General features: G+C 42.3%; 1 protein-coding gene across 1 annotated transcript; it reads left to right on the top strand.

Annotated features, from left to right (window-relative positions):
- Positions 1-22,221: 22,221 nt before the first annotated feature.
- ZDHHC9 (zDHHC palmitoyltransferase 9) lies at positions 22,222-56,608 on the top strand. Its single transcript, XM_081221736.1, has 11 exons — positions 22,222-22,414; positions 22,759-22,826; positions 24,016-24,317; positions 35,202-35,362; positions 41,220-41,378; positions 45,969-46,106; positions 47,010-47,056; positions 47,826-47,930; positions 49,365-49,468; positions 49,873-49,969; positions 54,827-56,608. The coding sequence occupies exons 3-11, from the start codon at positions 24,151-24,153 to the stop codon at positions 54,941-54,943; spliced, it is 1,095 nt and encodes a 364-aa protein (XP_081077862.1). The 5' UTR covers positions 22,222-22,414; positions 22,759-22,826; positions 24,016-24,150; the 3' UTR covers positions 54,944-56,608.
- The last annotated feature ends 4,340 nt before the right edge of the window (positions 56,609-60,948 follow it).

Below are 60,948 nucleotides of genomic sequence, written 5' to 3' on the forward strand. Positions count from 1 at the left end.
ACTTGCACAACTGCACATATTATATAACAATGTTACAACTACATAAGTCTATTTTCACTTCTTCTTGTCCTTTGTGTTACTGTTGTCATATATTTGACTTCTTCCTATATTATAAACCTCACAATTCATGTCTTTTTTTTTGCTTTAAACAATTAATTGGCTTTTAAATAATTAAGGAAAGAAAAATAGATTTTTAAAATATTTACTTTAAATATTTTCATTTTCAGTAGTCTTTCTTTCTGAATATCTAAATTTCTATCTGGTATTATTTCTTTTCTACTTGAAGAACTCGCTTTAGCATTTCTCACAGTATGGGTCTGATGGTTTCTGATGAATTCTCTCACCTATCTCTAATCTGAAAATGTCTTTAACCTTTCTTTTCCTTCTATTGGACATATCTTGCGCCTCTCTTCATATATGTCTGCCCACTTTTTATTCCAGTTGTTGCTGAGGCATCCAGCTGTGTACAGGTGTAAAATGACAGTAGTTCACCTCATCTGGAGTACTTATTTTTTGCTTTTGGTTCTAGGGTTACTCTGGGGCCACATTTTGGGATGCTTGCTAGAATTCACTTAGCTGTTATGATGCACATGTAATTTGGAACTGGAAGGATATTAACTCCCCACAGGACAACTCTCTCCCTTGGAGGTGAGTCTGTGGATAAATTCTTCCCTCTTCTGTTCCTTCCATGGACAATTCTGTTATGTTCCACATGTTTCCTCACAGGTTCCCTAGTGAGATTGAGCACCACTTGGCCATCGTGGTGATCAGATTGGTAACCTCATACCCTTGGGTTAGCTTTCCCTTCTTCCCTTTTCCACCCATCCAAGTCCCCCACTCCTATTCCTTGATATCACTTTCCAAAATAAACTATCTGAATTCAAAGTCTTAAGTGAGGTTCTTTCATGGGGAACTGTGGCTAAAACACCGCTTTTCTAGTATTTGCCTTTCATATTTTAAATTTCCTCACTGTTTTAAGAGGATCCCATAAGTTTTTGTACAACTTACCTTTTCATTATTGTTTATTTCTCCTTTGATCCCTGAGTTATTTGGAAATGTATTATATAATCTTCAAATAAAGATTTTCCTATATTTTTGTTATTGATTCCTAGCTTAATTCTACTGTGGTCAGACAAAATACTCTGTATGATTTCAGTCCTTTGAAATTTTAAAAAAATTATTTATTTTCTCTATTATTATTATTTTTTGGCTGCATCGGGTCTTAGTTGTGGCACGTGGGGTCTTCATTGAGGCATGTGGGATCTTCCGTTGTGGTGCAGGCTCTCCGTTGTGGCACGCAGGCTCTTCGTTTTGGCGCACAGGCTTCTCTCTAGTTGTGGTGTGCGGGTTTTCTCTCTTTAGTTGTGGTGTGCGGGCTCCAGAGCACGTGGGCTCTGTAGTTTGCTGCATGCACGCTCTCTCATTGAGGCGCACGAGCTTAGTTGCCCCACGGCATGTGGGATCTTAGTTCCCTGACCAGGGATTGAACCCACGTCCCCTAAATTGGAAGGCAAATTCTTTACCACTGGACCACCAGGGAAGTCCCTGAAATTTGTTAAGACTTGCGTTATGGCCCATAGTGTGGTCAATTTTGATGAATGTTTCATTTACACTTGAATAGAATACGTATTCTTTAGTTGTTGGGTATAGTGCTTTGTATTTGTCAGGTCAAGTTGGTTGATCATGTTGTTCAACTCTTCTATATGCTTAATGGTTTTTTATCTGCATTTTCTGCCAATTAGTGGGGGAGATGTGTATGAATCTCCCAATTTGATTGTGAATTTTAAAAATTTCTTCTCTTAGTTCTGTCACTTTTTATGTATTTTCTGACTGTGTTATTAGGTGTATACAAGTTTAAGATTGTTATCATTTCCTGTTGAATCAAATCTTTTGTCATTATGAAAAGACCCTCTGTATTTCTATAATGCCAGTTCCTTTAAAGTCTATTCTGTCTGATATTCATATAGTTATCCTGATTTATTCCTTGCATGATACGTTGTTTTGCTATTTGTTTATTTTTGACCATTTTGTATCCTGACATTTAAAATGTGTTTCTTGGGACTTCCCTGGTGGTCCAGTGGTTAGACTCCGTGCTTCCAGGGAGATCAGCTCGGTGCTTTGTGACCACCTAGAGGAGTGGGATAGGGAGGGTGGGAGGGAGATGCAAGAGGGAGGGGATATGGGGATATATGTATACGTATAGCTGATTCACTTTGTTATACAGCAACAACTAACACAACAATGTAAAGCAATTATACTCCAGTAAAGATGTTAAAAAAAAAACTGATGCAGCCAAATAAATAAATATTAAAAAAAAAGAAAAAGACTCCGTGCTTCCACTGCAGGGGACATGGATTCGATCCCTGGTAGAGGAACTAATATCCTGCATGCCATGCAGCCAAAAATACATATATAACTAAAAAAAAGTGTAAACTGTGAACATCCAAACATTACAAAATGTGTTTCTTGCAAATAAAATAAAAATAAAATAAAATGTGTTTCTTGCAAGCAGCATGTGGTTGATTTTTTCATAGAATTGCACCGTATCGTTAATTGGAATATTAATCCAATTACTATATTTAATGTAATTTTTGACACATTTAAGTTTATGTCTGCCATCCTTCTGTTTGTTTCCTATCTGTCGTATCTGTTGTTTCCTTTTTTCCCTTTCTTGTCTACTTTTGGATTTATGAAGTTTGTTTTACATAAACTTTTAATTTTGGAATAATTTTAGATTTACAGAAAAGTGGCAAAGATAATACAGAAAGTTCCCATATACTCCTCACTCAGTTTCAAATTCCCCTAATGTTATCATTTGTTGAAATTAAAAAATATATATATTATTAACGAAACTTCAGATTTTGTTCGAATTTCACTAGTTTTTCTTTTGATGTTCTTTACCTACTTCAGGATCCAATAATCACTACCACATTGCATCTAGTTGTCATGTCTTCTTATTCTCCTCCGATTTGTGACAGTTTCTCAGTCTTTGTGTTTCATGACCTTAACATTTTTGAGCAGAATTTGTCAGGTATTTAGTAGAATATCCTTCAATTTGGATTTCTTTGATGTTTTCCTCATGATTAGATTGGGATATTGGGTTTGAGAAAGAATACCACAGAAATAAAGTGCCTTTCTCATCACATCATATCAAAGGGTACATGCTATCAACATGACTTATCACTGGTCATATTAACCTTGACCAAGGTGGTGCCTTCCAGGTTACTCCACAGTAAAGACATTATTTTTTCCCTTTCCCATACTCTATTATTTGGAAGCAAGTCACTAAGTATGATGTATTTTTTATTATTCTATTTTCCATCTTTTAATTTACTAGTAATACATCCTTTTTCTAACCATTAAGTATTTTTCTTCCAGTTTTATTGAGATATAATTGACATATAGCACTGTATAAGTTTAAGGTGTACAGCATAATGGTTTGACTTACATGCATCATGAAAAGATTATCACAATAAATTTAGTGAACGTCAATCATCTCATATAGATACAAAATTAAAGAAATAGAAGAAAACGACTTTTTTGTGTATGATGAGAACTCTTAGGATTTACTGTCTTAACAACTTTCCTATGTGACATACAGCAGTGCTAATTATATTTACCACATTCTACATCACATCCCTAGTACTTATTTATCTTATAACTGCAAGCTTGTACCTTTTGACTGCCTTCATCCAATTCCTTCTCCCTCCCACCCCTCACCTCTGGTAACAACAAATCTGATCTCTTTTTCTATGAGTTTATGTTTGTTTGTTTTTGAAGCATAATTGGCCTACTACACTATGTTAGTTCCTATTATACAACATAGTGATTCGCTATTTCTGTGCATTTCAAAATGATCACCAAGATAAGTCCAGTTATGATATGTCACCAAAGACATTACATAGTTATTGACTGTGTTCCCCACACTGTACATTCATAATCATCACTCATTTATTTTGCAGCTGGAAGTTTGTACCTCTTAATTTCCATCACCTATTTCTTTTCTCCTCTCACCCCTTTCCCCTCTGGCAAGTACCTGTTCTCTGTATCTATAACTCTGTTTCTGTTTTGTTATGTTGTTCATGTATTTTGTCTTTTAGATTTAACATATAAGTGAAATCATACAATATTTGTCTGTCTTTCTCTGTCTGACTTATTTCACTTAGTGTAACACCCTTTAGGTCCATCCATATTGTCGTAAATGACAAGATTTCATTCTTTTCTATGGCTGAGTAATATTACATTGTGGGTATATATATACCACATCTTCTTTATCCATTCATCTATTGATGAGCAATTAGCTTGCTTCCATATCTTGGCTATTTTAAATAATCTGCAATGAACATAGGGGTGCATATATCTTTTCTAATTGTTTTTGTTTTCATGTGACAAATACCCAGAAGTGGAATTGCTGGGTCATATGGTAATTCTATTTTTAGTTTTTTAAGGAACCTCCATACTGTTCTCCATAGTGGCTGTATCAATTTACATTCCCATCAACAGTGCACGAGGGTTCCCTTTTCTCCACGGCCTTGCCAACTTTTGTTATTTGTTGTCTTTGTGATAAAAGCCATTCTGAAAGGTATGAGGTGATAACTCATTGTGGCTTCATTTGCATTTCCCTGATGATTAGTGATGTTGAACATCTTTTCATATGCCTGCTGGCCATGCGTATGTCTTCTTTGGAAAAATGTCTATTCAGATCCTCTGCCCATTTTTTAATCAGGTTTCTTTTTTTTTGATGTTGAGATGTATGAGTTTTTTGTATATTTTGGATATTAACCTCTTTTCGGATATATTGTTTGAAAATAGTTTCTCCCATTCAGTAGGTAGCCTTTTCTTCTTGTTGATAATTTCCTTCACTATGCAAAAGTTTTTAGTTTGATGTAGTTCCATTTGTTTATTTTTGCTTTTATCCCCCTTGCCTGAGGAGACATATGCAAAAAAATATTGCTAAGACTGATGTCCAAGAGCTTACTGCCCGTTTTTTCCTGCAAGTTTTATGGTTTCAGGTCTTACATTTAAGTCTTTAATCCATTTTGAATTTATTTTTTTGTATGATGTGAGAAAGTAGTCCAGTTTGATTCCTTAGCATGTAGTTGCCCAGTTTTCCCAACCAGCTACTGAAGAGGCTGCTTTTTCCCCATTGTATATTTGTATATTCTTTTTTTTTTTTTTTTTTTTGCGGTACACGGGCCTCTCACTGTTGTGGCCTCTCCCGTTGCGGAGCACAGGCTCCGGACGCGCAGGCTCAGTGGCCATGGCTCACGAGCCTAGCCGCTCCGTGGCATGTGGGATCTTCCCAGACCGGGGCACGAACCCGTGTCCCCTGCATTGTCAGGCGGACTGTCAACCACTGCGCCACCAGGGAAGCCCCCCCCCATTGTATATTCTTGCCTCCTATGTTGTAGATTAGTTGCCCATATAAGTGTGGGTTCTTTTCTGGGTGCTCTATTCTGTTCCATTGATCTATGTGTCTGTTTTTGTGCCAGCACCATACTGGGTTGTTTTTCCTACATGTAGGCCTTTTATTTCTTTTTTTTAAAATTTAATTTAATTTATTTTTTTATACAGCAGGTTCTCATTAGTCATCCATTTTATACACATCAGTGTAAAACTTTGAAACAATCTCAAACCTACAGAAAATTTTAAGTACACTACAAAAAAGGTTTTTCCCTGAACCTTTTATGTGTAAGTCACTGACATGATGCTCTATCACTTCAAAATATTTCCATGTGTATTTCCTAGAAAGCAAAGACCATTCTCTTACAAAACTAAGTATAACCATCAAATAAGAAAATTAACACTGATACATCACTATTATCCAGTACTCAAATCCCATTCAAGTTTTGCCAATTTTTCCAATAATATCCTTTATAGCCAAAGAATCCAATTCAGAACCAAGCATTGCATTTGGTTGGCATGTCTATTTAGTGTTCTTCAATCTGCAACAGTTCCTCCCTCTTTCCTTGACTTCCATGACCTTGACACTTGAGGATTATTATTTTGTAAATGTCCCAGTTATTTCATAAAATGTCCCACAACTTGGGTTTATCTCATGTTTCCTCATGATCATATTCAGTTTATAATTTTTTGACAGGAATATCACTGAAGTGATGCTTTGATCTTTTATTACATTAAGGTGGTATCTTCCAGGCTATAATACATATATATCTCCCTAGTTCCTAATCAAACTACTTATTCATTCATTCATTCATATCAGTATGGACTCATGACTTCTTTCTTTATTCAATGGGTTTTAATCTAATACTATCATTATTTACTGTGATTTTCAAATTTAGCCAGTGGGAGCCCTTTTAGGCTGCCTTCTGTGTCCTTTTGACATTTCCCCATCACTCTCTGAGCACTTCTTTACTTTTAGGGACAAAAATAAGTTTCAAGCTGCTCATTCTTTCTGTGCCCCAGTTATAGAATTAGCTTTTTCTCCAAGAAGCCTTGTTCCTTTTTAACGGAGAATGGTATTTAGAAACCAAGATCTAGGAGCTAGGCCTTTTCATTCTTGTTAGGGTTGTTATGGACTGAACGTGTCCCTACAAAATTCATATGTTAAAGCCCTAATCCCCAATGTGATAGTATTTGGAGATGAGGCCTTTGAGAGATAATTAGGTTTAGATGAGGTCATGAGGATGGGGTCCCCATGGTGAGATTAGTCCCCTTACAAGAAGAGGAAGATACCAGAGCTCTCTCCACCATGTGAGGATACAGTGAGAAGGTGGGAACTAGGAAGAGGTCTGCAAACCAGGAAGAGGCCTATCACTAGAACCCAACCCTGCTGGCCCCCTGATCTCAGATTCACAGCCTTCAGACCTATAATAAATAAATTTCTGTTGCTTAAGCCACTCGGTCTATGGCATTTTGTTATAGCAACCTGACTAAGATAAGGGTGTTGCTGCTCCCAGGCCCTCTCAGTGGATTAATAGTGAGGAATATGGTACCTATTTTCTTATTATAATCCTCCTATATGTAATCAATCTTCTGCAGCTATAATTCTCCATATGTCATTTAATTTCATGAGTATATTAATTACAATTATTTTCAATCCTGTGTCTGAGAACTCTAATATCTGGATCTTCTGTGGGTCTGTATCTATTGCCTATTTTCTCTTGATTTTTCAGTCTCTTGATTTTTTAACATGCTTCATTATTTGTGATTAAATGTTGGACACAACATAAAAAGTTGAAGAGATAATTTGAGGTGATGGATGGCTGATGCTATCTCACTCCAGAAGGGATTTATTTAGTTTTATTAAAAAATTTTTGTTGTTGGTAAGACTCTATTTTTTTAAGGGGACTTTTAGGTTCATAGCAATATTGAGGGGAACATACAGAGATTTCCCATATACTCCTGCTCCCACACATGCACTGCCTCCTGCATTATTAACCTCTCACAACAGAGTGGTCCATTTGTCACAGTTGATGAACCTACATTGACACATCATAATCACCGTTAGTCCATAGTTTACCCTGGGCTTCACTCTTGATGTTGTACACAGGGGATTTATTTTTTCACTCTGGCAAGCACTCAAGGTAGGGATAGATCATCTTAATCTGATCAGAGATTAAGACTGGGCTTCAGTCTTTATGAGTGCTGATCTGTTTCCCATTCCCTTTTACCCTAGGTAATGGCTGTTTGGTGGATTCAGCTGAAATTCTGTGGTGTTTATCAGGGCTCCTCCTCCTTCACGGGCACTCAACTCCATTTTACCACTTTCAGCTCCATGAGACTTCTGAAATCTCTGCTCAGCTTCTCAGACTCCCAGCCACTATTTTCTGCACTGTTTTCTCCTCGGGTTTTTAGCTTCTCAATTCACAGCTTTCAGACTGGCAAATGCCTTAAAAGCAAAAATGCAGCCAGATGTCTGGCTCATTTCTCTCTCTCTCTCTTTCTAGATTCTCTAGAATCTTGGCCTCTCAAGTCTTTGCTGCCTTGAGGGCCCTTCAATGTGACCAAAATATGTCTTTTCATGTGTTGATCAGCTATTATAGTTGTTCTCAGTGGGATGGTTAGTCTGAAACAAGTTAGTCCACCACTGACAGAAGCAGAAATTGCTTTAGATTCATGAACGATAACTCTGGCTATTGTGTGGAGAGTTAAGAGGGGGCAAGAATGGAAATAAGGATACCAGGTAGGAGGCTTGATAAGATGATAGCTTGGACAAATGTGAAAATAGAGTCGTATGGAAATGGACATAGGTTGAGAGATAGGGGCGAGAAGTAGAGGGAAATATAGGAGACTTATCTCTTCATCTTACAATGGGGGGGAATACCTCTGGTTGAGTTGAACAGGAAACATAAGTTTAAGCATACTATTTAAAGTAAAAAAGATAACCATGGCCTGGGCTCCATCCCTGTTTGACTGCTGGTCAGGGAGCTAAGATCCCACAAGCTGCACAGTGAGACAAAAAAAAAAAAAACACAAAAGTATTAGTGCCCTTATGAAAGACACCCCAGAGAGCTCCCTTGCCCCTTCCACCATGTGAGAACACAGTGAAGACATCAGCTGTCTAGGAAGCAGTTTCTCACCAGACACTGGATATGCTGCCTCCCTATCTTGGACTTCCCAGCCTCCAGAACTGTGAGGAATAAGTGTTTGTTGTTTATAAGCCCCTCAGTTATGGTATTATAGGTATGGTATACCTATAATTGGTATTATAGCAATACCAGTGGACCAACATGACCTCACTGTCAACTACAGTCAGAATTCTGTACACAGAGTGGGCAGATGAGATGAGCCTCATCCCTTCTGTGATGCTAAGTAAGGCCTGTGTTTGCCTGGCAGTGCCATACATTTCATTTTGTCTTGCATTCATTTATAACCCTCAGCAGCAACTCCTCTCCTGATGATAACCTTGATATAAATTGGCTTCATACTCTAATAGAACTTAGAAATGTTGATATGCTCAAACTATGGTACCCCAATGTTTCCATAGTAACTAATGCACACCCAGGGGGAAAAGATGGAAAATAAATGAGAATAGTGTTTTAACAAAATAAGTGAGGGGCGAAGAGGCTTTAGACATGTGATTACTTCTTATTTAGGAATATGAAGATATTCATCTCCTTAATAATGGGGTTATGAAAGTTGTTACAATGAAACATGTCAGTAGCCATTTATATTCCATTTTTCTTATAATCTTCACCATTGAAAGCCTTTAAATGCTTTTTTTGCCCAATAATACTGTAGAAAGTGAGTTAAAAGGACATAGTTGCTGTTCTCCTGTGAGCCTGCAATCAGGATGGGACAGGTTAGGCCAATGTTCATAGTCCAGCCTGCCAGACAGAGCTTTGCCCCAGTGAATATTGGGAGGAGTAAGGAATCAAAGCAGCTTATTCAATCCTGTGGAATTTGTTTGCTTTGATGCAAGACTTTGCTAGCAACTCAACACTCTCCTGGTTAAAGACTGCCAGTATAGGTTGCTGCTGCTCCTCCTTTCTTATTCCACCAGCTGATTTTTCCCCTTCCTCCTTAACATCCTTATTCTTCCTTCCCCAAATGCATTCTGTGCACTGTCTCTACCAATTTCAAAGCAATTTGTTCACTTTGCCTCTTGGCTGGTTCTAATGTTCTCTATGTTTGTATATATGTAGGTAGCTACATGCTGCCTATATATATATCTCTCTGATAAACTGATAATTTACTAAAATATAAAACAATCTGTTTTAGTGTTAAACCAGTTGTTAAGGACTGAATTGTGTCCCTCCCCCTCAATTCACATATTGAAGCCTTAACCCCCAACGTGACTGTATTTGGAGATAGAGCTTATAAGGAGGCAATAAAGGTTAAGTGAGGTCATAAGGGTGGGGCCCTAATCTAATAAGACTGGTGTCCTTATAAGAAGAGGAAGAAAGACCAGATCTCTCTCCCTCACCCCCACCTCCATTTCTTTCTCTTTCTGCATGCCAGAGAGGAAGAGGCCACATAAGGACACAGCAAGAAGCCAGCCATCTGCAAGTCAGGAAGAGAGCTCTCACCAGGAACCTAATCAAGCTGGTACCTTGATCTGGGACTTCTAGCCTCTAGAATTGTGAGAAAATAAATTTCTGTGTTTAAATGACCCAGTCTAGGTATTTTGTTATGGCAGAGCGAGCAGACGAACATATCAGAGTTACATGCACAACAAATTAAGCTGTTATCAGATAGGAGCAGACTTTGTAAGAGCGAAGAGATAGCTTTTTTTATTTTAGAATATTTATTTATTTATTTATTTATTTATTTTAGAATATTTATTTTAGAATATTTAGAATAACAGAGATCAAATTTCTACAGATAAATATAATAACTAATGGGATATTTTTCAACCCGGAACAGAAACACAGAGAGTAGAAGGTCAAAGGTATACTAAATAGCTCCAGGTAGTTAGATAGCCTGGTTTAGCTGATTCAGCTTAGCCAGCTTCCTTCCGCATTTAGAAGAGAAGTTAAGAAGCACATTCTTTATTTTTAACATATTCATATCACCTTTTGAAAATTAGTCTTCAGCTTACCTTCTATGCAAATGAATTCAGAGATTAGAAGCAAGATGTGATGAGAGGTACCAGTAGGGTGAGGTCCCTTAATGGGAATTAAAGTCAATTTCTTGGAGTTTCCAGGGAAAGATACATCAGACTAGTGACCGTTTACCTTGGATGGCCAGAGATCTGGTAGACATTCTCAAGTTCAGATAAAAAAGGAGTATATCTTCATAAGAGAGGCTCAGTTTGGACAAGCGACATTTCTATTTTGTTTTGTTTGTTTTTTACTTGTGACATTCGGTTTTACAGTCACTGGGTAATGTGGAAATTTTCAGGAAATGAAGGTCTCAATAAAGCATTCTCTCATCCCAAGGGATTTGGTCTCTATCATCATTACATCCAAATTAAAACACGGCAGAGACTATTTATTCCTGGATAGAATGGTCTTCTCTTGTCATCTATAACACAGAGTGCTAAAAGCTCCTGGTCAATCAATTATATATCATATTAAAATGTAATTAAAATTTTGTCACTGCATTTTTTCAGACCTCTAAATGTCCTTAAAATTAGTGCTTTAGTGAGGTAGATGGACATTATAGTTTACTATAGACAATTTTCTTCTGCCTATTTCAGCACAATTCAAAGAAAATCACATCAACAAGGAACATATCTTTGCAAACATTAATTTCTTTTTAGTTTTTTCTCGGTGTGGGATTCAGTCTAACAGATTGTCTGAATATATATTTAATACTTCAGTTCTGAATATAAGAAATGGGATAATTTTGTATCCATTTGTAGCTGGGTAGAAGTTTGGCTTGAGATCCAAGTACTGTAGTTTTGTACAGTACATTGATATAGAAATTAATTAAAATTTCTGTATAGCTCATATATGCACATGGAGCAAAATTCCAAAGCTATAAAAGAGTGTACACTGAAAATTAGCTTTCTCTCCCACCCTTATATCCAAGTTCTCCAGTTTCCACCTCTGAAGGCAAGCACTGTTACCAGTCTCTTGTGTTTCCTTCTACAGATCTTCCACAGTGCGTTGATGGTGGAACAAGATCTTTCCCTTCCCTTGCTGGCACTCAGTACCTGGCAGCATGAAAATGCTGCTCTTTGAGGTGAAAACTAATGCTATAAGCAGTAGCAAGGAACGGTGACTGCCCTTGCTCCTTCTCACATCCTTCCTTGGAAACCATATACCCAAAGCAGATCATAAGACATTTGTCTAAACCGCTTCTAAATGGACATAACACTAACACAGATTCATTTATCAGGAATACACAGCAACAGAAACACCTAACAGATCCATACATTAAATATTTACTTAGTTGTGTATGTGAAAAAGTAGATTCTTTTTCTAGTTGTTGAGCAGGAAGGGGTTCTGTTTTTACGCAGTATGGACTCAGTGAGCAATTGTTCACTCTTTTCCAAGGGGTTGGAGAAGGTTATATCAGAAAGGTGCTGTGTAAACAACAGAAGGGAGAAACCTTGGCCTCAAAGGTGCGGAAGAGGCATTCCAGCATGCATTGTGGTCCGGGGGAAATCTTCAGTTTGGAGTTTGGGATAAAAGAAAGAAGGGAGTGTTGAATGTTGATTTGTGAAGAGCCGAGGGGATGAGTTGGACTGGCAGGAAGAGGCAGTGCAGTGAAAGTGAGGTAATATGGGATGAATGGCCATTTGCGTTTGTGTGTAGTGAAGTTTTGTATAAGGATCTATGGACAGAGGTCAGTCAGTCCCTCTATGCCTTCCATGTTCCTAGTACTTCCATCAGTCCAGAATTTTTCTCTAACAGAGGCACCAAAGAATGGATTGATTGTAGGATAGTATGGTACTTTTCCTCCATTATGTTCTTCTCAGAGGTTAATTCTATTTACTCAACAGCCATAACTTTCCTTAGTAACTTGTTATGGATCTATCATCCACACATTTATGTAAAACAGTTTCTCAGTCTGACCACTCTTGACATTCTGGGTCGAATAATTCTTTTGTGAGGCACTCACTGTCTTGTGCATTGTAAGATATTTAGCAACGTCCCAGGCCTCGGCCCACTTGATGTCAGTAGCACTCCACCGCCAGTTGTGACAACCAAAAAATGTCCAGACATTGTCAATGTCCTCTGGTGCAAAATCGTCCCCAGGTGAACTTACATAGTTTTCTGTTGTTGTTCTGTAAAACCCCCTTTTAAAAATGAACATTTATAAATGTTTATCAAAGCGATACATTCATGTGGCTAAAAATGAAATAGTGCCAAAGAGCTTCCTTACAATAAAAAGCAACTATCTCCTGCTCCACTCCTCCCCACCTGTGGTCCCATTCCCTGAGGGTTACCACTTTTAACTATTTCTGGTTTGGGTTTTTCTAATGTTCCTGTAGTATCCATCAACCTGTTTATCCATTCATTCAAACCACATATTTATTGAGCACTGTGTTAGTTTGCTAGGGCTGGCATAACAAAATACCACAGGTTGGGAGGCTTAAACAGCAGAAATTTATTCTCTCACAGTTGTGGAGCCTGGAGGTCCAGGATCAAGGTTCCAGAAAGCTTGGTTTCCTCTGAGGGCCATTTGGGAAGGATCCGTTCCAGGCCTCTCTCCTTGGCTTAAAAATGGCCACCCTCTTGCTGCCTCTTCACGTGATTGTTCCTCTCTGCATGTGCACCCCTGGTGTCTCTTCCTCTTCTTATAAGGATACCAGTCATCCTGGACTATGACCCCTTCCCAACGGCCTCATTTTAATTTAATCACGTCTTTAAAGACCTATTTCCAAATACTGTTACATTCTGAAATACTGGACGTTGAGACTTCAACATATACATTTTGGGAGCATGCAATTCAGCCCATAACAAGCACCTACTGTGCGCTAGTCACTGTTCTCAGTACTGGGGATAGAGCAGTGAACAAAACACAAAAATCCCTGCTCTTATTGAGTTTACATTCCGGTGGGGGAGAGCAACAATAAGCAAGATAAATAATTAAAATATATAGTATGTTAAAAGACAGTAAGTGTTACAGAGAAAAAGCAGAAAAAGGAGATAGGGAGTTCTTGGGGGCGGGGGCCTACAATTTCAAATAGTGTAGCCAGGGAAAATCTCTCTGAGAAGGGGAGATTCTGAGTAAGGACATGAAGGAGGTGATAGAGCAATCCATGCAAATATCTGGGGGAAAGAGTTTTCTAGGCAGACAGAACAGCTGGTGCAAAATGGTCCTGAGATAGAACATGTCCAGTTTGCTCAAGGAATAGCAAGGAGGCCACTGGGGCTGACGCAGAGTGAGCAAGGGGGAGCAGCAGGAGATGCAGGGCTTGGGAGATGCTGAGGCAGATGACGGGCTGAGGTCTAGTAAGCCATTGTAATGACTTTGGCTTTCGTTCTGAATGAGATGGTGAATTAGAAACACCTTGTTTTTCCTTCCTGTGTTTCTCTACTCACACACAACTGCCATACTCACAGCACTTCTGACACCAGTTGTGTATGTGGGTTTCCCTAAAACAGGCAATACTCGGTGCCACCAGCTGGGAGTCCTACACTTTAACTCAATTCCGACACTTTCTACCTGGAGAGAGCGTCAGATTGCACAGGTTAAGGGCTCAGTCCCACAAGACTACTGCCTCCCCCGCAACTTCAGATGCCAATGGTGAGTTCAGGTTGTCACCTCTACTTCCGACTGATGGGCTGTAAACTGAGGTTCCTATGACCCCCTCCTTGGGTTCAATTAATTTGCTGGAGCAGCTCACAGAAATCAGGGAAACACTTACTTATGTTTACCAGTTTATTATAAAAGGATATGATAGGGCTTCCCTGGTGGTGCAGTGGTTGAGAGTCCGCCTGCCGATGCAGGGGACACGGGTTCATGCCCCGGTCCGGGAAGATCCCACATGCCGCGGAGCGGCTCGGCCCGTGAGCCATGGCCGCTGAGCCTGCGCGTCTGGAGCCTGTGCTCCGCAATGGGAGAGGCCACAACAGTGAGAGGCCCGCGTACCGCAAAAAAAAAAAAAAGGATATGATAAAGGATACAGATGAACAGCCAGATGAAGAGATACATAGGATGAGGTCTGGGAGGGTCCTGAGCGCAGGAGCTTCTGCCCCCTCGGAGTTGGGGTGCGTCACCCTCCCAGTATATGGATGTGTTCACCAACCTGGAAGTTCTCTGAACCCAGACTTTCGGGAGCTTTATGGAGGCTTCATCACGTAGGCATGATTGATTATTAACTCCTTTTCCAGCCCTTCTCCTTTCTCAAGAGAATGGGGGTTGGGACCAAAAACTCCAAGCTACTAATCATGGCTCTGTCTTTCTGGTGACCAGCCTTCATCCAGGAGCCAGCCAGGAGCCCACCCAGCACTGCCTCATTAGAACAAAAGGCACTCCTATCACCCAGGAAATGACAAGGGTTTTAGGAGCTCTTTGCCAGGAACTGGGGGGCAGAGACCAATAATTTTTTTTTCTATTATTTCACAGATGGGAAGCCATTGGGTGGCAAGGTCTGAGTTAACTTTTAAAAGAATCTCTCTAGCTGCTGTGTTAATAATAGATCAAAAGGGGGCAAGGGTGGAAGCAGAGAGACCAGGAAGGGGAGTGTTGTAATAATCCATTTTCTCTAAATGATATGTCCTTCCTTGGTTGACCAGGTCTAGACATTGTCCATCTAGTGACTTCCTGCTCTAATAAATGGAGATTTAGCTCACTTACACTGCAGCAACCACTTCTCTCTTCCTCCTAATACATCACTCCTTTTAGTTCCTCTATTTAATTCCATTCCCAACAGACAACCATTTTAATGTGTATCTTTTTGTTTGCATGTCTTTTTTGGTTATCTTCGTACCTTTATATAAGACACATAAATCTCTATTTCTTGTTCCATCATCTATAGATCGAATCTCTTGAGTCTATACTTTCTAAAATTAGAATATTAGTGCCTCTACACATCCTTCCACCTCCCCTAACTTCATCTACCTTTCAATTTCTGTACCCTATGCTTCTTCATTGTTTGTTGACATTTACTTTATACTTTGTAATCATAATTAAGTTTCCAGTGATTGTCTCTAGGTTGGATTCCAAAGGTTAAAAACCAAAAAAGATAGTGTTTGTCTTATTACAGTTGGAGAGTTTTCAGTGTAAAGCCAAGAAATGGGCCTTGATTACATTTTCATGTTACAACTTCCATCAATTATTCTATATCACTCCATGTTCTAGTTGTCTTCATTATTGGAAGGTGGCATTTTTGAACAGTTTTGTATTTTCCTTGAATTTTTTTTTAGCCTAGAACAAAACTTTATTTAAAATTTGACTTCCTATGTAGGTCCTTCCTTAACAATTATGATTCGTGATAAGTAGAATTTAATGAGTAAAATTATGGTTTTTAACATGTCAGACTTCAGATTTTTCAAATGCTGAATAGAACTTTGCAAATAAATAGAAGCTGTTTGTTTTCAGTCCCATCAAAAACTACCTTAATGATGAATTGTGTATGAATGTCTTTTTTGAGCTAAAAATGGAAAATAAAGTACCTCCAAATCATTAGGTAAAACTATAGAAGAAAAATGTTGTTGATTTGGAGTAGGAAAGGCCTTCTTAAATAAAAATTGCAAATATAAAGTAAAAAATTGCAAATATAAAAAAAAACTTTAGCAAACTTGACTAAAACAAAATTTAAAACTTTTACACAAGGTATCTTAAAGATAAATGATAAAATAGGAGGAAAAAATGCAATATGTGTCAAACAACTGATTCAAAATTTATAGCAAACTCCAATAAATCAGCAAAATGGACACCAAAAGGTAAAAAAAAAATTTAATGAGAAACAGATATATATAAGAAATCTTTAAAACAGGAAATAAAAATAGTCGAAAAACACATGAAAAGATGCTCTACCTCACCAATACCTGGGGCAATTAACACGAGATACAATTTCTTAACCATCAGACTAGCAAACAGCAAGTATTGCTGCAGGGAGGAAATGCCTCTTTTGTCCATTGCTGGCAGGTGAATACGCAGCAGGCTTTGTATTTTCCTTGAATTTTTGATTGCCCTTTTTTTTTTTTTTGCTGTGGGTCGATTAAACATATGCTGTCTTTACCATATCTCTGCTATTTTTCAGCTTTCTCATTTTGTCTAGTGCTCAGAATAAATTCTGTTTGTCTAGAAGCCCACTTCCTGTGTTAATTCTATCCAATTCTTCACATTTGATCCATGGACTTCTTGTACAGATTTTGTTTTTCTTGACGTTTCTTCATTGCCTCTTTTTGGATTATTTCTTGCATTCTGTGCCTTTATTGTATCCTCAGTTTTCCTAGCTCTTAAGCATACCATCTCTTTTGCCAACTTCGCTTTTTCCTGGATGCCTCTTTTTATGTTCTGTATGGTGTTTTTCTGGGCTGGTTGGTTCCAAAATCAGCCCTAGTTTTTGTGTGTTCAGTCAATACCGTTTCCTCCAATTTCTGTCTTCCAGACGTTTGTGAAATATACTGTCATCTAATGCCCCTCTTCTCTTCTTTGTTATGAGCTTATGCCTTTTTAATCCCTTTACTATAATTCTAATGGTGTCTTAGGAGAGAGTGGATATAAATGCATGTGGTCATTCTGCCATATTGAATGAGAGGTATACAGCCTTATAATAATTTTTAAAATCTTTCTAAGTCCTAAAATTAATAATACTCCTTGCAACTAACTCAGACATGAAAGAAGTGTATAAAGTAAAACTTAAAAGTTTGTTCATCAGTCTCACTCCTCAGAGGTAACCACTGTTCAGTAAATATCCTTCCAGACTTTTAAAATAAAATATACATACATAAAATCATACACTTACACACACAAAATGGTTTTTTAAATTTTATAAAGTTTGGATTTTATAAAAGTTTAGATACTTGGTTTTTAAACTTAGTATATATTGGGCATACTTACATGTCAGCAGATAGATACTTAATTTTTTAATGTAAAATCTTTATTGAAATATATACACATACAGGAAGGTGATAGTCTACTCTTTCCTGTGTATACAGTTAAAGAACTTTGTATTTGCTAACTTTTGCAATGACAAACAATGTTATAGTGAACATCTTTGTACATATATCTTTGAACATACGTGCTAGTATTTATCAATAGAAGTAGGATTGTTGGGTCAATGGTTATATAATGTAAAAATATTAAGAGATACTACTGAACAGCCTTACTGAAAGATTTTTCCAATTTCCTCTTCTATCAACAGTATTTGAGAGGGTACACCCTTCTGAGGCAAGCTCTCCTTAAAAGGTTGGAGACTCTGCTGTGCGTGGTTGAGAATTGGACTCAATTGCCCTGTTTCATGTTTATCTTTAATGACTTCACATGAGCTGGTCTTTTCTTGCTTAGAATATTTGAAGTTCCTTAGAGCCTGGGATCATGTCATTTACTTCTTTGGTATTTCCCATAGTGCCAAGTACAGGCTGGGCAAACTGTGGGTGCTTGACACATACTTAACTGACTGATAAACCAGTTTATCATTTTGGGCTACACAATCCCTTGAGGTCAGCTCCTGGAATGAGAAGGCTGGGCAGGGTGGGAGGCTAGGGCTGTGCTGGGTCACTATCAGATGCTCTCACTTTGGCATCAAATTTAGACCGTAATCTAGGAACCTAAACTGTGAGCACCTAGCACAATCCCTGGCTCAGAGGAGGTCCTTCATAAATGGTCTCTATTGATGTCACTATGACTCCTGTTTAGTGACAGGGTAGTCTTAGGACTAGTGTTGAGGGCTCTGACACAGCATCTAAAGTCACTACTGGTGGAGTCAGAAATCCACAACCTAGAGACGAAATAAAATTCAGAACCAGTGAGAGCAGACAGGCATCAGAGGCAGAAGCAGAGGCTGGGTTTGAGCAATTTAGTTGCATTGTGATAGCACCTTCCCTGTCACCCCAGGCAGTTTTTATTGGACTTTTTTTTTTTTTTCGGTACACGGGCCTCTCACTGTTGTGGCCTCTCCGGTTGTGGAGCACAGGCTCCGGACGTGCAGGTTCAGCGGCCATGGCTCACGGGCCCAGCCGCTCCGCGGCATGTGGGATCTTCCCGGACTGGGGCACGAACCCATGTCCCCTGCATTGGCAGGCGGACTCTCAACCACTGCACCACCAGGGAAGCCCTATTGGACTTTTTGTGTGTTTGGCTTTCACACGGTGGCATCTTTATGATGCTTCTCAGTCTCTGACAGGAGCCAACAATCCCGGCACAGTGATGTGAACACAGAAGTTGTGTAATGAAAGAGACGCCGTTGATCTCTCACCTGTTGAAACAAATAATGTGGAGGCAATATTGAGGATTCACTTGAGGTGATGGTGCTACAGAACAGCCATTCTACTAGACCAAGATTACAGCCCAAACTTCTCCCAAGCAGCAGTAGGGTTCCCCGGGGACTGAGAAACTAAGTGGCCAGTCAGATAAGGATTAATTTCAGTGACGGATTTAGAGGGTCTGTAAACATGAGGCACATGGATGACAAGGGTTCGACAGAGTGAAGAATGGGTCTCCTTCTTCTTACCTTTCTCCCCCAAGTCAGCAGTGCAGGTCAAGGAGGGAGGTGGGAAACGGCAGTTACCACAGACGTGATTAGAACATACAACATTGATTGTGTTTCTCCTATATGTCAGACATTTAGCACACACACATTACCTCCAATCCCCTTTATCACTCTATGAAGTGGGCATTAGCTCTATTTTACAGATGAGGAAATTGGCTCAGAAAGGAGAACTTACTTGCTGTAGTTTACACAAGCTACTAAGTAGCAGAGCCAGGATTTGAACCTGGGTCCTTCTGGCTGTAAAGCTTTGGAGCTTTCTACCATGCACACCATCCTGTCTCTTCTGCATCAGTGATAGCAGCCCAGGCCTCAGGGAAACAGCTGTTGATTAAGAACACTAGTTGGTCATGTGTGGACAGGATGTCCGTGGTTCTTTCCTTTGTTCATCAATTCATTCTACAAATATATGTTTATTTATAGCCAGAATGTAAGGAGAGGAGAGCAGGCCAGGTAGGTGAGGTGGGAAGGGACACTTGTGTGTGTAGGAGAGCAAGGGGGCATGGAAGGGCTGAGGCTAAAGTAAACAGAGAGGAAAAAAAAGGGCCAACAAGAGTTGACCACAGGATGCGGACTAAGTTTTGGGGTCTGTTCTTGGATACAGTACTGAAGGGGTCTCTGGGTGTTTACAGAAGAGATGTCTGAAGCAACACTAACAGGCAAGCTGCAACCCAGTGGCGGCACTCAGGATCTGAGGTCGTTCAGGCGGCACTTTGCACCTACACACCATGAACGCACATTCACACAGGAACCATCAATATGGAGACAGGTGTTTTTAAACAAGCACATCAGAATATATGTGACCACACAGTGGAAGCCTAGACCTTTATTCCATGCTGTTTCGAGTGCTCACCATGTGACTGTAACTCGCCTTCAAAGAAGCCGACACTGATTTGGATGCATGAAGTCTAGAGATTTGTGGAAGGGCAAACAGAAAAAAGAAAGAGAAGAGAAAAGAAAAGAAAAAAACGATCTTAGTTTATAGTCACAGTGTAGTTGGGTGTGTGTATTAAGACTTTCGGGGGCTTCCCTGGTGGCGCAGTGGTTGAGAGTCCGCCTGCCGATGCAGGGAACATGGGTTCGTGCCCTGGTCCGGGAAGATCCCACATGCCGCGGAGCGGCTGGGCCCGTGAGCCATGGCCGCTGAGCCTGCACGTCCAGAGCCTGTGCTCCGCAACGGGAGAGGCTGCAACAGTGAGAGGCCCGCATACCACACACACACACAAAAAAGACTTTCGGGATTATATAAAACGATGTAATGACATAGAAGGAATCGGTATGGAATGTTAGTCCATATACACTTTCCTTATTTTTCTTTTAAAGGTGAGCACAAATAATAATAGATTGTAATAAAGCAAGCCTGACCTACACAGCCACTTAATCCCAGAGGGAATGTGACCCAGAGGAAGGAGGGGCAGAGCTCAGGAATGTGTTGCCGTGACACATTGATTCCAGGACACCCTGGGCTTCACCTGCACCTGAGATATGGACAAAGTATGTTTGGATGCTGTGGAGGTTTCTTTTTGTCCGCTCCCCAGTCAGGAGGATGGCAGCTGGGGTGACTGTGCCACTCCTAAGGGCATCTGGTATACACAGGCTTGGGAATCCAGGGGCCTGATGGGGCTGAGGGACGTTCCTCTCCCTTCCATACCAAGTGTGTGCAATACCAGCAGCCTCCAGGATTTAAAGGGAACTGGAGGCAATGATACTGGTCATAAGATTCATAAAGACTAAACCGATGATTATAATCAGCATGAGTGCTGGGGAACAATAGAACCTTTATAAAGACATACTTTTCCCTACAAATTTATTATAACACATCTCTCTCATAAGAGAATTACCTAGTGATTTTTTAATCCTTTAAAATTTTTGATTGAAGGGTGCCATGAATGTGTCAAATGTAACTATCATTAGGTAGCATTTTGCTTCATATCACGTGGAACCCAAATCCTGTAAAAGGAGAAATAGTTCTTGACCATGCACGTGGTCCTTCAACTAACACAAAAAACTGCTTTGGGAAGAGCGTTGGCAGTCTCTTTTGTATTCACTGCAAACACCTTCACCCTAGAGAAACGTTATTCAAGCTCAGGAAAATAGCTGACAATCTGTGCACTCTCCCTAACCTGTAACAGGTAAGGAAAGGCCACTTTTAGCCCTCTCATATTTCCCTTTATATTTGGAAGCCAAGAGCCATCCTAGTGGAAACAGACCTAGTGTCTTTTAAAGTCTGCTGTATAATACTGATACCCTGGTTCTCAACTGTTTTCCCCACTCCAATCTTACTCTAAAGGATGCCACTCACTCAGATCAGTAGCAGTGGCTCATCATGGTAATAACTGCCCTGCTGAAGAAGGTGACAGAAGTAAAGAATCAATGTGGTTGGTGGGTGGAGATTCTGCCTTGGATCCCCACTCCCCGCACTCCCCGCCCCGCTCCCCGCCCCGCTCCCCGCCTCATTTTCACAAGCTCTTCAAATCTAATACGAATTTACAAGCATTTTGGGGCAATCTTTACTTCATTATCTACCTGAAAGAATTTACGTCCTGTAAGTAGAGTTTCTCTAAACTCATCACTGTCAATTTTTTTGTTTACGATACTGCAAAATTATTCTCCTCTTGGGGACAGTTATCCCTTTCAAGTTCCTTTTTACATTCGTTTGTTTTGTTCTGAAAGCCTTAGAGATGCAGGCCAGGGTGACTGGGACAGAGGTGGGGTCCCTACCTAGAAAATAGGACTTGTGAGGCAGAGGACTTGTTTTTACGCCGGTAAAGAGCAAAATCCCGAGTCGCAGTTGATTTCATGCAAGTAGGGCTGGAGAGGCCCAGGGAGGACCTAGTTTGGGGTGAGCACCGGGATCTGTGAGCCAGTGTTGCTTCAGCGTCTCACGGTACGTGTGTGGGGGGGCAGATCCCCTGTCCCTCCTGGTCCCATTGGCACTACCCTTCACCCCAGTCTCTGCGGAACTATATTAATAGAAGGCAACACTTCACACATTGGCGCTCAGACACCAAAGGGAGTCTGGCAAGGGCTTGGCAGGTGGGCAAGAAGCCGGGAGATGGGTGGGGGAGTGGGGCGGAGGCATTGTCGAGCGGCGTTTGGCTCAGCCAATGGTAGTTCGGGGCAGGGGTGGCAGAGGCGGAGGCACCGAGGCGGATCAGCCAATGGAGGGCGAGCAACTACTGGAACGACCTGGTGACGTGAGGAGCGTTCCATTCGCCCAGCGGTGGGCGGCTTCCACAGCTGGTTTAGGGCCCCGAACATTGGGGCCCCTTGTCAGGAGGAGGCAGCCTCCGGGCTGGGGAGAAGCCGCTGCCACCTCGGGCGGCCGACGCGGTCCCCTGGGACAGTGCACTTCCTGGCCTCGGTTCCCGGCCGAGTTCTGTCTCCGGGGTTCAGGTAACAAGGAGTGGGGGTGGGGGTCTCCGGGGTTCGGCCGTGTGGTAAGCTACAGCTCCCTCGGCTGCACCGGGACGCGCGGACCCTGGCTCTCCCTTCTTGGCTAGGCAACTGCCGAGCCCCTGGCCGGGGGTGACTACACGTGGCGGGGCGTGTGTGAGTGTGTACGAGCATGCGGAGGTGGCGCTCGTCCCAACCTGCCCGGGGCGGTGGTCGGCGGCGTGGCGGAGGCAGGGCGGGCCTCCCGAGGCCGCGCCCGCCGCCCGCCTGGGACTCCGGCCTCGGGCCCCGTGCCGCTGGGCCGATCGCTGGTTCTTGACGGATTTTGATCTTTGTTCTCCCAGGCCCGGCTCCCCTTCCTGGTCTCTCTTCTCTCGCTGGGCCGGTTTATCAGGAGAAGATTGTTTTCCAGGTTAGTTTTACACAAAGGAAGTGTTCTCTGTACCTCTGGTGCTCCCTCCCCTTTCCCAAGCCTTCCACCTTCTCCTTTCCCTGCTCAGTTCCTCGTCTCTCTTGGGACCCTTACCCTCTCCAGCCCAGGAATGATTTCGAGTTGGTTGTTTCTCATCAGTCAGTTGAACTGCAGGCTTCCGCCTCATTCTTGCCAGCGCGGGGAATGTGGTATCAGTAAATAGAGGCCACAGCACCACACCTGAGAGGAGGAGAAGGGTGGCAGTGGCGGAGAAAGGCTGGGCCTGGGGATTCAGGATGCTAAGTGGAGATGGTATTTCTGAAATGTGCCAGAAAGCACCTTTATGACTTTTCTTGACTGCTGCCGTCCCCCCTCCCGCCCCTCCTCCCCCCAGCCATATCAGAACCTCTCCTGCTTAAGTCAGCCTTTCACCTACAGGTCTGTGATGTGGTTTCATTAAGATTCCCACCAATGTTAGGCTAGACCAGCAAGGTTGGTTCATTTCCCGGACTCAGGAAGTTAGGAGGGTTTGATTAGGGGAAATCTGTTTTAAGTAAATACAACCTGGGTTTGTGTACAGAGTGTCCACAACCTCCTAGCTCTGCCAGAGGATGACTTGTTCCCTGGTCTGATTCACATTTGAGTGGCTAATTGAAGAAAGAAGGCGAAGAAGTGGAGGAGGGGTGCGAATGGCTCCTTAAGGACAGAAACTCTACTATTATTTTTAGAGTCCTCTTTGTGATGATTATAGAAAAATATGGTATAGTGGAAAGTTCCCTGGACTGAAAGTCAGCAGACCCGTTTTCTTGGCTTAGCTTCGTGGCTTTGTGACCCTGGAGAAGTTATCTTCCCTCTTCGGTCTTCACTTTACTCATTTCCAAAGCAAAGTAATTGGGCCTATCAACTACAAAATCCCTTCTAGTTCCAAGGTTCTATGATAATCACATCATCAGTATTATATTGGAAGAAAAGGGGTATATTTAAGAAGATATGCTAGCCCCCTTCTCTTTTTGAGAACCTTTAACCTTTTCTTCTTTTAGGGGACAAAAACAGATAGGAAATAAACTCTCCCATTTCTTCACCCCCATCCCTTCAAGCAGTGCTCATCTTTCTGCCTCTGGGAAAGGAAGATTGAACTGCATTTTCTTGTTCCTGTCTCATTTTTGTGTGTGTGTGTGCTTTTTCTTAGGGCTAGAAATTGGACTTCTGATGATGTTTGACCCAGCGGCAGCAGTAGCAGGCAACGTGATTTCAAAGCTGGGCTCAGCTTTTGTTTCTTCCCTCTTGTAATCACAAAACCCATTTTGGACCAGGAATTCCAATCATGTCTGTGATGGTGGTGAGAAAGAAGGTGACACGGAAATGGGAGAAACTCCCAGGCAGGAACACCTTCTGTTGTGATGGCCGTGTGATGATGGCCCGGCAAAAGGGCATCTTCTATTTGACCCTCTTCCTCATCCTGGGGACGTGTACACTCTTCTTCGCCTTCGAGTGAGTTTCCATTGAGTAGAGTTGCCTGATTATGGTTACCTTGGGTCCAGGGGAAGAACCTTCTTTCTGGGGAGTTTGTGGCTAGTCCTTGGATGGCTGTCATTGTCCTCTTGGGCAATGTCTATAGATCATGCCAACCGAATTCATTGCTTTGAGCTTATAGCAGAGTATGTGCCTCCTAAAAACACCAAGACCTTTGATACCAATTTTATAGCACTGACTTGGGGCCACCCCTGGAACACTTGGGAAATAAAAGAGTTTGTCTTTATTACTCACCTCCCCTTTTCAGTGGTCTCCTTAGGTGCTTAGTGACAGACTGCCTCTTCCCTACCCCTCCCGAGCCTAGGGGCACGCCCCGTGGTCATAACTCCACCCCATAATACTCACTTATTCTGTTTTTCTGGGTCCTATTTCCTTAGGGCTCAGCTCTCAGCTAGCTGTTAAATTGAAAAGCCAACTGAATTGGGAAACTGCAGATCGGTTCCAGCCTCAGCTGTGCCACAATCTAGCTGTGTGGGGGGCACATATGTGCTTATTAAATGTGACTTGCTCTTTCTTTCACTCAAAATCACTCAACATAAACAACTCTCTATTCTATGTGTGCCTGATACCAGCCTTGGAGTTATTTTTTCTGTGATGTAATAGCTAGTACTAGAGCCACTGTTTGAAGTCTGTGTAGGTCACTGCTCGAGGGAGGTGGCCAGTTGGATTCTAGGGTACTGTGGCCTGACTCCTGGGTATGCTGAGAATGCTGTACACTCTAGGGCTGGGGGTAATGCGGATCGGTTTGGTATCACAGTATTATGAGGAAGGCCTTGAGGAGCCAAGAGGTGTGTTTGTGGACTGTGAACCACACCTAATATGAGCCTGCTACAGTTCCTGTGCTCCGGTGACCTGGAAATGGAGCTCCCATGAGGGGGTGTGGCCATGGGACGGAGGACGGGACTTCTTGGCCAGACTTCGGGGGTAATTAAAATGAGCTCTGGTCTCTTGGGGCTCATTTTTGTCTTTGTTCTATAAGGGTTTCTGGCTTACCCAGTGTATCAAGAGTGATTTTTTTTCGGGCTGCTTTACCGGATTTTTTTTTTTTTTTTTTTTTTTTTTTTGCGGTACGCGGGCCTCTCGCTGTTGTGGCCTCTCCCGTTGCGGAGCACAGGCTCCGGGCGCGCAGGCTCAGTGGCCATGGCTCACGGGCCCAGCCGCTCCACAGCACGTGGGATCTTCCCGGACCGGGGCACGAACCCGCGTCCCCTGCGTTGGCAGGCGGACTCTCAACCACTGCGCCACCAGGGAAGCCCTTTACCGGACTTTTTGATGGTTGCAGCTGGCTTGAGTAACAGCAGAGGAAGGAAGGGGATGTAGTTTATAACAGGGCTAGGAAAGTAAGGTCAGAGGACCTCTTTGTCAAAGGCACTTCTGTTGCTGCTCTTGCTGCTGACTTTGTAAAGTATTTGGCAAAGTCAGACAGTTTGATGTTGACGTCTTAGCTGCTTTCCAGTCTGAGTTTCATGGCTGAGTGTGTGTGTGTGTGTGTGTACCTATGTGTGGTACAAGTGAGCGTGTGCAGGTGGGCAGGCATATGCATAACATTAAAAAAAAATGTTTCCCCACTCCTCACCCTTCTCCAAGTTTTCTTTGCTTTATTCCCGCCTTGCTTCTTTTTGGAAGTGCAGAGATGAACTCTGCTTTCTATCATTCTCACTCCTTCCTCTGCTGAATCACTAGCTCTTTTTGCCACCCTCCCTGCCCCGCCCAGGGTTAAATTTTTGTGGTTGGAACCATTCAAAACAGAGATGAGATTTGTTTCTAGACCCTGAGTGAGCTGGTAATTCTGGGCCCAGGAAACCTCTGGTTTGAGTGGCCAAGGGAACTTGAAATTTGGAGCTACTGGCATTTGGCCCTTTTTGTATCTGGGAGCCAGACAGAGTCTGATATGGATCTGTTCCACTTCGGCCCTGAAGGCCTCTGAAGAAAACTGCCTGTGGGATGAAGCTTGTAATTAGCCAAGTTACTGTTTGACAGAGGAAGGTTGGGTTTTCTACCAAGATGACTTTTTCCCCCAAGTTATTTCTTGCGCTTTGCCCTCAGATATGAAGGGTGAGGTTGTTTGTAAACTGCCCTGGGTTCCAGCTGTTTGTGGGGTAGAGTAAATATTTTTGAGGGTAGGGCTTGGGGGAGGGAGTAAGAAGGCCAGAGGGGAGAAGGAAGTAAACGTGTTAGCTGAGCAGTGGAATGGGGAAGTCTACATCTGACCAAAGGGGAGAGGACCCTGGCAATGAATCCTTTTTTTTTTTTACTGAGAATGATAGAATCTGTGTTTGTGAGCGTGCGTGCATCTGTCTGTCACATGCAGACACACAGGCACTTTAGGTGGCAGCTGCCTTGAGCCTAACCAATGACAGGCTGTACAGAGGACACCAGCATGCCTCTGAGGAATGAAATTTCTTTCTGGTCGATCTTTTTCTTTGGGGTCTGTAATTTACTACCAATCACGTGGTGGTGGATAGGTTTTGGGGGCAGAATATGGGCTCCTTCGCTAGTATGAGAACTTAGGGAGACCTCAAGAAATCAGCTGGGGGCTTCCCTGGTGGCTCAGTGGTTGAGAGTCCGCCTGCCGATGCAGGGGACACGGGTTCGTGCCCCGGTCCGGGAAGATCCCACATGCCGTGGAGCGGCTGGGCCCGTGAGCCATGGCCGCTGAGCCTGTGCGTCTGGAGCCTGTGCTCCGCAACGGGAGAGGCCACAACAGTGAGAGGCCCGCGTACCGCAAAAAAAAAAAAAAGAAAGAAAGAAATCAGCCGATCTAGCCCCCTGCCTTCAGGCAGTTGAGGGTGTCTGAACCACCAGTGACAAAGGGCTGTCTCTTTTCATCTTTAAATTGTCTAGGAGCGTAGACTATACATCCCCTGACTGCTACATTTTGGCCTTGAGGAAGAAAGTTCAGATCTTGAGGCACATCTGGACCTGCATTTTAGTAACAGCGTCCTGCTTGCAGCAGGTGCATAGGGACGAGTGCGAGGTGATTTATAACCACCCGTGGCACAGCCCTGGGTCAGCCAGATGGCTTGAGAAATCTGGTCAGGCGTGTGGGCGCCCCTGGATGAAAAACATGCAGTGTTAGTAGTGCCGGTGGACATCTTTTTATTTTTGGATTTTGCCTTTACACGTTTAGATTTCTCAAAGGAGGGACCTATAATTTTCAGTGGACAGACAGTAGGTTGAATACGTAAACTGAACAAAGGTGGTCCATCCAGGAGCGAGTTAGCTCTGTATTGTTAGAAGTGTTTCTAAAGAAGCTGGGTAGCCATCTCTCAGGGCTGCTGTCACACAGTGGATTCCTGCCCAGGATGGGAAATTGGGCTGGATTATCACTAGGCTTCTTGCAACTCTGAGAGTCTGAAATTCTATATAACTCTTGTGTCTGTCTGGAAAATTCAAATACACACACAGAAAAGGAGGTTATAGAAGATTACCAGTAGGTAGCTGTATTTTAAATGTAATTGTATCTGTAGTAAAAATGTCTTTGAATTTTGAAGCAGAGTGTAAATTGTACAGTACTTAAAAAAAAGAATTTCCTTGCAAGTAGAGATTATCATACTAAGTGAAGTAAGTCAGAAAGCGAAAGATGAATACCATATGATATCACTTATATATGGACTCTAAAATGTGACACAAATGAACCTATCTACGAAACAGAAACAGACTCAGGGACATAGAGAACAGACTTGTGGTTGCCGACGGGGGTGTGGTGGGGTGGGGAAGGGATGGAGTGGGAGGTTTGGGTGAGCAGATGTAAGCTTTTATATATAGAATGGATAAACAACAAGGTCCTACTGTACAGCACAGAGAACTATATTCAGTATCTTATGATAAACCATAATGGAAAAGAATATAAAAAAAGAATGTATATATAACTGAACCAGTTTGCTGTACACCAGAAATTAACACAACATTGTAAATCAACTATACTTCAAAAAATACTTTAGTAAAAAAAAAAAAAAAGAACTTCCTAATGTATTCTTAGGATGAGGTATTTAGGAAGTGTGAGCTTTGAGCACGTGAACCATTCTCAGTCCTTTCTGCCCAAACCCTGTCCAGCTTGTGTGATGAACACATAGCAAACAGCTTGGCCGGGAATGTCAGGACACTATAGCAGAATGACACTGACAACCTGTGAGCTGTCCAGCTACTGAAAGGCTGTTGTGGTATTTAGTCAAATTCAACTTCCTTATAAAGCTTGGGGAAAGGACCAAGTGCACTGTGTTCTGGAAGTGGCTTCCTAGCTGTGTCTTTTAACGTTGTGACCAGATCACTAGTGGGGTCAAGGTCCTGAGCCTTCTCCTGTGGCAAGAATGATTGTGTGACTCTTGACCCCTGAAGTAGAAGTAGTTTGCTGCTGTGATCAGTGCTTATGCCTCACTGTGCTGTATCTAGAGGAAACCGTATCAAGGCACTAGCAAACCCTGTTGGACCGAACCTCCTGGGTGCTCCTGATGTACAGAGGAGTCGTTGAATTGGATGAACTGAAAGAAGTTTTGTAGCACTGCTTAGTAATTGTCCCACTTCTAGCCTATTCATATTCTACCTCTTTTTCAAGTCCCTTCTTGAGTCTTCCTTCCTTCATGAAATTTTTCTAGTAATTTCTGCATTCTCAGGACTAATTGTACATACCAGTCATTTAATACATAATTACATGACATTTTTTATATTTCTGAATTCTGTGGTGATTACACTTCGAGCTCTTTCAATGTCAGGGACCATCTTCTGTGTCTGTGTGGCCCCCACAGTGCCCTCTGCCAGGCCTTTCATAGAGTAGGTGATCAATAAATTGTTGCTGAATTGATACATTCTGGATGCACTTAAAATGTAACAGTCTTGACTCACAGAATCATAGAGTGATAGAGCCGGAGGGGGCCTTGGAGACTATCCCTATCCTTTTGCAGGTGACGAAACCAAGTCTACAGAAATGGGGTTATTTCATCAAGATCGATCGGCCAGCCAGTGCCTTTATATGACACTACTTTTCATCTCATTGTTACCTTTTGAATACGGAATCGTGAAGACGTGCAGATTACTGAAGATGTGCATAGTGCTGAATGCTGGACAGGCATATTCTGGGGTCTTGCTAGCTAGTGTTTGTGTTACCTTAGTGGACTCCAGGTTATTTTGACCTCCCTAGCCCATGCTCCTAGAAAACGAAGGCATCTTTGTGGAAAACTGACAGCGTTCCAGCATGGCATTCTGGTAGCCTTGCAGGGACAAGGGAGCCCATGTCTAAGTGTGAACTTAGCAAGTAAGCTTTGTGTGTTACAAGAGATTATCACTGCTGTTGCTGCCCCTAGTCCCTGCTGCCGGGATGAGGACAGCTCGGAGAAAAATTAAGCAGTGTGTGCTCCCTACCATGTTACTCTGTGGGTGATGGTGATGAAAGGGACACCATGTCCCCATGGACAGGAGGAAGAGAAGAGGCAATCTGATAACAAACTTAGCAGGTTTGAGGAGACACAGGGCTAGGTAGACCAAAGCCAGACTCTGACATGGCAGAATATCTGTGCCTACAGTGACAAGGTCCAGGTTCCTGAATTCCTTAGGTGAGATTAGGAAGAGGAAAAAGTGACTTTATCAGGATCTCTAACCAAGAGAGTATTCTCTGGAGAGCTGCTCTGTGGAGGTTCAGTCTTGTGCTTATCCCGCCCAAGATTCGGTCTGTGACTTGGCCAACCAAAGACAGTTTTAGAAAGGCATAGGTGCCTCTTTGATACCAATCTGTTAACAGTACTTAGCTAAACTCAACTTCCTGATAAAGCATGTCCCCTGGAGAAGGATTGGGTCATGTCTCCTGAACAGTGTGCTTTCTGTTAACAATTACTTACGGTTCTCTCATTCAGAATTCATCTGTATATTTTCAGTCTCTACTACCTTTTGTGGTAATGAGTTTCACACTGTCAGTCTCCGCTGAATGCGTCTCCCATCTTTTTTTTTTTTTTTTTTTTTTTTTTGCGGTACGTGGGCCTCTCACTGTTGTGGCCTCTCCCGTAGCAGAGCACAGGCTCCGGACACGCAGGCTCAGCGGCCATGGCTCACGGGCCCAGCCGCTCCGCAGCATGTGGGATCTTCCCGGACCCGGGCACGAACCCGTGTCCCCTGCATCGGCAGGCGGGCTCTCAACCACTGCGCCACCAGGGAAGCCTGTGTCTCCCATCTTTTGGGAATGAGTCTTAATTGAGTATAGTGATCGTCTATTTTAGGAAAAGTGAGCACAAAGAACAGGGATGTCCCTAGCATGCCTACATCAGTTGAGATATTTATTGAGGGAGAGGAGTCCTAAATCCTACTCCTCATAGATGCCAGAGGTGGTATTGTGTTTAAGAACAAAAAAGGCATCTTATGCCTCTTGCAATAACAAGAGGCTGGTGAATTCTGGGTAATGAGGGAGATGTGTCTGGAATGGAGCAAGGAGGAGGCAAGAACCTTATGGTAATGATTAGATAAGGCCAGTTCAAGGAGGGCCTTGGAATACTGGCCTGAGGAGTGGGGGGCTTAATATAATAGGCAGCAGGGAATTGTTCTAAGTTCTTGATCAGGAGGATATTATAATTGAAATTTGTTATATTTGTTATAATTGAAATGGGAAATTTATTATTATAACTGAAATTAGGCAACTACTTAGCAGGTTTGCCTGGATAGAGATTTTGGCCTTCCTCAGTGAGAGGATGGCTCATTGCCTCACAATTGAAAAGGTCCCGGGCTTCCCTGGTGGTGCAGTGGTTGAGAGTCCGCCTGCCGATGCAGGGGACACGGGTTCGTGCCCCGGTCCGGGAGGATCCCACATGCCGCGGAGTGGCTGGGCCCATGAGCCATGGCCGCTGAGCCTGCGCGTCCGGAGCCTGTGCTCCGCAACGGGAGAGGCCACAGCAGTGAGAGGCCCGCGCACTGCAAAAAAAAAAAAAAAAAAAAAAAGAAAAGGTCCCTGTTTGGTTAATTTTCCCCATTGCTCCTGGAGCAAAACAGGGTTATGCATTTTCCTTTGACCTTCACATAGCAGTAAATCTGGAGGCTGATATTAAATTATGATTTTAGTGTCCAAGGAAACTTTTTCCCTCGTAGCAGACTCTGTGTCATCAGAAGAATGTTGAACCAGTCTTATGGGTGGTTGCACATGTTTACTGTGCTCTAGAGGTAGGTCATATGTAAAAGGACAGACAGCCGTCCATATCAGGGAGGACTTATAGCAAAGGCTTATTTCTATTATCTGGGATCAAGGACCATTATGGGGCTCTAACCCTTGGGCCATTCCTGCCGTTCCAAGCACAGCTCTTCCTTAAAGCCAACCTTAATGGCTGCTATGGGAGCAGTTTCAAGCAGCCATCAGCTTCCCAAGAGAGCTCTTCTCTGACCACTTACAGTCCTTAGAGTCTGACTCACCATGTGAACACTTGATTATTGGTCTTATCTTATTTAGCTGTTTCATATGTTAGTTATGTTTTCCTCAACAAAATTAACTCCCATTTCTCTTGTTCTTCATTTGTTAGACCCATAAATACTTGTTGGCTGATTGATTGCATTGATAAAAGGACAACAACAAAAAACATAGCAAGAAAGCTATTAGGGAGACTTAGAAGCAGAGTATAGAACACTAGTCCACCCTGCCAGTCTGTGGGGCAGCCCTGCCATGGAATCTGTCTGGTTTCTTACCAGCTCCCCTCGTGAATCTCTTTTGAGTTTTTTTGTGTGAATTGAAGTCTGTGTCACTATCATCGTCCCTCCAATGAACGCTAGTGTGCTAGGGATGGGGGATGGGACATGACACACCAGCTCAGCCTGGCACTGCTGGTTACTGCTGGTCAGTACCACCATGTGGGAGTCCTGTCGTCTAGTCCAGCTATGGAAGCCTGAGGCCAATCAAGAGGTTGGTAGAGGATGGCTTAAAATGATGATGTCTCTTCAGGTGGCAGAAATGAAGACTTAGTGGGCACATGGTTGCATTTATAAGATTCACAAGGGAGAAAAGCAACTTCTAACCCCCTGGTACACTGAAGACAGAGGAGAGTTCTGTGTCAAGAAGTGTATGGATATCATTATTCGTATCGATATAGATGGAAAGTACTACGGGGTTTCAAAAACAGCTTATATTTGTGGATGACAGATCCAGTGTTTCACTAGGACAAATTAGTGATGTTTGAGGATACTCCTGACTTTTGAGGTCAATACTGGGCATTATGCCCAAATCTTCACATAGCTCATTCCTATACAAGACAGATCTCTAGCTTACTGCAATTATGGGACTGACCTAGGTGGGTATTAAAGACAGACAGATGGGTTGTAGTTCACAGTGGTCTTAGCCGCTGGCTCTCTTATTTCTCCTTATTCGGGGTAGAAAGGCCTGCTGGTCCCACTTCTGCCTTGCCAGCCACACCCACTCACTAGTGACAACTGGCTGCCAGGATCCTTGTCTCTGGAGAACAATACAATGGGCCTGTTGTGTACTTGTTGACATACAGAGTGGATTGTTTTAGCAGGTGCAGATGATAGTCTGTGTGGAGATTACAGAGACCTTTATCCTTAATGGCATAGTGTAATTGAAATCTAAGTTGTCCTTTGTCCGGTCAACAAGCAGGTGTTGAAATGGGACTTAGTTAAGCTTGGTCCTTCTGTGCATGGGGGCGACATTAGTATGTGTGTGGGGGGTGTGTGTGGGGGGGTGTGTGTGTGTTCTACCTTCTCTGTATCTTTTCCCTCTAATAAAACAGTTTAAACTCCCTTAGGTGGCCAATCAGATGGCTCTGATTTTTCTAAGAGTTTTTGTTGGAGACTATACACCCAGGGCAGTTTGAATCCTGGAGACGTCACTTCTTTGTTTTCAGGAGTGATTTTAGAGATGGGCAGTGACGAGAAAGGTGGCTGTTTTCTGTCAGCGTGGTAATTTCATTTTGCTTGTTTGTGAAATGGAGCCTCATGATTCTCCTGTGTCCTTTTGGGTCCCTGATAAGTGGAGGTGACTTTTCTGAATTCACTTCTTAATTATCTGTACCAGTGAAGGGGAACACTGGAAAAGAGGGTAATCCACAAGCGAGTGAAATGCAAGGACCTTCATTACCCTGAACTCAGTTAGCCAGATCCCACCCTTGGCTTTTAGGAGAAGGAAAAAAATCTTACAAAAGCAAGCTAAGACCAAGGATTTTATTAAAAAACAAACGAGCAGGCAAGAAAACAAAAAGCCACAGAAATCATTTTGCAAGTTCACTCCGTATGTTCACCTTCATGGCAAACTGCTCATTACAGTTGGTTTGCACTCCCCATGCCGTCATGTGTGTGGCACGGAGGCAGGGGGAGGATCTCATGGGGATTGTTCCAAACCTGCAGCGAAGGTACAACCCAGGGTTGTGGGCAGCAGCTTGCTTAATCCCTGTGCAGATGAGATAAGCCTTTTTCCTTAGCTTACTTTCTTCCCTCTGCCTCTGGTCCTTGCTCATCCACTTATAGTCTGCCTCCAAGAGGAGATGTCTATGTTGAAGGAGGAAATATGCCTCAGGAGGAAGAGAGTAAAAATAGGTCAGTGGTAACTCCAATCACGTATTCCCATTTATTTGGTTTGATACTCAGTTCAACTCGACAAGTGTTTGTTGATAGCCTCTTTGTTCTCATACTTGTATTAGGCTCTGGGAGATAGAGAACCATGATGATAATGTTAATAACTGACATTTACTTAGCATTTACTGTGTGTCAAGGGCAGTTCTAAGCACTTTATTTCTAGTCATGCATTTGAACCACACAACCACCCTATACTGTCATTATCATCCTCATTTCACAGATAAGGAGACTGAAGTTAACTCAGTTACCCAGCTAGGAGCTGGTAGAGCCAGAATTCAAACCCAGGCATTCCCACTCCTAAAAGTCAAGGTTCTTGCTCTTATGAAGTTCAGTTGGGGGAGATGAGGTCAACATAGCGAAAAACAGTGCAGTTTAGGATAGGCCTTTGGAAGGGCCAAGACCTCGCTAAATCCCAGATTCTTCAGCTATTATAGATGTAGTGTGAGAAGTGGATGCTGTAATGTGCCTAAAGAGCTTAGTGCATATGGTGTGTGCTCAATAAATTGTGGCTGCGATGATGACAGTGATGGCATTGATGGCTTTGGATCTGAAAGACGAGTAGAGCTGGGATATCCAGAGAGAAAGAGGAATGGCCTTCCAGGTGAATTATGGAAAGAGGGGAACAAACATGATGTTGAGAAGGGGTGCTAAGGAGATACATTTTTCTTATTCCCTTGCTTATGGTCACTAGTCACCTATTGGCTCAGCTCTTTGAGGAAGGAAGAGGAGTGAGTGGATGTTGCAGAGTCAGTCAGCAGCCCTGAAGCTTTTCACTGGCCTTCAAGCACACTGGACATACCGTCTGTCTGACACTGGGACTCTGCTTCATGACTGGTCCTCATCTTTTCTTCCCCCTCCTTGAGCTCAGGCCAACGCCAGATGAGTGGGTATGAAAAGCTCTAGACATTCCCAGAGTGTCAGCAACCTATGGTGCTTACAATCCAGGTTCAGTTGGGTCCCTGATCTGAACAGGTATGAGCCTTTGCTGAGGTACAGAGGAAATGTGACCCCCAGCAGGCTGATGGGAGGGACTGGGCTTGAGGGTAACGGAGGTTCCTTAGGCTATCTTCTGTATGTTATAGGTGGCATCAATCAATGAAGTATTTTTTGAGCGCCTAGTATGTGCAGAACCAAATGTTAGGACTTTTCGGTAATTCGAGAGAAGTAAAAAATATGGTCCCTGCCCTTGAGGTACTGTAATTTTGTTGTGGGGATCAGATTGACATACTGGTAACAATTCCAGGTCAGTATAGGGTAGGAATAACTAGATGTTCAATTGCTTGCTTTCTTCAGATGCCGTTACCTGGCTGTCCAGCTGTCTCCTGCCATCCCTGTGTTTGCTGCCATGCTCTTCCTTTTCTCCATGGCTACACTGTTGAGGACCAGCTTCAGTGATCCTGGAGTGATCCCTCGGGCCCTACCAGATGAAGCAGCTTTCATAGAAATGGAGATAGGTGAGTTTTCTAACCAGCTGGCAAGATATTGTACAGTGGGTGGCTTTGGTTAGTAAGGGAATGGAATCATAATTGTAGTTGCAGACTAATAATCACTTCTAGCCTTTTCCCTCTGAGATCCTGAATCTGAGATCATTACCACCCTGTGAAGAATGTGAACTTCATTCTTCCTTGTTCTGGGTTGCATTTTAGGAGGGATTTCTTACCAAGGTCCTGCTGCACTGTTCCCAAGAGGATTTTTAAAAAAACTGTTTGGGGGTTGTCAACTCATTTGATTTTTTAAAATTAATTAATTAATTAATTAATTTTGGTTGCGTTGGGTCTTCGTTGCTGCACTCAGGCTTTCTCTAGTTGTAGTGAGCGGGGGCTACACTTCGTTGTGGTGCATGGGCTTCTCATTGCGGTGGCTTCTCTTGTTGTGGAGCACAGGCTCTAGGCATGTGGGCTTCAGTAGTTGTGGCATGTGGGCTCAGTAGTTGTGGCTCCCGGGCTCTAGAGTAGTTGTGGCACGCAGACTTAGTTGCTCTGTGGCGTGTAGGATCTTCCCGGACCAGGGCTCGAACCCGTGTCCCCTGCATTGGCAGGCGGATTCTTAACCACTGTGCCACCAGGGAAGCCCAACTCATTTGATTTTTTTCAAATTTATTTATTTATTTATTTGGCTGCGTCGGGTCTTAGTTGCAGCACGCGGGATCTTTCGTTGCAGTGCGTGGGCTTCTTTCTAGTTGTGGCTCGCAGGTTTCTCTCTAGTTGTGGCATGCGGGCTTCTCTCTAGTTGTGGCGTGTGGGCTCCAGAACGTGTGGGCTCTGTAGCGTGGCACACGGGCTCTAGAGCGCATGGCTCAGTAGTTGCAGCACGCGGGCTTAGTTGCCCCGCAGATGTGGGATCTTAGTTCCCCGACCAGGGATCAAACTCGCGTCCCCTTCATTGGAAGGTGGATTCTTGACCACTGGACCATTAGGGAAGTCCCTCATTTGATTTTCTTGATGAAAACTATAAACCTCTTCATAAAAATATTCTTATATGCATCACATACATACAATTTTGGATATAATTTCAGGGATTCATAGATCTTTTGAAGCACATGAGTGGGTTTCTAACCAAAAATTCTTGCTTTAGGGGAACACACAAGATGAGAGGGGACAGGAAACATTGGGAATTCTAGGAATGGTAAAGGAACTAGTTACAGGCCAATCACAGTACAGTCTGCAGCTCAGGGTAGGGCTCTTTGGGACAGAAATGAAGAGCTACACTAACCAGGAGCCAGGGTGCCTTCATGAGTTGAAGCAGAACATCCCAGGACTCGAAGAGGGGAGCTCCTGGGAGACTCCTGGAGCTCACACTGGGAAAGAAGGCTCTGATGCCAGTACTAGGAGGGACTGGAGCCCACCAGATCCAACAGTGGTGCCTACCTAAATTGTTCTCACATCTGGTACCCAAGTAGCTAGAGTCAGCATCCAAGCCACGTAGAGTAGAAGAAAGGGACCCAGGACTTGTAAGACTAAAAGCTGTACCATTGGGGCACCAATCTGTGGTTAGCCTTTAGTTCTTTCAGGTGCTTTGTTGTTGTTGTTGTTTGTTTGTTGGGATCTTAATATTTTGTTGAATGAAAAAGACAAACACATTGGGGTTCTAATAGGTATTATATTTATATATTATTTTTTAGAGAATTTACATTTGTATAATTATCCCCAAGAAGATAGTACATCTTTCTGTATTTTTAGACTGAATTTTGTGCCCTTTAATAGAATTTTTATAGTTTTTTTTTAACATAGTTTCTATACTTCTCATATTGAGTTTATTCCTGTTTATATGCATGCTATTGTCAAGGAAATATTTTCTCCCAGTTCTAGTTGGCTTCTTTTTTTTCCCCCACAGTTTTATTGAGATATAATTGGCATATGACATTGTGTACGTTTAAGGCGTACAACATTTTGATTTGATACTTTTTTAGGTTGCTTTGAAGGCTTCCAGCTTTTGTATTTCTTTTGTTTATTTAGCTGTGTTTATTTAGCTTCTTAGTGGATTTCTTTTTGAAAAATTTCAGCCTGTTTTAGTTGCGGTAAGGGGACATAGATTTGTGCACATCTGAGCTCAAACTACTTAGGGGTGGGGAGAGGGTGGGAATTGTGGGAAGGAAACAGAGGCGAGGTGTGTTGGCGCAGCTGGAGTTGGGGGAGACCTGGACTAGTTAGGAGCAAGATAGGAAGAGACAGTTGTGAGTGTAGTCTTTTCTCTCTCTGGGTTAGTCTTTTGTCATCCTCTTTCCATCACGTATAGAGAAACTGAAGGTCAAGGCAGTGCCTTGACTTGATCTTGCCTCTCACAGCAGGCTGTTAGCAAGGTTAGCTCTGTTTTGCCAGATTGCTGGGCCCAGGGCCCAGGCTTGAGCTGTCAGGTTGTTACCTCTGCATTTAGCATGTTTCTCTCAACAGTAGAGTGCGTTCTTGAGTTCATACGTATGTTTATGTTAGCAAGTTTTTGTCAACTTACATTCAGCCCTGTACTGGGTATGCTGTGGGTAGCGGCTGGGTGGGGGAGAGAGGAAGACATGTGGTTGGCTCCCTTGCATCATAGCTCACCTCATGGGGTGGGAGAGCATTGAACTCTCTCCCAGGTGCCCTCATGTAAAGCACATGCAGAGGAATGTTAGGGTGCCATGCTGGTACTTATATCATCCTCTAATGAATAGCTATCCCCATTCTTTTAAGACTTGTGTCACACTGTTATTGTTTGATTTCACAGCATCCACCCCACTCCGCTAAAAAAGGAAAAAAAGTTCCATATGGCAGATATTTTTAAAATCAAAGTGAATTGAAAAAATATTCTGTTTTTAGAATTATCTTGCACAGCAAGGGTGCAATGAGACAGGCACTCTCATATGCTGCAGATGGGCGGGTGTGCAAATTGATACAGTCTGTCTGGGAAGTGGTTTCCCAATAAGTGATATGGGCTTTAAGGGTTCATACCCTTTGAGCCAGTAATTTCACTTCTCTCAGGATTAGCTCAAGGAAATAATCAGAGATTTACACAAATACTTGTAGAAGGATTTTTAATGCATCATTTTTTCTTTTTCCTAGCTATTTTAATGCCAGCAACTTCATATATTACTACTCAGACTTCAACATGCTTTTCTTTTTTTCTTTATGTTTTAGAAATTAATTTTAACACATGAACATATTATTGAGGAAGGGAGGGAGGGGGTTGGGATTAGGGTGGAGATCAAAGGGGACTTAAGCTTTGTCTGTAATGTTTTAAGTTTTTGCATGCAGCATCATTTAAATAGCAAAATACCAGAGGCAACTTAAATGCCCAATAACATGAATTGGTTAAATAAATTACAGTACATGCATATGATAGAACATTGTATTGCCAATAATGATGTTTTCAGAAAAAAAATCAACAACCATGGAAAAATGCTTACTGTATAACGTTAAGTGAAAAATACAGGGTATAAAATTGTATCTAAAATATAACCTGAAATTTAAAAAAATCATGAATGTTTATTTATTTGTTAAGAGTAGAAGGAAAGGGACTTCCCTGGTGGCACAGTGGTTAAGAATCCGCCTGCCAGTGCAGGGGACACGGGTTCGAGCCCTGGTCTGGGAAGATCTCACATGCCGTGGAGCAACAAAGCCCGCGAGCCACAACTACTGAAGCCCACGCGACTAGAGCCCGTGCTCTGCAACAAGAGAAGCCACTGCAATGAGAAGACCACGCACTGCAACGAAGAGTAGCCCCTGCTCGCCGCAACTAGAGAAAGCCTGCGTGTAGCAACGAAGACCCAATGCAGCCAAAAATAAAAAAATAAATAAGTAAAAATTTATTTAAAAAAAAGAGTAGAAGGAAATATACCAAAATGCATAAATATCCCTGAGTTGAGAGACCATCAGTGATTTTTTTTGTCTTCTATTCATATTTTCTGTTTTTTCCAAATTTTTTACAATAAGCATGTATTACTCTTATTTTTAAATAATTGTTTTTCTGATTCTAAATATTACCAGTCTTTTTTCATGCATATATTTTACTTTTGCAAGGTAAAATCCTTTATACATGCTTCTTTTTAGTGTACATTTTCATTTTTCAGTATGCTGTGAATATTTAAAATGTGTACATCATTTGAAATGGCTGCCTAATATTCCATCCCATGCAGGTATCATAATGAACTTAACCAACCTCCTATTATGATATTGAGGTTATTTTCAGTCTTTCACTATTAAAAGGGACTTCTGTGACAAATATCCTGTGTTACCATCTTTTGTACATCTCTTTGTAATTTTGGTAAGTTCCTAGAAGTAGAATGGCTGGGTCAAAAGTATACACATTTAGGGGCTTCCCTGGTGGCGCAGTGGTTAAGGATCTGCCTGCCAATGCAGGGGACACGGGTTCGAGCCCTGGTCTGGGAAGATCCCACATGCTGCGGAGCAACTAAGCCTGTGCGCCACAACTACTGAGCCTGTGCTCTAGAACCCGCGAGCCACAACTACTGAGCCCATGTGCCACAACTACTGAAACCTGCGCACCTAGCCCATGCTCCGCAACAAGAGAGGCCACCGCAATGAGAAGCCCACACACTGCAATGAAGAGTGGCCTCCGCTTGCCGCCACTAGAGAAAGCCCGGGCGCAGCAACGAAGACCCAATTCAGCCAAAAATAAATAAATAAATAAATTTTTAAAAAAAGTATACACATTTAAAATTTTGGTAGTCACTGCCCTATTGCTTACTGGTAATGTATAAAAATACCTTCTCCCCATCCTTGCCAATACTGGGTATTTTTATTCTTTTTTTTAAATTTTTTAATTTTTTTAGAAGATGTTGGGGGTAGGAGTTTATTAATTTAATTTATTTATTTTTGCTGTGTTGCGTCTTCGTTTCTGTGCGAGGGCTTTCTCTAGTTGTGGCAAGCGGGGGCCACTCTTCATCGCAGTGCGCAGGCGCCTCTCACTATGGCGGCCTCTTGTTGCGGAGCACAGGCTCCAGACGCGCAGGCTCAGTAGTTGTGGCTCACGGGCCTAGTTGCTCCGTGGCATGTGGGATCTTCCCATACCAAGGCTCGAACCTGTGTCCCCTGCATTAGCAGGCAGACTCTCAACCACTGCGCCACCAGGGAAGCCCTATTCTTTTTTTTAACATCTTTATTGGAATATAATTGCTTTACAATGATGTGTTAGTTTCTGCTTTATAACAAAATGAATCAGCTATACATATACATCTATCCCCATATCTCCTCCCTCTTGCGTCTCCCTCCCACCCTCCCTATCCCACCCCTCTAGGTGGTCACAAAGCACTGAGAGCTGATCTCCCCGTGTTATGCGGCTGCTTCCCACTAGCTATCTATTGTACATTTGGTAGTGCATATATGTCCATGCCACTCTCTCACTTCGTTCCAGCTTACCCTTCCCCCTCCCCATGTCCTCAAGTCCATTCTCTACGTCTACGTCTTTATTCCTGTCCTGCCCCTAGGTTCTTCTTTTTAATACTTGTTAATATAGAAGGTGAAAATGGTATCTTTATGTTAATTTTTATTTCTTTGATTACCAGTAAAGTTGTATGTTTTCATTTCATATGTTTTTTAGCCATTTTTATTTCTTCTTTTATGAATGTTTTTCTTTGTAATCAGCCAAAAAGCTTGAAGAAACACTTTTTTACATGTACACAAAATAATTGCATGGCACTCAGTGGAATTTGGGGAGGATACTCTGTGATGTTGAGAGTCTAGTCTGGAAATGCCAGCCTGGGGATGACAGTGGGCCTAGGGAACGTTTGATTACTCCTATTGCTCTTGGAGAGGTGGTAAGACTTTTGGTCTCAAATAATGGCTAGCAGTGGTGTTAACTGTCTTTACTGATCTACAGAAGCTACCAATGGTGCAGTACCCCAAGGCCAGCGACCACCCCCTCGTATCAAGAATTTCCAGATAAACAACCAGATTGTGAAGCTGAAATACTGTTATACATGCAAGATCTTCCGGCCTCCCCGGGCCTCTCATTGCAGCATCTGTGACAACTGTGTGGGTGAGTAAAACCAAAGAGACGTTGCCTGGGGAAAGGCTGAGTTGAAGAAGAGGGTCAGGGTGATTTTTCTCAGGAAAGATCAGTGGGGGTGGGAAGATAGATTTAGATAGGAAACAAGCTAGATTTTTAGTTAAGAAACTTTAGATGGGAAACAAGCTTCCGAACAATTGTAAATCAACTGTACTTCTGTAGATCAAATCATAATTTAAATATCCTCTAGTTTAAAAAAAAAACAACCTCTTTGGTAAATAAAGAAATAAACTTTACCTGTTTTTCAAATCTAGATTTTCTTCTACTGGATCTGTTTCAAGTGGAACTCACCTTACGTAGGGGGAGGAGAATCCTAGTCCACTGGAGGGCAGCATCGGGGAAGGAAGGGCTAAATAAGAAGTGGTGTTCCCAGGAAGAAAAATATTGCTAGCATTTTTTGAATTCCTAATATATACTAGGCACTTGCTAAGTGCTTTCCCTTTCTCTCATTTAAGACTCATAAGAACCCCATAAGATAGGTATTATCCCCATTTTACAGATGAAGAAATAGATGAAGCACCTTTGTGTAGGTTCATATAATTAAATTAGTATGGGATGAACCTGGAACAGCTCTGATTCCAAAACCCTCATTTGTTCTTTCTCTGCTTCTGCTGCAAGGGTGGGGGGTGTATGTGTGCATAATACAGAGGTCTGTGCCTCTATCTGCATATATGTGACTTAGTTGTAATCACTGCCTAGTGTATGCTGAGCCCTGGGAAAGATCAAAAACAGGCAGTAAATATGTCTGTTGATAGGCAGATATGTGCAATTCCTTATATTGTCAATAGGCATACTTCCAGCATTCTTTATATATGCCATGGAGCATGCCTGAGTACATTGCTTTCCTCTCATTAGCCAATTCTTTTTAGGTTAAGGTTGGGAAGATATATCTTACTTTATATGGTAAAAGCTATATGTAGATAGGATTTTTATAAATTGAAACTCATTTTAAATGAGCCAGGAAACTTGATATTTCAAGAAAGTGTGATGTGAAGGTTTTCAAAAAGTATTCCCTCTCTTTATTAATATTCTTAAACGTAAAGAACTCATGCAAATTGATTTTTTAAAAAAGAAGCAATAACATTTCAGTAGAAATATGGGCAGCAGATAAAACAGGAAATGCAATTACTTAGTTAACATGAAAAAAAGGTTCATCTCTACTAAAAAGCAAAGAAATAAAAATTAAAACAAGATCTTTTTAAATCTAGAAACTTAGCAAGGAAAACCTGATAACGCGTAGTCCTACACTGGTAGGAGTGTAAATTGGAACAAACTTTTTGGAAGGCAACCTAATAAAATTCATGAAAACCTTAAAACATGTATACCCTTTGATGCCAGTGAGTTGCCTTCTAGGGATCTATCCCAAGAAAATAGTTAGGGATGTGGTAAAGATTTAGGTATGGACATATTTACCTCCAGATTGTTATAGTACTGAAAAATTGGAAAGAAACTATTTGTCCACCAGTAGATAAATGGTCAAATAAATTGTGGGACATAACATACAGTGGACTTCTATGGGTAAAGCTCATACCAGAAAGCTAAATGAAATAAAATAGAAGATAGACTACATTTATAGTGTGATCTCAGTTACACATTTAAAAAAATATAAGTATGTATAAAGAATTATGCAAGGAAGTACTCTAGAACGCTTATTGTCTATTATCTATAGGTTGTGGGGTAATAAGGGATTTTGTTTCTTTCATTAGAAAAAAAATATTTTCAAGTTTTCTACAATGAGCATGTATTACTTGTATCAATATTATCAGAAAAAAGTGTGATTTATAATATATTGATGGTAAAAATATTGAATATATCTGTATAAATCTGCATTTATCAGTGTTTTTTATATGGCAGGTTTGCTTAAAGTAAGGCTGTCTTACTTCCCTTTTCTGAAAAGGTATAGCCCTTTAACTAGGAGATGCACCTGTTTTTACAGCCTTATTTTTTGACTGGTACACAGCTCACTGTGCTTTAAAAATGATATATTTTATTCTTTGTGCCTTTTTCATTCATTAAAATAATACATGTTCATTGTAGAAAATATGGGAAGTACAGGTATTAATAAAACTTAATCCCAAACTCACTCTCCATTTTGCTGTATTTCCTTCTAGTCTTTCTCTTGTTTGTGAAATTAGATCATACTGGAGTTTTTAGTCTTGCCTTTGTCACTTACCATTATATCCTGAGCATTCTTCTACATCTTTAATAAATGTTTTTTGAATATATTATTTTAATGACTGCATAATCCATCATATGGCTATATTCTAGTTTATTTAGGTGGTCTCCTATCAATAGCTATTATTCACTATCCTGTTTTATTCATTATTATAAAACTGCAATCAAAATTATTAAATTTTAAAAAATTATTAAATTTAAGGATGTGGCGAAATTGGAACCTTCATACATTGCTGGTGGGAATGTAAAATGGTGCAGCTGCTGTGGAGAACATTTTGGCAGTTCTTCAGAAAGTTAACATAGAATTATATGACCCAGCAATTCCACTCTTGGGTATATACCTGTATTACCCAGTGTGCTCGGGCTGCCAACAAAATACCACAGACTGAGTAGCTTAAATAACAGAAATTTAATTTCTCATAGTGCTGGAGGTTAGAAGTCCAAAATCACAGTGCCAACTGGGTTGATTTCTGGTGAGGCTTGCAGGTGGCCACCTTCTTGCTGTGTCCTCACATGGCCTTTTTCTCTGTGCTCGCTCACTTCTGGTATCTCTTCCTTTTCTTCTTATAAGGATACCAGTTGTGTTGGATTAGGGCCCCACCCTTATGACCTCATTTAACTTTAGTTACCTCCTTAGAGGCCCTATCTACAAATGCAGTCACACTGGCGTTATGGTTTCAACATTTGAATTTTAGGGGGGGCACAGTTCTGTCCATAACAATACCAAAAAAGAATTGAAAACAGGAACTCAAACGTACTTGTACATCAGTGTTCACATCAGCACTGTTCACGATAGCCAAAAGATGGAGACAATCCAAGCGGTGGTTTGGGGGTGATGAAAATTTTTGGAAATAGGTAGTTGTGATGGTTGTACAACATTGTGAATGTAATTAATGCCAGTGAATTTTACAGTTAAAATTAGTTAAAATGGCAAATTGTATGTTTTATATATTTTACCACAATAAAAAATTTAATAAAAAAGTATTGAACTTAAATTTCTGTGCACATCTCTATTTCCTTATGAGAAATTATTAAAAATGGATTTATTCTGCCAAAGTGGTGTGAGCATTATTAAGGCTCTTGATACATACAGGCAAATTGCTTTCCAGAAAGGTTCTCTCAATTCGTACTTCCACAAACAGTATATTAGAGTGTACATTTTACCGTGTTCTCACTAGCACTGAATATTATTTTTTATATTCTTATTTTGATAGGCAGAAAAGTATCTTATTGTTGTATTAGTATTGCGATGCGTTAGTGAATCTGAAAACGTTTAAATATATGTTTATATGGTATTTATTAACTTTCGCTTTTTGACTATTTTTGAAGGAGTATTTGTATTTTGTTATTGATTTGTATTACAAAATTCACATACTTTCTCGGGTTTTTTTTTCCTCTTTAATTTTCTTTATAGTATTTTTAACATCTATGAAATATTTTTTAAAGTGTATGGAGTCAAATCTATTTTTCTTTGTCATCTGTGGTTTTTTTCCATTACTTTTATGCTTAGAAAGTCCTTCTCCATACAGGTGACAAATGTTCACCTATTCTTTATGGTTATTTTAAGGTTTCACTTTGTTTTTACATTTAACTCTTTAATTCATCTGGAATTAATTTTCGTAAATAGTGTGAGGGAAAAAGATCTAACCTTATTTTCAAGCAAGTAACCAATTGTCTCTGAGTTGTTGATAGAATGATACTGCCTTTCTCTACTGGTTTTGAAGCACTATCAGACAGTAAATTTTTATATATTCTGTTTCTGGGTGATTTCCATTCCATTGAGCTATGCCACTCCATTTCAGGTATGTAGGTTTATAATTTTTTACTAACTGGAGTTTAAGAAAAACCACACTACTCATTTTTCAAAATTTCCTTGGCTATTTACACCTATTTATTCTTCCTGCACTTAGTAGACACACTTACTAAGACTTTTCTTTGGAAAAGCAAGGTCTGTGTTGTTAACTGACAGTGAGACAGATCACTTAACCCCTCAGTGTCTCAGTTTTCTCATCTGTAAAACGGAGAAAATAATATCTTCTTTTGCCCAACTTCCAGGATGATTGTGGGGATCAAATGAGATGGCTGTGAAAACATTGTGAAAAAGTGAAAAATAAAAACCAGTGTTTTTTTAAAATTTATTTTGGAAGGAAATAGGTTTTTTTGGTTTTATTTATTTATTTATTTGAATTTTATTTAATTATTTTTTTTATACAGCAGGTTCTTATTAGTCATCCATTTTATACACATCAGTGTATACAAAACCAGTGTTTTTTACAGTTGAAATAGGCAGCGATCCTAGGGGTCTTGGACTTAGGTATTAAGTGGATGGCAGGGTTGTGCTTAGTTTTGGAGGTTTTGGCACTGGACTCTCTCTTTCTCCCACAGAGCGTTTCGACCATCACTGCCCCTGGGTGGGGAATTGTGTTGGAAAGAGGAACTACCGCTACTTCTACCTCTTCATCCTTTCTCTGTCCCTCCTCACGATCTATGTCTTTGCCTTCAACATCGTCTACGTGGCCCTCAGTGAGTATACAGGGCAGTGTATGTTGCTGGAGGGGTGGGTGGTGGGAGAAGACTTGAGGACAGCTTAGGGGAGTGATTCTGTATCCTGGTGGGAATTTACCATTGTGAAGGCACCTTCGGACCAGTTAGAAGTGAGCACTACTATCTGCTCCTGAACGGGGCTCCAAAACTCAGCTCACATCAATTAGGATTTACCGAGTGTGTTGGCCTTCTCAGTGGCCCTCTGCTGGAGACCAGGACCATAATTACTGGTCTGTACCTAGAGTACTGGGCATTTCTGAGGTGATCCCAAAGGTTGGGGATGTATTTTTGGCTGTATGTGTCACCTCTTTTGCCTCATAAGACCTGCCCTTGTGTCAGGTGGTAGAAGGGATTATACCAGAGAAATGTCTTTTAGTGGCTCATGGTCTACTTTGGAAGATAGAAAATACACACACACATAAAACAGCCTAAGGGCAGATGGGATGCGGAGTTAAAGGAGTGGTCTTAATCAAGGCAGCTTCCTGGGGAGAGGTGAGTCCTGAGCTGGATTTTGAACAGTGAAGAGATATGGATTGATGAAAAAAGAGGATTTTTCTTGGATATTTCTGATTTCTTTCATCTATGAATGAATATCCCCCTCCATGGCCATAGCTGGAGGCTAGGGAAAAGGGAGGGGAGCCAGATGCTTGGCTTGTGGCCGACTCTCTAGTCCAGTGTTGGGTCCTGTATCGAGAAGATGAACCCTTTAGTCAAGAGAGTACCAGCTTGGAGGTGTGAGTCCCTTGCCTGAATGAGGGCTTATCTCTTGCTGGCTTGTAACAAGGGATAGGGAGGGAAGAAAGTGAGTAGGCACTAGGGTATGTGTATATTTTTTACTAAAGTTACTAATCTTTCTCTCTACTCCTCCTCCCAATTTCACAGAATCCTTGAAAATTGGCTTCCTGGAGACATTGAAAGAAACTCCTGGAACATATCCTCCCCTGGCAGGATGTCCCTGTGAAGCCCTCTTAAACTACTTTTCAGCATGCTTTCTGTCTGCAGTTCTCCACCATCTCATTTTTCAGACATCAGAGAGTGCCAACGTCTAAAATTTTTAAATGTAGCCTTAGTGGTAGCAACTAGAATGGAGGATGGCCAGGGCTTAAAGGGAGGTCTTTCCTTCAACTTTGTCTCCACTGCCTCCCTCCCAAGTCCTTCTGATCCCAGGCTCAGCCCTGCCTTCTCTAGTGGGCTATACTTTGCTCTCAATAGACCTCTTGCATCACTTACTGGAAGTCCCACCTTCCCGTTACAGCTAAGGCTTATTTTGTACAGCAGTTACATTTCTGAAAAGGAGATTCAGATGGGATTTCTAGAAATCACATTCTGGTTTCTTTCCCACCAATTTTTTCATCTATAAAGTTTATTTTTTGATGTGTTTTCCATTGGCAGTGATGGCCAACATTGTTTAGCTTTGGACCCCTCCTAAATGTCCCCTTCGAAGAGCCAATGATGAATAAACAAACACCTAAATAGACTAGATCTGTTAGAGAGCTACTTGTAGTGAATAAACAGGCATCCTTTACCCTTCATGAGGGATATAGCCAGCAAGTTTAGAATTCACCCGTTGTTATGTATGGATATATATTTGTGATATATGTTCCAAGGGGTAAAGGTGGTGTGACCGGTGTCATGAGTATGGGCTGCGGCATCAAGTCCCCTGGTGTGGCTTCTTCCACATTCCTTAACCAACACCTCACTGTTCTAGAAGTACTCATTTGCTTCTTCACGCTCTGGTCTGTCGTGGGACTGACTGGATTCCACACTTTCCTTGTGGCTCTCAACCAGACAACCAATGAAGATGTGAGTCAACTTTTCCTCTCCTCATTACATATTCTTCTACCAAAAGCCTATTCTCTAATTACCTGCTGGAGAACTGAGTCTCCAGGGCCTGGGAGGTTGAGGCAGGCAGAAGCCAGGTGAGGGAGATTGTTAAACCAGGTGTGTAGAAGAAAAAGCAGACTGCTTTGTTTGTTGTAGGGAATTAGGAAGAAGAGATTGAATGGTTGGGTGAGCACAAGGTCTTTAGCTGTTCATAGGTCCTTAAAAGCTAACTGGTGCCTCTGGGTTTGGAATGGAGAGGGACAGTTGCATTGAATAAGTCCTTGCTTTTAAAAAGTTACCAATTGGGACTTCCCTGGTGGCGCAGTGGTTAAGAATCCGCCTGCCAATGCAGGGGACACCGGTTCGAGCCCTGGTCTGGGAAGATCCCACATGCCGCGGAGCAACGAAGCCCATGCGCCACAACAACTGAGCCTGCGCTCTAGAGCCCGTGAGCCACAACTACTGAGCCTGCGTGCCGCAGCTACTGAAGCCTGCACGCCTAGAGCCCGTGCTCCGCAACAAGAGAAGCCACTGCAATGAGAAGCCCGCGCACAGCAACAGAGCGGCCCCCGCTCGCCGCAACTAGAGAAAGCCCACGCACAGCAACGAAGACCCAATGTAGCCTAAAATAAATAAATTAATGAATTAAAAACAAAAAGTTACCAATTAATCCATATTCATTGTAGAAAATCAGGAAATACAGATGAGCAAAAAATAGCAAATAAGTCCCTTTAATTTTACCTCGTAGGCATCACCATTGTCAATGGTATGATCTATAGTCTTCTAGACTTGTCTAGACTTGTTCCGTGTTTGTTTATGTGAATATATTATGTATTTTTAAATGGAAATAATACATAATGCTCAGGTATCTGCTTTTGTACTCTATTGTGAATATTTTTCCATGGCTATGCATGTATTTCTTTTTTTTTTTTCTGTTGTGGTAAAAGACATAAAATGCACCATCTTTTTTTTTTTTTTGGCTGCGCTGGGTCTTCGTTGCTGCACACAGGCTTTCTCTAGTTGCGGTGAGCAGGGGCTGCTGTTTGTTGCAGTGCATGGGCTTCTCATTGCGGTGGCTTCTCTTGTTGCGGAGCGCAGGCACTAGGCGCGTGGGCTCAGTAGCTGTGGCGCAGGGGCTTAGTTGCTTCGTGGCATGTGGGATCTTCCTGGACCAGGGATCGAACCCGTGTCCCCTGCAGTGACAGGCGGATTCTTAACCACTGGACCACCAGTGAAGTCCTTAAAATGTACCATCTTAAACCATTTTTTAAGTTTACAATTCAGTGGTATTAGTACATTCACATTGTTGTGCAACCATCACCACCATCCATCTCCAGAACTTTTTCATCTTCCTGTGCTGCATGTATTTCTTCAACATAATGTTTAATGTAAGCCTTGGCTTTTATCTTGCAGATCAAAGGCTCATGGACAGGGAAGAATCGTGTCCAGAATCCCTATAGCCATGGCAATATTGTGAAGAACTGCTGTGAAGTGCTGTGTGGCCCCTTGCCCCCCAGGTACTCAGAGGACTAGAAGATCCTGGAACTCTTGGGACAAGCAGTTTGACCTGATCCTGTCACCTGGTCTGATGCATTCTTCTGAACATGGCCTCTTCGTGTCAAAAGAGGTCTTTCCAGGGATTGTCCCTTGGTGCCATATCTACATGGACCATAGACCATGGGCTGGTTGTTTTGAAGGAATGACCTTTCATTCTTATTTTATCTGTTTGTTCCCTTGTTAATGTGGTATTCCCTGGTTTGTGGAAGAAAAAGTGAATGGAAGGTAGGAGATATGTGCTAGGATCAGACTAGACTGCCAAAGGGCAGGTTTATATTTTCCAGCACACACAGGAAGATTCAGTGGGGTGGGTGGGTGGAGAGGTGGATGCAAAGTGCTTTGTTAACTCTCCTGTCTCCTTCAGTGTGCTGGATCGAAGGGGTATTTTGCCACTGGAGGAAAGTGGAAGTCGACCTCCCAGTACTCAAGAGGCCAGTACCAGCCTCTTGCCTCAGAGCCCAGTAAGTGTTCCTGACTTTTTAAGGCTTTTAGACTTTAAGACTGAGTTGGGGATAGAGGGTGTAGACTAAATTTACACCTTAGAGATATAATTAGGCAATTTTGTGTCCAATCACTCCAGCTTCCCTGTTTCTGCTTCTGCCCTGACGTTGCCTTAAGATCTTTGTGCCCTTGACATAGATTGAGATCTAGTCATTTCTTCAACATTCTGTGCCAGCCAATGTGCTAGGTGCTAGGGATACACCAGTGAACAAGTCACATGATGCGTCTGCTCTTATGGAGCTCATTGTCTAGTGGGGACGAGAGAAAACAGGTTATTAGTCCATGTAGTGAAAAGTGCCTTGATGAGGGAAGCATAAAATGCTATAGGAGCAATGACAGGGGTCAGGGGGGTGGGTTGGAGTTAGTGGTGTGGTTACCTTGGTAGAAGGAGGCTTCCTCACTGGATTATGCAGATGTGGAAACTCTCCTAGCTATACTGATCACATATGCTTTAATAAAGTATGTTCCTAAAAAGTTATTAGTTGAACTTGCTTTTTTTTGTAATAGCTCTGTTGAGATATAATTCAGATACCATAAAATACCTGTTTAAAATGTAGGATTCACTGGTTTGTAATATGTTCACAGAATTGTGCTATCATCACAACAATCCATTTTAAAACATTTTCATTGCCCCCCCAAAAAAAACCCCTGTACCCATTAGCAGTCACTCTCCCTTTCCCCCCAGTTCCCTCAGCCCCATCCCTAGGGAACTATTAATCTACTTTCTTTCCCTGTAGACTTCTTCTGTACATTTCATATAAATAGAATCATATTATATGTGGTCTTTGGTGACTGGCTTCTTTGATTTAGCCTTGTATTTTCAAGGTTCATCTATGTTGTAGCATGTAGCAGTACTTCTTTCCTTTATATGGCTGAATAATATTCTGTTATATAGATAGACTACATTTTATTTATCCATTCATCAATTGATAGACATTTAGGTTGTTTCCACCTTTTGGTTATTATGAATAATGCTGTAATGAACATGTGTATGCAAGTTGTTTTTTTTTGACACAATTCAGATTTTTTTAGCAGATATTTTAAATATTTATTTATTTATTTATTTATTTACTTACTTACTTATTTATTTATTTTTGGCTGTGTTGGGTCTTCGTTTCTGTGTGAGGGCTTTCTCCAGTTGCGGCAAGCAGGGGCTACTCTTCATCATGGTGCGTGGGCCTCTCACTATCGTGGCCACTCTTGTTGCAGAGCACTGGCTCCAGACGCGCAGGCTCAGTAGTTGTGGCTCACGGGCCCAGTTGCTCCGTGGCATGTGGGATCTTCCCAGACCAGGGCTCGAACCTATGTCCCATGCATCGGCAGGCAGATTCTCAACCACCGCACCATCAGGGAAGCCCCTGTATGCAAGTTTTTACATGGACATGTGTTTTCATTTTTCTTGGCTATGTACATGGAATTGAAATTGCTGGGTCATATAGTAACTTTATGTTTAACCTTTTGAGGAACTGCTGTACTGTTTTCCAAAGTGGCTGTACCATTTTTCATCCCCACCAGTCACATTTGAGGGTTCCAACTTCTCCATATCCTGGGCAACACTTATTATTATCATCCAGCAGTTTGATTCTAGCCATCCATCCTAGTGTGTGTGAAGTCGTATCTCACTGTAATCTTGATTTGCATCTCCCTGATGAACAGTGATGTCGAGCATCTTTTCATGATTTTATTGGCCATTTCTGTATCTTCTTTGGAGAAGTGTCTATTCAGATCCTTTGTCAATTTTTATTTTTTATTTTTATTTTTTGTGGTACTCGGGCCTCTCACTGTTGTGGCCTTTCCTGCTGCAGAGCACAGGCTCCGGATGTGCAGGCTCAGCGGCCACGGCTCACGGGCCCAGCCGCTCCGTGGCACATGGGATCCTCCTGGACTGGGGCACGAATCCTTGTCCCCTGCATTGGCAGGCAGACTCTCAACCACTGCGCCACCAGGGAAGCCCTTTTGTCAGTTTTTAAGTTGGGTTGTTTGGGGGTTTTTTATTGTTGAGTTGTAGGAGTTCTTAATTCTGTATGTAAGTCCCTTATCAGAGAAATGATTTGCAAATATTCTCCCATTCTGTAAGTTGTATTTTCACTTTCTTGATGGTGTCCTTTCGAGCACAAAAGATTTCAATTTTGGGACTTCCCTGGTGGTCCAGTGGTTAAGACTCTGAGCTTCCACTGCAGGGGGCGCGGGTTCCATCCCTGGTTGGGGAGCTAAGTTCCTACATGCTGCGTGGCGCAGCCAAAAAAAAAAGATTTCAATTTTGATGTAGTCTAATTTGCCTATTTTGTTGTTGTTGTTGCTTGTGCTTTTGTTGTCAGATCTAAGAAATCATTGCCTAATCCAAGGGCATGAAGATTTATCCTGTTTTCTTCTAAGAATTTTAGAGTTTTAGCTCTTAAATTTAGGTCTTTGATCCATTTTGAGTTAAGTTTTATATATTGTGTGAGGTAGAGGGTTTAAGTTCTTTCTTTTTTTTAATTAATTTTTAAAATTTATTTATTTTTGGCTGCATTGGGTCTTTGTTGCTGTGCATGGGCTTTCTCTAGCTGTGGCGAGCAGGGGCTACTCTCCGTTGCGATGCGTGGGCTTCTCATTGCGGTGGCTTCTCTTGTTGTGGAGCACGGGCTCTAGGCGCGCGGGCTTTAGTAGTTGTGGTGCACGGGCTTTGTTGCTCTGCAGCATGTGGGATCTTCCTGTACCAGGGCTTGAACCTGTGTCCACTGCATTGGCAGGTGGATTCTTAACCACTGCACCAGCAGGGAAGTCCCAAATTCTTTCTTTTGCATGTGGATAGCCAGTTGTCTCAGCACAGTTTGTTGAAGATTATTCTTACTCTGTTGAATTGTCTTGGCACCCTTGTCAAAAATCAATTGAGCGTAAACATGAGAGTTTGTTTCTGGACTCTCAGTCCTATTCCACTGATCAATAAATTTATTCTTTTTTAAAAAATGTATTTATTTATTTATTTTTGGCTGAACTGGGTCTTTGTTGCTGCGCGCGGGCTTTCTCTAGTTGCCGTGAGCAGGGGCTAGTCTTCCTTGCAGTGCAAGGACTTCTCATTGTGGTGGCTTCTCTTGCTGTGGAGCATGGGCTCTAGGCGTGCAGGCTTCCGTAGTTGTGGCGCACGGGCTTAGTTGTTCCGCAGCATGTGGGATCTTCCTGGACCAGGGCACAAACTCGTGACCCCTGCATTGGCAGGCGATTCTTAACCACTGTGCCATCAGGGAAGCCCCAGTAAGTTTACTCTTAATTCCAGTATCACACTGTCTGGGTTGCTGTAGCATTGTAGTAAGTTTTGAAATTAGGAGGTGTGAGTCCTCCAAATTTATTCTTTATTCAGTTGTTTTGGCTGTGGCCCCTTGTATTTCCATATGAATCCTAGAATCAGCTTGTCAATTTCTGCAAAGATGCCAGGTGGAATTTTGGTGGGGATTGCATTGAATCCTTAGATCAATTTGGGGAGTATTATCATCCTAACAAGATTAAGTCTCCTGAGCCATTAACACATGGGCTGTCTTTTCATTTATTTAGGTCTTTTAAAATTTCTTTCAACAATGTTTTGTAGTTTACAGAGTATAAGTTTTACACTTCTTTTGTTACACTTATTCATAAACATTTTATTCTTTTTGATGTTATTATGAATGAAATTATTTCAGATTGTTCATTGGGAGTATATAGAAATACAATTTTTTTTTTTTTTTTTTTTTGCGGTACGCGGGCCTCTCACTGTTGCGGCCTCTCCCGTTGTGGAGCACAGGCTCCAGACGCGCAGGCTCAGCAGCCATGGCTCACAGGCCCAGCTGCTCCGTGGGATGTGGGATCTTCCCAGACCGGGGCACGAACCCATGTCCCCTGCATCGGCAGGCGGACTCTCAACTACTGCGCCACCAGGGAAGCCCAGCTGGTTTTTTTGTATATTGATTCTGTATCCTGAAACCTTGCTGAACTTTTTTTATTAGTTCTAATAGATTTTTAGTAGACTTGAACTTTCTTTTAAAATCAAATTCTCCTGGAATTCCCTGGCGGCCCAGTGGTGAGGACTTAGCACTTTCACTGCCATGGGCCAGGGTTCAATCCCTGGTTGGGGAACTAAGATCCCACAAGCCACGCAGTGCGGCCAAAAAAAAGAAATCGAATCCTACTCTTAGGTGAATGCTATTTGTAAGTTAGATAATTGTTCTCTACTTTGCCTTTCTTAAATTTTTAATTTTCTTTTCTGAAGTACAGCAAACTCATGTTTATATATCATTATCATCATTTTGAATATTGTTTTTCTGATGTGTCTGATCCTAAATCATTACAGTATAGGTTAGTGATTCTCAGTTGAATGTGGGGAAGGGTGGTATTTTAGAATCACTCAGGAGGCATTTTCAAACCAGATATACCATCTGAAGATTTTACCACCCCACCCTCTTTGGTTTAGAATCACTCTTCTAGGGAGGTATGTGTTAGGGCCGAAAGAAGATTGAGAACCACCATGTCAGGCCTTGTTAGACAAGTATGTTATAACATTCTGTTGTGAAGGAGGGAAAGTGGTCTGTGTAATTATTTGTGGTCCCTTTTATTATTATCATGCATAATAATTGAACCATCTGTCCACAACAGACAGTTAAGAATAGAACTCAAATAAACTTCAATTGCCTTCTGCTGAGAAGACGAAAGTCTTGTCTTGGTTCTGAGTTTGGTGTTGGTGGTGGCGTATCTGTAGCATCAGTGTGGTTGATGGGTTCAGAGGAAGAGTTCAGTGTCTATGGATTATCTCCATTTGGATTTTGAGGGAGAGCTTTGTATTGAATTTGATATCTTTTCTTTCTCAGGCTCCAACAGACCATCTAAGCTCCGATGAGATGCCGGAGGACACCAGCACTCCTGAAGAGATGCCACCCCCAGAGCCCCCAGAGCCCTCACAGGAGGCCACTGAAGCTGAGAAGTAGCCTATCTATGGAAGAGACTTTTGTTGTGTATGATTAGGGCTGTGAGAGATTTAATGGGAGAAGATAACCTGAGACAGAGAGCAAGTAAGCTGTTCCTATTACTGTTTTTCTTTGGTCTTTATTCACCCAGTTGTAAACTGGCATTTTCTTGCTGCAAGCTTTTTTTAATTTCTGGACTCAAGCAGTTGCAGAAGATGTCAGTCACCTCTGGTAACTGGACAAATGGGTCCCTTGGGCCCTGGCACTGGTTTTCCATGGCCTCAGCCACAGAGGCTCCTTGGACTCCCCTCTCTTCCCAGATCCCAGCTCTCCTGCTTGGGATCACTGGCCCAATTCTGGGGTAAAGGTTCTTGAGACTGGCTCAAATCCTCTCAGGCTGCTGCACCTCATGAGTCCAGGGGCAGTCACAGAGAACTCTGGCCAGGGAATTCTAACTGGATTCTTGAGGCCTTCAGAATGGAGGGGGATGGAGAGTGGGGTTGGAAGATTCTCCTGGCTACAAAGTGCCAACATTGCCAGCAAATCCTTTCAGGAATGGGGCAGGCAGTTTCCACTTGTTGTATTTATTCGTGCAGCTTCTCCTTTGTCCCCTGTCCACTCTCTAACACCCAAGCCCCACTCTTTTCCAGTGAGATATATGTAAGTAATTGCAGTATAGATAACAATTCACATTTCTTGTAGACTACCCAGAAACTTTTTAATACCTGTGCCGTTCTCCATAAGAACTTATGAGATGCCAACGGCACGGCCCCTCGCACTCTCTGTCTCATCTCTCCTCCTCTCTCATTAGCCCCCCCCCTTTTTTTTTTTTTTTTTTTTGCATAACGCGGGCCTTTCACTGTTGTGGCCTCTCCCGTTGCGGAGCACAGGCTCCGGACGCGCAGGCTCAGCGGCCATGGCTCACGGGCCCAGCCGCTCTGCGGCATGTGGGATCTTCCCGGACCGGGACACGAACCCGTGTCCCCTGCATCGGCAGGCGGACTCTCGACCACTGCGCCACCAGGGAAGCCCCTCATTAGCCCCTTTTAATTTGTTTTCCTTTTCACTCTTGTTCCCGTTGGGAGCAGGAACGGCAGTAATAAAAGTCTGCACTTTGGTGGTTCCTTTTCCTCAGAGGAAGCCCGAGTGCTCACTTAAACACTACCCCCTCAGACTCCCTGTGTGAGGCCTGCAGAGGCCCTGTATGCACAAATGGGGAAACTAAGGCACAGAGAGGCTCTCCTCTCCTCTCCCCCTATGTCCCCTCAAAAAAGAGAAAAAAAAGAAAAAGAAAGGATAACCAGTACTTCCATTAGGCCTCGGCTGAGTGAGGAGGGAAAGCCCTGCACTGCTGCCCTCCTGGGGGACCCACTCCAAGGCCTTGGCCCACCGCGGGCTTGGTAACCACACTGGGGGCTTCCTCCAGGCCCCGCTCTTCCAGCACTTCCACCGGCAGAGTCCCAGAGCCGCTTCACCCTGGGGGTGGGCTGTGGCCCCCAGTCAGCTCTACTCAGGACCTGCTCTATTTCAGGGAAGAAGATTTATGTATTATATGTGGCTATATTTCCTAGAGCACCTGTGTTTTTCTAAGCCAGGGTCCTGTCTGGATGACTTCCGGGGAGGGGGGGGAGTGTAAACCAGAACTTTTAATCTATTTGAAGGCGATTAAACTGTGTCTAATGCAAACTGCCTGCCTCCTCCTTCCCCCTTCCATTTCAAGAACCACCATGGGGGTGTGAATATCTTGGGGGGGTGGGGTGGGGGTGGGGGTTGAAGGGGGTGCTTGTTACTACGCATACTTCCATTTTCCAGGGGGCCCTTGGGTTGGAGAGGTAGCTCCCAAACTCTCCATTGACCTATACTACATTCTGGGTTGAAGTTTACCTTATTCTGGACTATGAAAAGAGGCCTTTCAAGGCCATGAACAGTGTTAGAAAGATTGGGAGGGTCAGGGGTTATATTAAATTAAGAGAACAAGTTCTTTAATAGGATATTGTTTTTATGCAGATGGATGCTGTTAATTGCAAATGAGTCTTGGTTATTAAAGCAGGCTCCTCAGGGCCTCCCGTTGGAAATATTTTGTTAGTGATCTTTTACAAGTGATGGTATATATTTCTTTTTAAATGGTCTGTAATCAAGATTCCTTACCAATTCTTGTCTCGCTCTTCCCAGTTAATCAGAAGTAATGAAATTCGGCCGCTCCTAGCTTTTTCTCTACGTCTTCCTATTTTCTTGTAGCAGGATTTGAGTTTAGCAATCCTTAGAGAGACAGAGAGACAGACTGGGACTCTGACTGACTCAGATTCCTCTTTCTCATTCTTTTTCTGGCTCTCTCAGTTTTGTCCTTGTAGTTAGATTTTAGTTAGTTCAAAATAAGGCCAAGCCTGGAGAGTTGGGAAGATATTAGGTTTTTCCAGTTAACCTGCCAGTCAGATGACCTTAGTCAGTTCTCAACCCAGCCTGTCTTAGCCCATCTCCTCTCTCCTCCCTCAACTTACCTCAGTCACTCTTCTGTTGACCCTTTCTTTTTCTGAGGTGAAGGGTCAGAATGGAAACCCCTTATCATTAGTGTGAAATGATTTTTTTAAAAAAGCTTTTGCTTTTCCCTACTCCCTACCCTTGTTCTTTTCCTATATAAATCTTCTGCATTTAAGACCTTGGCCTGAAGATCTGTCCCGTTCACACCATGCACCAGCTGGGACTGTTCCTAGTCTGAGTTCTGATCAGAGGGGAGATTGAAGAATTGGTCCCTCCCAGGGGAATAGGCTTTAAATTGTTTGCTCTTTTCAATGGCTGACATTCTTTCCACCTCTCCCCTTCCTCCCCATTCCTTAAGTTTCCTATGCACCCCACTTCCCCAGACCAGGATGGTTGGCACGGATCCAAAACCTCTGGGGGTTGGTGGAATTTGGCTCTTTGAGGCCTCTTTTTTTTCTTTCATGTCCCTTTGGCCCTGGGGCCCTGCTTGCCACAGTGGAGAACACCATCTCCCCCTTTGCTTTTTTCACCAGTGGCAGCAGTGGGTTCTAATTCTATAGCAGCTAAACTCCATTCTTCCTGCCCTGCCCTTCCTGCGTTTACCCTTAAGGCCCCTTTTCCTACTGACCAAATCTCTTTACCTTGTTGGGGGAAAAAGAAGTATTTTGTTTTTAAATCTATTTTCTAACTTAAATACAATTTAATATGTAAATCTCTGCACTTTTGTGTGAGCCTACAAATGTGTATGTGTGCTGGGTTTTTCACTCTCTGGTGTTTCGTAATAAAGAAATCCTTCTTTTCGGGGGGAAGCCAATTAATGAAGGAGACTTGAATGGTTTTAGAAATACAGGGATGTCTGTTTCTTTGTGCTTCTGCCTCATTTCTTTACTTGTGCCTAGCGTGCGTGACCGGACCCCTCCCCCACCTTTTGACCCCCTTCTTTTGAGAGGGCCCTCAGCCTAGTGGGGCAGAGAGAGGGACCTGAACTGTGTGTCTGGTACCCCTCTGGGACCACTTGGATTGGCTCAAGTGGTAACCTAGCAACCTAGCCCTCCTCCCTCTCCCCATAGCCTGGCCCTGTTAGTCCTTTTCTTCTAGCTCAGTTCATTCTGTACCCCTTGAGGCTTGGGGCCAGGCTAGGGAAAATCACCAAGGGATCACAGTAAATTTTGTTTTTAATGATAATTTGCTCTTGTGCCTTGGTGATACTAAAGAAGACCGGTACTTCCGATAATTCAAAGAGCATTTGTGTCAGTTTTGAGAATACATTCTAGGAATTGCTTCCTGTTCTTTAGCAGTGCGTTTTAGAAACAGTATCAAAGGCTAGAACTGCAAATATGGTTAGTTTTAAAGGATGCAAGCCCAACTTTTGAAAATCATGTCGCCAGTAGCAATGCCATTCATGGATTTTTAAGTTGCCAATACTTAGTCTTCCTTTGTAGCAGCTGCATTCGCAGTGAATCTACATATATAAGTGGAAGCATCTGACTGTTAGAGCTTTTAGTATAGTCTTGTGCAGGCATTTGCATACTGAAATATCTATTATCTGATTATAAATGACTTTCCTTTTATTTCTCCTTTATACTGTAGTTAGTGTATTATATTGCTATTCTGGAAATTATGTGTATAAGCAGTTTATATTAACTATGAAATTCATTTCAGGGTGGCAAAGGGTACATTGCAAAATATTGTATATACCAACGGAGGGTTGGGGCTGATAGGGTTGAGAACTGTTGGACTAGATTATCTCAAAGGTCCCTTTCTACCTCTAAATATTTGGAAAATTTAGAAAATCAGCGAACACCCCCCCATCCCCTTATACCTTTAATGCGCTTTTTAAATTTTAAAAGTAACACATGTTCATCAAATTTAAAAGTAGCACATGCTGAAAATTTTGAAAGTACAGGAAAGTAAGAAGATTGAAAAATCACTCATAAACACATCACCAAATATAATAATCACTGTTAATATTTTGGTGTATTTCTTTTTGGTCTTTTTTCTGTGCATATATATTTTTGAACATAACTGGAATTCAACTATAAATATAGTTCTGTAATCTTGCTTTTTTTACTTAGCATTTTCCATATCATTAGAAATTATTTGAAAATACTTCTTAATGACTCCATAATATGTGCATAACCTTTTCCCTATTGTCAGACATTTAGGTGTCTCCAATTTTTCATTATTATGAATATTGCTGTGATGAACTTCCTTATATATGGGCATATCTTATTTCCTTAGGATAGATTCCTAGAGGTGGAATTACTGAGTCAAAGGGAGCGCTCTTTTAAAGGCTCTTGATAAATATGGCCAAATTGCTTTACAGAAAGGCTGTCCCAGTTTGTCCTACCAGCTTTGTATCAGAGAGCCTCCTTCAGCACACCTCATTTAAACATTTGGTAATTTAGTAGCTAGCTGTAAACTGGTATCTTGACGCCTTCATTTCTTAATTTCTATTTCTTCCGTTAATAATGAGGTTAAACATTTTCCACACCTCCCCTCTGCTTTATGTTTCTTGCTATTTGGCCTTCCAAGTCCTTCATCTTTCTTTTTGTATTAGGGGTTTTTCTACTCAATTAATAAATGAAAGCTTGGAGCTCACCCTGCACCATGGGCCGGGAAGTGAAGGGGCCTTGATTTAGAAGTGGTTTTACAACTCTGGAGCATGGCACAGAATTACCTCCCTAAAGTTCCATGCCTCTTCGCTTTCTTCAAGCCCCCCTCCCACTGCCTTTTCTGCCAGCCATTGCCCATCTTCAGCTTCTGACTGTCCCAACTTGGCCAAGTGGGTGATAGTTTTGTGCCCCAAATTAGAGATATGATTGTCATAAAACCTGGCCTCTGGCCATGGCACCCCTGAAAGGAAAACACTGATCATGTAGTCCACGTTGCTTGTGCTCACTCTTGCTCTCTCTCTCTCATCAGAAAATTAAGTACTGTGACTTATCTAAGGTCACGTGGACAGTTACTGGTAAAGCAGAGACCAGAATCCAGATGTCCTCACTCCCAGTCCAGAGAGTTTTCTGGCAAAACCCCCTGCCCCTCAGTCGAGCAGGTGTAGACAGAGAAAGGAGTTTGAATAATTCCAAGTGTCACTTGAATGAAATGAACCTTTCCTTCATTTAACATTCAATAAATACTTGTTGAAAACTGACCATGTGCTAGGGTTAACTTTAGGAGAAATGGCATTGCTGACCCCATTCTCTTGTGAGTTGAGAAACAGCAACAATTTTAAGATTTTTTTGCCATTTTGGATGAATTTTACCAATGATCTCTCCCTTTTAGGCATGCAGAGGGCTGACTATATATAGTCAGACTGATATGGGGGTAGTTGTTGGGGTTTTGTTTTAGACTTAAATCTCTCTACAGACCCCTGCACTTAGGTTGAACTGATGGTGGGGTTTCTTTAGCACAGAAAGTCAGGAAGTTGCCTTGCCGAGTTCCCACAGTCAAATCGCCTGTCCCTTTGTAAGGGCCATTGCCCTGGGCTCTCTCTGACGCTATCCGTGGCAGGTCCCAGAGGCAATGGTATACAAATGCTGTATTGG

Source organism: Mesoplodon bidens (genome assembly GCF_964165515.1).
Source record: "Mesoplodon bidens genome assembly, chromosome: X".
NCBI lineage: Eukaryota > Metazoa > Chordata > Mammalia > Artiodactyla > Ziphiidae > Mesoplodon > Mesoplodon bidens.

What these genes read in the sequence shown, in the direction of transcription:
- ZDHHC9 (XM_081221736.1), top strand. Translation starts at nt 24,151, where the DNA reads ATGTCTGTGATGGTGGTGAGAAAGAAGGTGACACGGAAATGGGAGAAA. An exon ending in CATCGTCTACGTGGCCCTCA is followed by an intron (nt 46,107 to 47,009) that starts GTGAGTATACAG and finishes CCAATTTCACAG; the next exon opens with AATCCTTGAAAATTGGCTTC. An exon ending in ACCAGACAACCAATGAAGAT is followed by an intron (nt 47,931 to 49,364) that starts GTGAGTCAACTT and finishes TTTATCTTGCAG; the next exon opens with ATCAAAGGCTCATGGACAGG.